Genomic DNA, 72089 nt, shown 5'->3' with positions numbered 1-72089 from the left:
TCTTATCACATTGTCCGCTAAAAGAAGTAGACATTTTAGTTTGGCTGGAAGATGGTCTTTCTTCTGCACCTACCCCACGGACACAACCTTTTTTCCCCTTCCCAACACACCTATTCCCCTTTCCACCAGCAGCAGGCCTTTTTCCACTCATTTTGGTGGTTAACTAATTAACAACTCTGGAGTTGTTTGCACAAAAAAACAATGGATGGTAACCGAGCAGAGCTGAGTGGCCAAACTGTGGTATTAGGCCAAAACTATTGGCTGGGTTAGATGCAGAAAAAAATTATTTTTAATTTGCAACCTGATGGAGGTCAGTATAGATGGACTAATAGATCAAGTCCCACACACCGCTAGAAGCCCAAATATTTTTTCAGAGCTAGATGCAGAAAAAAATTATATTCAATTTGCAACCTGCTGGAGGTCAGTATAGAAGGACTAATAGAACAAGTCCCACACACTGCTAGAAGCCCAAATATTTTTTCAGAGCTAAATGAAGAAAAAAATTATTTTTAATTTGCAACCTGATGGAGGTCAGTATAGATGGACTAATAGACCAAGTCCCACACACTGCTAGAAGCCCAAATATTTTTTCAGAGCTAAATGAAGAAAAAAATTATTTTTAATTTGCAACCTGATGGAGGTCAGTATAGATGGACTAATAGACCAAGTCCCACACACCGCTAGAAGCCCAAATATTTTTTCAGAGCTAGATGCAGAAATTTTTTTTATTCAATTTGCAACCTGATGGAGGTCAGTATAGATGGACTAATAGACCAAGTCCCACACACTGCTAGAAGCCCAAATATTTTTTCAGAGCTAGATGCAGAAAAAAATTATTTTTAATTTGCAACCTGATAGAGGTCAGTATAGATGGACTAATAGACCAAGTCCCACACACCGCTAGAAGCCCAAATATTTTTTCAGAGCTAGATGCAGAAAAAAATTATATTCAATTTGCAACCTGCTGGAGGTCAGTATAGAAGGACTAATAGAACAAGTCCCACACACTGCTAGAAGCCCAAATATTTTTTCAGAGCTAAATGAAGAAAAAAGTTATTTTTAATTTGCAACCTGATGGAGGTCAGTATAGATGGACTAATAGACCAAGTCCCACACACTGCTAGAAGCCCAAATATTTTTTCAGAGCTAGATGCAGAAAAAAATTATTTTTAATTTGCAACCTGATGGAGGTCAGTATAGATGGACTAATAGACCAAGTCCCACACACCGCTAGAAGCCCAAATATTTTTTCAGAGCTAGATGCAGAAAAAAATTATATTCAATTTGCAACCTGCTGGAGGTCAGTATAGAAGGACTAATAGAACAAGTCCCACACACTGCTAGAAGCCCAAATATTTTTTCAGAGCTAAATGAAGAAAAAAATTATTTTTAATTTGCAACCTGATGGAGGTCAGTATAGATGGACTAATAGAATGATGCTATGCCCAAAAGATTTTACTTCACTAGGTGCAGTAAAAAAATTGGTATTCTATACACAGGTGGTATATCTTGCAACACAGATAGGCTACTCCACTGACTAACACACTCTGCAATAGGCCAAAAAGGATTAGCTTTGCTAGATTCAGCCAAATGCTGTGAAAAAAACTTGCACAGCACTGGCACAGACCTGCCTGGCAAAAACTGATAGGAACTGATGTAACCTAGTCCTGAAAAGGACTCCAATTACAATTAGTCTTTACTCCCACAATCTATCTATTTAAGAGCACAGACCTGCTTGATAAAAGTCGTAGGAAATGCTGTAACCTAGTCCTTAAAAGGACTGCAATCACAACTATTCCCTACTCCCAAGCTATCTGTATATTTGTGCGAAAATTGGCTTGAAATTAACAAGGTATAGCGCACACAGCAACAGCGGTGCCGTCTAACACGCAGCTGCAGCAGTGAGAAAATGGTGGCGACGGGGAAAATGGCTTGGTCTTATAGGGCAAGGACATGTGACATACACTGCCAATCACACATGCCCTTGCTTGTGTGAAAAAAAGCACTTCGCTCCGTGTGTGCGCTGCTGATAGGCTGACAGATTGCACCTCCCCACTGCAAATGCGGGAAAGAGAAAAAAAAATGGAGATCTTCATTGTTCCTGCAGAAATCCATCCCCTGCCCCTCCCCCCGCCCCGCTGTACACTCAAACTGCGTATTAACATTAATTTTCATCATTACTGAGAAAAAATCCAGTTATGATTTTGGTGCACGAACAGTTATCGAACATAACCTCGAACAGCCGAATTTTTCTCAAATTGTTCGTGTTCGCCGACCGGCTCGAACACCGCCCAAAACAGCTCGAATTTGAGATTGGCGAACAGTTCGAGTAGAACAACGCTCATCTCTAGTGATCACGCTTCAAAAGTTTGGAAATTTCAAGACTGCTGCATCCCTCTGCAAGACATCAAACAATTTTGGACTTTTCAGAGCCCGTCAAATCTCTCTTCTGACCCATTTTGCCAAAGGAAAGGAAGTTGCCTAATAATTATGCACTCCTTATATAGGGTGTTGATGTCAATAGTCAACACACCTCCTCATTACAGAGATGCACATCACCAGATTTACTTAATTGGTAGTTGGCTCTCAAGCCTATGCAGCTTGGAGTAGGACAACATGTGTAAAAAGTATCATGTGATCAAAATACTCATTTGCCTAATAATTCTGCACGCGGTGTAGATTATAGGAGGCTGAGAGTGCGGTAAATGTTATATATGAGGTTAGAGTGCGGGAGGGCCTACATGATGTATATAACGCACTCGGCCTCCTATATAAAGTATAGACTATAGGAGGCTGAGAGTGCGGTATACGTCATATATGAGGCCTAGAGTGCGGGCGACGGGTCTACATGATGTATACAATGCACTCAGCCTCCTATATAAAGTACAGAATATAGGAGGCTGAGAGTGCGGTATACGTCATATATGAGGCCTAGAGTGCGGGCGGCGGGTCTACATGATGTATACAACACCCTCAGCCTCCTATATAAAGTATAGACTATAGGAGGCTGAGAGTGCGGTATACGTCATATATGAGGCTTAGAGTGCGGACGGGCCTACATGATGTATACAACGCACTCGGCCTCCTATATAAAGTATATACTATAGGAGGCTGAGAGTGAGGTAAATGTTATATATGAGGCTTAGAGTGAGGACGGGCCTACATGATGTATATAACTCACTCGGCCTCCTATATAAAGTATAGACTATAGGAGGCTGAGAGTGCAGTATACGTCATATATGAGACCTAGAGTGTGGGCGGCGGGTCTATATGATGTATACAACACACTCAGCCTCCCATATAAAGTATATACTATAGGAGGCTGAGAGTGCGGTATTCGTCATATATGAGGCCTAGAGTGCGGGCGGCGGGTCTATATGATCTATACAAACACTCAGCCTCCTATATAAAGTATAGACTATAGGAGGCTGAGAGTGTGGTATACGTCATATATGAGGCCTAGAGTGCGGGCGGCGGGTCTATATGATGTATACAACACACTCAGCCTCCTATATAAAGTATAGACTATAGGAGGCTGAGAGTGCAGTATACATCATATATGAGGACTAGAGTGCGGGCAGCGGGTCTATATGATGTATACAACACACTCAGCCTCCTATATAATGTATAGACTATAGGAGGCTGAGAGTGCAGTATACGTTATATATGAGGCCTAGAGTGCGGGCGGCGGGTCTACATGATGTATACAACACACTCAGCCTTCTATATAAAGTATAGACTATAGGAAGCTGAGAGTGCAGTATATGGTCATATATGAGGCTTAGAGTGCGGACGGGTCTACATGATGTATACAATGCACTCGGCCTCCTATATAAAGTATATACTATAGGAGGCTGAGAGTGAGGTAAATGTTATATATGAGGCTTAGAGTGAGGACGGGCCTACATGATGTATATAACTCACTCGGCCTCCTATATAAAGTATAGACTATAGGAGGCTGAGAGTGCGGTAAATGTTATATATGAGGCTTAGAGTGCGGACGGGCCTACAAGTTGTATATAACACGCTTGACGCGCCCCCAGGGCCGTGGGGTGCTCGGCAGCCGGGCCTATGGATGCCAGTTTGGGGAACATCACGGTGGCTGGCCCGGTCCGTGACCCAGTGCAGTCAGTGAAAAGGGGTGTTTTAATTTATAGGGGATTTGTAAAGTTCGTGACGCCACCTGTGGATTGCGGCTAAAGGGAGCCGCCGCTGTGGAGCAGTCCTCTGGAGCTGGTGTTCGTCAGCAGGGATGGTGTGGCTCTCCACAGGTAGAGCTAGCTCCAGGGCAGTGTAGAAAGTGTAAGTTGCGCTGGGCGTTGTAGTGCCGGGACGGAGAGCTGGCGCAGATGAAAGAATTGACGGAGGCAGTACAGTGCAGTCATCCGAGTTTTTACTCACAGTTCTTATGACAGTTCCACTGGTGCACTGTACGGGTGCTAGCCTCCCACGTCGCGCTGTGTTCACCAGGAAGGGGTTCAGTTCTTCCTCAGCAGGTTAGGAGTACCTGACAGAACTCCACTTTCTCGTGTTTCTAGCTAGACCGTCTTCACGCTGGGTCTTTCTCCCTTCTGCCCTGCGCTTCCCCACTCCCAGACCTGCTTGACCCTCATGGGGATTAGAATGAGGCTTCGGCAACTGACTATACAAGCCAAAAGCCTCCGGTTTTCCTAGCCGAGACTTAGAGTAACACAGCTGGACCAGGGGCCGGTCCCCTTCTAGCGGCCTACGATCCCTCTGTCTTCTGACAGATTCGGGGCGTACGGGTGCCGTCCTGCACTCGCGATACCCCCTAGGATCCCTTCAACAGATTGGAGCCTACTCCCTGCTCCCCTCCTGGGCCTCTAGGACTAGGCCATACTTGTGGAGCAGAGCTCCTAAAGAGACTCTGCTCCCAGACTGTTCTTCTGAACTGTCCTCTCACTAACTGACCTGCCACCCTAAGATGGCTTCCCATTATATACCTACTTCTCCAAGTGCTCCCCCTAACTACTGTACTTACTCCACCCACACCCACTACTGGTTCCCCCTAACTTTGGGTTCCCCCCACTCCAGCCAGGGACAGAGCTCAGCAGAAAACACATTGCATCTTGCCCTTCCAGCCAGCCTGGAGCAGTGTAGTGTTGAATGTGGGTGCTGGGGTTCCGGGCAGCACTCCCTCCTTACCTGAGAGAAGGGAGACACCACACCTCTAGTTGAGGTGCAAGTACCTCTGTGGCGACTGAACCCTCAGGGGCGCCACACACTCATCCTCCTATATGAAGTATAGACTATAGGAGGCTGAGAGTGCGGTAAATGTTATATATGAGGCTTAGAGTGCGGACGGGCCTACATGATGTGTGTCACCCCAGGCCTGGATGCCACAAATATTAAAGGCTGTGTCTGAGAGCAGGAGGGAGGTTAACTGGTCAGGGAACATTAGCATGCAGCACCTCCTGTCCCAGGCCAGTAGGGGGAGCAGGCTGCCCCTATAAAAGCTGGAACTGAGGGCAGGGTTAGGGAGACCAGGACCCACTTCTGAAGCATCCAGAAGGGTTCCCAGAGAAAAGGGACAGGTCAGCAGCAGCTGAGGAGTCCGGGAGGCAGAGGAGGAACAGCAAGCCAGGGACAGAGGCGACGAGAGCCGGTCCTGGCTGAGAGAGAACTACACAACCGGACACTGGGGTCCGAGGCTGTCAGGGTTGCAAGCCCGACAGCAGATAACCGACCTGAGAGGGATTTTAGGTCCCTTGGCCTGAGAAGCCTGGAGGCTCCGCCACACAGAGTTACCGGTACAGCACGGAGAAGCTACAGGTACCTAAGGCCCGAGTCGCAAGCCATACAGGTGAAGTACAAGGCCAGCTCAGGTACGTGGGCTATCACACCACGAAAAGGGGGATAGTCAGCAAGGGCAGACAGAGAACGGTAGGCCTACCCACTCACCATGATCAGTGGAGCTCCCCGAATGCTCTCAGACACCCAGGCCCATTCCTACCCTGTACTCCTGTTGGGTCATTAGTACTAACTACAATAAAGACCCTGGACTGAAGCGGACTCTGAACCCTTATTATTGCGGCCTGCACCATCACCCCCAGCATCCTATTACACTACCCTGAGGCTACACTCTTCCCGTGGGGAGTTATCCTATCCCTGTGCTGCATACCAACATCAGCCTCAGCAGTCTGCCATGCAGCGGCGGTCATCCCTGACCGCAATCCACGGGTGGCGTAGTCGGACATTCAAAACCCTACAAATAGACTGCCACAGCATTTGGTCTGACCACCCTGAGCCACAGGATCGGGTTGCCACTACTACCCCCAACATTGCACTGAAGCCTGGTTCCGGGTGCCCCACGGGCAGCTTTGGCGTAGTCGGCAGGATTGTGACCAACCCGCCACAAACGTGTATTGCGCGCCTGAAAAAGATTGTACACGTACCTCAAAAGGAAGTTTCCCGCCATTCGGAGCCGTTTCCCGCCATCTTCAGCCGTTTTCCCGCCATCGGACGCCATCTTCGGGACGCCGCGCGGGAAGGAGAGGGGCGTGGACGTCCAAACCGCGTGAGACCTGAAGCCCCGCCCTACTCACCGACGCTGCGCAAGGTCCTGGAAGGAGAGAGAGTGACGCTGACGTCACCAGGACGCGACGCAAGATCCTCGCCCGGAGCAGCACCAGCGGAGCCACGGCCTATGTAAGAGGATCAACGGAAGGTAGGCCACGGTTAACTAGGGGGGAGGAAGATGTCGGAAGCAGAGGCCCCCTCTACCACCAGCGTGGCTGCAGCCGTTCTCCATGCCCTACATCCCCGGAGCAGCCTGGCTGCCCCAATACTCAGGGGAATCCCATACATTAACTGACTTTAAGGAAAGACTGCACAGTTTATTTAAAGTTTATCCCCTGACAGAAGAACAGAAAGTGAGCATTCTGACGGGGCAGTTAACCGGTACAGCCCAGCGGGAAGTGAAATCATGGTCAGATGAAGAGAAAAGGACAGTAAAGGGCATTCTGACCCGGCTGTGGAGTACCTTTGATACCCGTACCTCAGCAGAAATCAAAATGCGGTTCTATGGTTGTAAGCAGCGAGCCCAAGATAGTATCAGAGACTATGACTTGAACCTGCAAGAAGCTCTGGGAGCAACTAAACAAGCTGACCCTGGCAGCGTGCAGGACACCGATAAACTGTTGACTGACCAGTTCATAGAAGGTCTGCTGTCCAGCGCCCACAGAACCCAGCTGCGCCTCATGGCTCTACCGAACCCCGATTTGACTTTTGCGCAGTTCAAAGATAGGGCCATCCGGGTGCTCCGAGAACCCGCACCAGGTGGCGCTGTAGTTTCTTGGCGCCCTGCCATCACTTACCACCAGGAGGCGGCGCCCTACCCCGCAGACCTTGTGGGGGCTGATGCGCAGGCCCTAAATCCATCCCAGCCAGCCAACCTGTACCATCAGGTCCAAGAATTAACCAAGAGTGTGGCTGCACATTGACCATGACCGTACAGTCGTTGCAGGTGGAATCATCAAGACCAATCAAGCTGGCTTCCAGTCCGGAGGATGTCCCGTGGCGTCGACAGAGGAGGATCCCGTCGTTCAGAGGGAGGCCCGCCGACCGTTACACTGAGGATGGACAGCCGTTTTGCCGCCGTTGCAGCCATCCAGGACACATAGCCAGGTACTGTACTTTAAATGGGTCCGACGTGGGGCAGAGGGCCAACCCCCAGGGATAAGGTCATCAGGCCCGTCAAATTGGCGCGATAAGTACGTGGGGGGACGCCCGGTCTTACCCGTAGTGCTGGACGGTATCCCCATGAGCGCCCTGCTGGACACCGGGTCTCAAGTGACTGCCATCCCCTACGTACTTTTCAAGCGGTACTGGAGTGACGCTGACATAACCCGCTATCCAGACAATGTCTTAAGCATCATCGCTAGCAATGGCCAACCCATGCCGCAGGTGGGGTTCAGAGAGATGACTATCAAGATTGGTAAGGTTGAACTGCCGGCACAGGGAGTGATCATTGTGGACATTGACCGTCGTGAAAGTCACCCTAAAATAACCTTGGGTACTAATGTGATTGAAAACTGTCTTTCAGAAGTAATTGTAATTTTGCAGCAGGTGGCGATGAATGCGAGCTCCAGCCAACAGAGGGTCCCCCAGAAAGAGATAAGAGCCCTGATGAGACGGCAACAGGTAGAACTGTCTGGTGGTGAGATTGGTAGCGTGAGGATGAGCGACCCGTTCCCCATTGCCATGCCTCCCAAAAGCGAAATGATGATCTGGTGTCGGACTGCAATCGGGTTAAGAGGGAGAGACTACCAAGGTAGAACCCCTGAATTCAGACAGCAGGCCCACCATTTTGACAGCCCGGGGGGTGGTTGATGTCCGCCATGGAAGGGTGCTCGTACGGATCTTAAACATCGGGGAAAGGGAAGTACACTTGCCCCGGTACGCTACACTAGCCAAATTGTTTGCCGTCGAGCACAATGCTATCAGGGTCGTGGAACCCTTGCCTCCATCCCCACCGGTGGAGAATAATGGCTCCCAGAAACACAAGGAGGACTGGTGCCAGAAACTCCACATGGGTGCTGACTCGACTCCCTCGCACCAAAAACAAGGAGTCTACCGGGTGGTTCAGGAGTACGAGAGAATCTTTGGTAAGCACCCGCTAGACTTCGGCAGAGTGAAAGGGGTAGAACACCACATCCACACGGGGAGCCACCCACCAGTAAAAGAGAGACACAGACCTGTACCCCCTTAACATTATCAGAACGCAAAGGGCATGCTGAGAGAAATGAAGGAAGCTGGGGTCATTAGAGATAGCTGTAGCCCCCGGGGCAGCTCCCTAAGTTTTGGTAAAAAAGAAAGACGGTACAATGAGAATGTGCGTGGACTATAGACAAATCAATCGTATCACCCATAAAGACCCATTACCTAGGATAGAGGAGTCTTTAGCCGCACTAAAATCAGCTAATTTCTTCTCTACTTTGGACCTTACTAGCGGGTACTGGCAGGTTCCTGTGGCAGAGGCTGACAAGGAGAAGACCACCTTCACCACCCCGATGGGATTGAGCGAATTCAACTGTATGCCATTCGGGCTCTGAAATGCACCCGGGACCTTCCAGAGGCTGATGGAATGCTGTCTAGGGCACCGAAACTTCGAGACTGTCCTACTTTACCTGGACGACGTGATCTATTCGAAGACCTCCGAGGACCATCTAAAACACCTGGCAGAGGTGTTCGAAGCCCTGGCAGGCTATGGCATGAAAGTGAAACCCTCCAAGTGCCATCTGTTAAAGCTGAAGGTACAGTACCTGGGGCACGTGGTGAGTGCAGAAGGAGTAGCCCCCGACCTCGACAAGGTCACAGTAATCAAGATCTGGCCAAGCCCCTCAAACATTAAAGAAGTGAGGCAGTTCCTCGGGTTGGTAGGCTACTACTGAAGGTTCATCCCCGGGTTCACAAAGATGGCAGCTCCAATGCAGGACCTCCTGATAGGTCAGTCTAAGACCAGAAGCCAAAAGCCACCCTTCAAGTGGGAAAAGCCGGAAGAGGAGTCCTTCTGCCAGTTGAAGTTGGCCCTCACGGGGGATGAGATCCTGGCCTACCCTGATTATGGCCAGCCTTTCATCCTCCACACAGACGCCAGCAATGTGGGGCTGGGAGCCGTACTGTCACAGAACCAACAGGGCCGAGAAAGGGTGATCACGTAAGCCAGCCGGAAGCTGAGGCCCACTGAAAGAAACCCAGAGAATTACAACTCCTTCAATTCTTGGCAGTGGTGTGGGCCGTCACAGAACGGTTTAAGCATTACCTGGCCTCCGCAAAGTTCACTGTGTACACGGACAACAACCCGCTGACACACCTGGACAATGCAAGGCTAGGTGCCCTAGAACAGTGGTGGATGGCCCGGCTATCCAATTATGACTTCACAATCAAATACCGGGCACGCAGGACCAACGCCAACGCAGACGCCCTGTCAAGGGTGCCTCACCTACCCGAGGGAGAAGAAGACTCGGAGGAGCTGGAGGAAGTAGAGCTCCCTGAGTTCCACCGGTATGAGGCCACTCAGTATTCTCACCGGGTAAGAGACAAAGACCTAACCACCGTCATGTTGAACCCCTTACTCCTCCACGGCTGGGCTGAAACGCAAGATAGTGACCCTGCAGTTCGCCTGGTGAAAGACCTGTTAACCAAGGCAGACGCTAGCCCTGGCCCGGATGCTCCAGAGGAAGCCAAGCAGTTATGGAAGGAGAAAAGCAGGCTATTCCTCTACGAGGGCAAGCTGTGCAGAAGGCTTGTCAACCACCGGACGCACGAGCTGACCTGGCAGGTAGTGGTCCCAAGACGAGATGCAGCAATGGTCCTGGAGGCCTACCATGACAGAGCGGGACACTTTGGGTGGATGAAACTGGAGTTCCTACTGAGAGAGCGGTTCTACTGGGTCAGTATGAGAGGGGCCATAGAGAAGTGGAGCAGGGACTGCGGCCCATGTCACCTCAGAAGGAAGGACCGTAGCCAGAAGACACCCTTGAGGCCCATCGTCACCAGGCAGCCTCTTGAGCTGGTAGCTCTGGACCATGTGTAGTTGGCTCCAAGCCGGTCCGGCTACATCTATGCCCTCACGATTGTGGATCATTACTCCCGGTTCCTGGTGGTGGTTCCTGTTAAAGACCTGACAGCCCAAACAGCGGCCAGAGCCTTCCAGCAACACTTCTGCCATCCACACGGGTATCCGGAACAGGTCTTGACAGATCAAGGTCCAGCGTTTGAGGCTGAAGTCTTCCAGGAGTTCTGCAACCTCTACGGCTGTAGGAAGATTCGAACAACGCCTTACCACCCGCAAACCAACGGGCTGTGTGAGAAAATGAACAATATCGTCATTGATCTCCTCAAGACGTTGCCCCTGGAAGAACGCAGCCTGTGGCCGGAGAAAATGCCAGACCTGATTGACTTGTACAACCATATCCCGGTGAATGCTACAAATTGCACCCCGGCTTACCTGATGCGCGCAAGACCAGGTAAGCTGCCGATAGACCTGGAGATGGGAGTCCTGACACCCGAGGACACCACACCAGACGCGGACTGGGATACGGAACGGCGGCTACAATACAAGAAGGTACAGGAGAGTGTGGAGAGGAGTCAGGCTCAAGCGAGAGAAAAGCAAGAGAGGCTCTTCAACCAACACACCCCTGCTGGTCCCCTGGAACCTGGTGAGCAGGTCCTGAAGCGGAAGAGAAGGCTTCACAAGCTGGACGACCAGTGGGAGAGAGACCCGTACACAGTACTGCAGTCCAACCACAACAACCCGAAGGTATGTGTGATTACCAAGGATGGAGGAGAAACCACTAGCACCGTCTCCAGAGACCAACTAAAACGGTGCCCCGAGCAACTGCAGAGTCCAAGTGAAGATCAAGATGGCCTTGAACCCGCAGAGGACAAGGAAGAAATGGTCAGCACCGTTCTCGGAGAGTTCCCCCGGACCTGGACTCGGATAAATGATGCCATAGTGGTACCCGCCCTACACTTCCTTCAACCTACCCAGCAGGAGCCTGCAGAAGAACAAGAAGAACAAGCAGCCCCAGAGGCAGAGGAACCCATGCCAGCAGCCCAGGAGAGTCAACCCTCTGCTGACAGTGAGGCTGCCATGCCTGCGTTAAGCCAAATAATCCGCAGACAGCTGCCTGCCCTGCCTGTAAACCCAGCTAGCTTGTCAACCCGGAGCACTAGGGGTCAAATGCCAGCTTGCTGGAAGATCTAAATGTATAATGTATATATTTAATGTGTTATGTTTGTACCCTGGTTATTAATAATGTTTCTCCAGTTTTCTTAGATGCAATGGACTGACAAGTTATGGACAGTGAATAACCGGAACTACCATGTAGATAGTTGCACCTGGTGCCCTCTTTCCAAGTTGGCCACAGAAGAAAAACCTGTCCGGCGTGTCCTCCTTGTGGTCCAAAGTAGTTAGCTCAGCCTTGCCGCCACGCCCAAGGCCAGGAACTTGGGGTTTATAGGGACAGGTCCCCACATCGCTCAAAAACTTCGCCTTGTTGGGTGAAATGGACACCCGGACACGGATCATACTGTGACTCTCTTCTTTTGTTGGTGATATGGACACCCAGGCACAGACCACACTGTGACCTAAAGAACTCAATATGTGGTGTTGTTTGTTATTTCTTTCCCTGTTGTGTTTATGGTCATGCATTTATACCCTGTATTTGTGTTTATTGTTTAGTCCCGGAGTACTAAAATTTACTAGGGGGGAATGTGTCACCCCAGGCCTGGATGCCACAAATATTAAAGGCTGTGTCCATTAGCATGCAGCACCTCCTGTCCCAGGCCAGTAGGGGGAGCAGGCTGCCCCTATAAAAGCTGGAACTGAGGACAGGGTTAGGGACACCAGGACCCACTTCTGAAGCATCCAGAAGGGTTCCCAGAGGAAAGGGACAGGTCAGCAGCAGCTGAGGAGTCCGGGAGGCAGAGGAGGACCAGCAAGCCAGGGACAGAGGCGAAGAGAGCTGGTCCAGGCTGAGAGAGATCTACACAACAGGACACTGGGGTCCGAGGCTGTCAGGGTTGCAAGCCCGGCAGCAGATAACCGTCCTGCGAGGGATTTTAGGTCCCTTGGCCAGAGAAGCATGGAGGCTCCGCCACACAGATGGACCGGTACAGCACGGAGAAGCTACAGGTACCTAAAGCCCCAGTCGCAAGCCATACAGGCGAAGTACACGGCCAGCTCAGGGACGTGGGCTATCACACCACGAAAAGGGGGATAGTCAGCAAGGGAAGCGAGAGAACGGTAGGCCTACCCACTCACCCTGACCAGTGGGGCTCACCCGAATGCTCTCAGACACCCAGGCCCATTCCTACCCTGTTCTCCTGTTGGGTCATTAGCACTAACTACAATAAAGACCCTGGACTGTTTGAAGCGGACTCTGAACCCTTATTATTGCGGCCTGCACCATCACCCCCAGCATCCTATTACACTGCCCTGAGGCTACACTCTTCCCGTAGGGAGTTATCCTATCCCTGTGCTGCATACCAACATCAGCCTCAGCGGTCTGCCCTGCAACGGCGGTCATCCCTGACCGCAATCCACGGGTGGCGTAGTCGGACATTCAAAACCCTACAAATAGACTGCCACAGCATTTGGTCTGACCACCCTGAGCCACAGGATCGGGTTGCCACTACTACCCCCAATATTGCACTGAAGCCCGGTTCCGGGTGCCCCACGGCCCAGGGGGCGAGTCAGATGTATATAACGCACTCGGCCTCCTATATAAAGTATAGACTATAGGAGGCTGAGAGTGCGGTATACGTCATATATGAGGCCTAGAGTGCGGGCGGCGGGTCTACATGATGTATACAACGCACTCGGCCTCCTATATAAAGAATAGACTATAGGAGGCTGAGAGTGCGGTATACGTCATATATGAATGGCCTAGAGTGCGGGCAGCGAGTCTACATGATGTATACAATACACTCAGCCTCCTATACAAAGTATAGACTATAGGAGGCTGCGAGTGCGGTATACGTCATATATGAGACCTAGAGTGCGGGCGGCGTGCCTATATGATATATACAACACACTGAGCCTCCTATATAAAGTATAGACTATAGGAGGCTGAGAGTGCGGTATATGTCATATATGAGGCCTAGAGTGCGGGCGGCGGGTCTACATGATGTATACAACACACTCAGCCTCCTATATAAAGTATAGACTATAGGAGGCTGAGAGTGCGGTATTCGTCATATATGAGGCATAGAGTGCGGGCAGCAGGTCTACCTGATGTATACAATATACTCAGCCTCCTATATAAAGTATAGACTATAGGAGGCTGAGAGTGCGGTATATGTCATATATGAGGCCTAGAGTGCGGGCGGCGGGTCTACATGATGTATACAACACACTCAGCCTCGTATATAAAGTATAGACAATAGGAGGCTGAGAGTGCAGTATACATCATATATGAGGCCTAGAGTGCGGGCGGCGGGTCTACATGATGTATACAACACACTCAGCCTTCTATATAAAGTATAGACTATAGGAAGCTGAGAGTGCAGTATACGTCATATATGAGGCTTAGAGTGCGGACGGGTCTACATGATGTATACAATGCACTATATACTATAGGAGGCTGAGAGTGCGGTAAATGTTATATATGAGGCTTAGAGTGTGGACGGGCCTACATGATGTACAGTATATAACGCACTTGGCCTCCTATATAAAGTATAGACTATAGGAGGCTGAGAGTGCGGTAAATGTTATATATGAGGCTTAGAGTGTGGACGGGCCTACATGTTGTATATAACACGCTTGACGCGCCCCCAGGGCCGTAGGGTGCTCGGCAGCCGGGCCTATGGATGCCGGTTTGGGGAATATCACGGTGGCTGGCCCGGTCCGTGACCCAGGGCAGTCAGTGAAAAGGGGGGTTTTAATTTATAGAGGATTTGTAAAGTTCGTGACGCCACCTGTGGATTGCGGCTAAAGGGAGCCGCCGCTGTCTAGCAGTCCTCTGGAGCTGGTGTTCGGCAGCAGGGATGGTGTGGCTCTCCACAAGTAGAGCTAGCTCCAGGGCAGTGTAGAAAGTGTAAGTTGCGCTGGGCGTTGTAGTCCCGGGAGGGAGAGCTGGCGCAGATGAAAGAATGGACGGAGGCAGTACAGTGCAGTCATCCGAGTTTTTACTCACAGTTCTTATGACAGTTCCACTGGTGCACTGTACGGGTGCTAGCCTCCCACATCGTGCTGCGTTCTCCAGGAAGGGGTTCAGTTCTTCCTCAGGCAGGTTAGGAGTACCTGACAGAACCCCACTTTCTTGTTTTCCTAGCTAGACCGTCTTCACGTTGGGTCTTTCTCCCTTCTGCCCTGCGCTTCCCCACTCCCGGACCTGCTTGACCCTCACAGGGATTAGAATGAGGCTTCAGCAACTGACTATACAAGCCAAAAGCCTCCGGTTTTCCCAGCCGAGACTTAGAGTAACACAGCTGGACCAGGGGCCGGTCCCCTTCTTGTGGCCTACGATCCCTCTGACTTCTGACAGATTCGGGGCGTACGGGTGCCGTCCTGCACTCGCCGTATCCCCTAGGATCCCTTCAACAGATTGGAGCCTACTCCCTGCTCCCCTCCTGGGCCTCTAGGACTAGGCCATACTGGTGGAGCAGAGCTCCTAAAGAGACTCTGCTCCCAGACTGTTCTTCTGAACTGTGCTCTCACTAACTGACCTGCCACCCTAAGATGGCTTCCCTTTATATACCTACTTCTCCCAGTGCTCCCCCTAACTACTGTACTTCCTCCACCCACACCCACTACTGGTTCCCCCTACCTTTGGGTTCGCCCCACTCCAGCCAGGGACAGAGCTCAGCAGAAAACACATTGCATCTTGCCCTTCCAGCCAGCCTGGAGCAGTGTAGTGTTGAATGTGGGTGCTGGGGTTCCAGGCAGCAATCCCTCCTTACCTGAGAGAAGGGAGACACCACACCTCTAGTTGAGATGCAAGTACCTCTGTGGCGACTGAACCCTCAGGGGCGCCACACACTCGTCCTCCTATATGAAGTATAGACTATAGGAGGCTGAGAGTGCGGTATAAGTCATATATGAGGCTTAGATTGCGGACGGGCCTACATGATGTATACAACGCACTCGGCCTTCTATATAAAGTATAGACTATAGGAGGCTGAGAGTGCGGTAAATGTTATATATGAGGCTTAGAGTGCGGACGGGCCTACATGATGTGTGTCGCCCCAGGACTGGATGCCACAAATATTAAAGGCTGTGTCTGAGAGCAGGAGGGAGGTTCCCTGGTCAGGGACCATTAGCATGCAGCACCTCCTGTCCCAGGCCAGTAAGGGGAGCAGGCTTCCCCTATAAAAGCTGGAACTGAGGGCAGGGTTAGGGAGACCAGGACCCACTTCTGAAGCATCCAGAAGGGTTCCCAGAGGAAAGGGGCAGGTCAGCAGCAGCTGAGGAGTCCGGGAGTCAGAGGAGGAACAGCAAGCCAGGGACAGAGGCGACGAGAGCCGGTCCTGGCTGATAGAGAACTACACAACCGGACACTGGGGTCTGAGGCTGTCAGGGTTGCAAGCCCGGCAGCAGATAACCGACCTGCGAGGGATTTTAGGTCCCTTGGCCTGAGAAGCCTGGAGGCTCCGCCACACAGAGGGACCGGTACGGCACGGAGAAGCTACAGGTACCTAAGGCCCGAGTCGCAAGCCATACAGGCGAAGTACACGGCCAGCTCAGGGACGTGGGCTATCACACCACGAAAAGGGGGATAGTCAGTAAGGGCAGACAGAGAGCGGTAGGCCTACCCACTCACCCTGACCAGTGGGGCTCACCCGAATGCTCTCAGACACCCAGGCCCATTCCTACCCTGTACTCCTGTTGGGTCATTAGTACTAACTACAATAAAGACCCTGGACTGTTTGAAGCGGACTCTGAACCCTTATTATTGTGGCCTGCACCATCACCCCCAGCATCCTAATACACTGCCCTGAGGCTACACTCTTCCCATGGGGAGTTATCCTATCCCTGTGCTGCATACCAACATCAGCCTCAGCGGTCTGCCCTGCAGCGGCGGTCATCCCTGACCGCAATCCACGGGTGGCGTAGTCGGACATTCAAAACCCTACAAATAGACTGCCACAGCATTTGGTCTGACCACCCTGAGCCACGGGATCGGGTTGCCACTACTACCCCCAACATTGCACTGAAGCCCGGTTCCGGGTGCCCCACGGCCGAGTCAGATGGCGAGTCAGATGTATATAACGTACTCGGCCTCCTATATAAAGTATAGACTATAGGAGGCTGAGAGTGCGGTATACGTCATATATGAGGCCTAGAGTGCGGGCGGCGGGTCTACATGATGTATACAACGCACTCGGCCTCCTATATAAAGTATAGACTATAGGAGGCTGAGAGTGCGGTATATGTCATATATGAGGCCTAGAGTGCGGGCGGCGGGTCTATATGATCTATACTTTATATAGGAGGCTGAGTGTGTTGTATAGATCATATAGACCCGCCGCCCGCACTCTAGGCCTCATATATGAAATATACCGCACTCTCAGCCTCCTATAGTCTATACTTTATATAGGAGGCTGAGTGTGTTGTATACATCATATAGACCTGCCGCCCGCACTCTAGGCCTCATATATGAAATATACCGCACTCTCAGCCTCCTATAGTCTATACTTTATATAGGAGGCTGAGTGTGTTGTATACATCATATAGGCCCGCCGCCCGCACTCTAGGCCTCATATATGACGTATACTGCACTCTCAGCCTCCTATAGTCTATACTTTATATAGGAGGCTGAGTGTGTTGTATAGACTATAGGAGGCTGAGAGTGCAGTATACGTCATATATGAGGCCTAGAGTGCGGGCGGCGGGCCTATATGATGTATACAACACACTCAGCCTGCTATATAAAGTATAGACTATAGGAGGCTGAGAGTGCGGTATATTTCATATATGAGGCCTAGAGTGCGGGCGGCGGGTCTATATGATGTATACAACACACTCAGCCTCTTATATAAAGTATAGACTATAGGAGGCTGAGAGTGTGGTATACGTCATATATGAGGCCTAGAGTGCGGGCGGTGGGTCTATATGATGTATACAACACACTCAGCCTCTTATATAAAGTATAGACTATAGGAGGCTGAGAGTGTGGTATACGTCATATATGAGGCCTAGAGTGCGGGCGGTGGGTCTATATGATGTATACAACACACTCAGCCTCTTATATAAAGTATAGACTATAGGAGGCTGAGAGTGCGGTATACGTCATATATGAGGCCTAGAGTGCGGGCAGCGGGTCTATATGATGTATACAACACACTCAGCCTCCTATATAAAGTATAGACTATAGGAGGCTGAGAGTGCAGTATACGTAATATATGAGGCCTAGAGTACGGGCGGTGGGTCTATATGATGTATACAACGCACTCAGCCTCTTATATAAAGTATAAACTATAGAAGGCTGAGAGTGCAGTATACATCATATATGAGCCCTAGAGTGCGGGCAGCGGGTCTATATGATGTATGCAACACAATCAGCCTCCTATATAAAGTACAGAATATAGGAGGCTGAGAGTGCGGTATATGTCATATATGAGGCTTAGAGTAGGGACGGGCCTACATGATGTATACAACGCACTCAGCCTCCTATATAAAGTATACACTATAGGAGGCTGAGAGTGCGGTATACGTCATATATGGGGCCGCCGCCTATATGATATATAGATCGCACTCTCTACCTCCTATATGAAATATAGATCACACTCTTGGCCTCTTATACCACATATACAATCTATAAGGCCTCTTTCACACATCAGTGTTTCCAGTATGTGTTGTGACAGTTTCCACACGTATCAGAGACACTGACACACGTAGACATATTCAGATGAATGGGTCTGTGCACATGTCAGTGCGTTTCCACAGACCGTGTGTCCGTGGGAAAAACACGCTGATATGTTTGTTTTTTTACACCATGCACGGGTCGAAAAACGCCTGCACACGTACGCACTGATGACACACTGATGACACACAGATGATTTCCGTGTGACACGTAGCGGCGCCTGGGAATCAGCAGTACAGTTCGTGCTGTTCCCAGGCGCCGGTACAAAGATGCCACACAGACACGGATATCTCCGGTACTGTTTTTTCCAGTATGGGAAATATCCGGACATGTGAAAGAGCCCCATGTCATATAGGAGGCCGAGAGTCTGTATGTCATATAGGAGACCGAGAGTGCGGTATATGTAATATATGGGGCCTACTGTGTATAATGTATAGATCGCACTCTACCTCCTTTATGAAATATAGATCACACTCTTGGCCTCTTATATGACATATACAGAGTATATGTCATATAGGATGCTGAGAGTGCGGGTCTATATTACATATACAACACACTCAGCCTCCTATGTAAAGTATATATTATAGGAGAAGGAAAGTGCGGTCTATATCTCATATAGGAGGCCGAGAGAGTGGTGTATGTCATGTGTGGGGCCTATATGATGTATAGATCGCAGTTTCTGCCTCATATATGACAAACAGACCGCACTCGCGGCCTCCTATATAAAGCATATATTATGGGAGACCGAGCATGCGGTCTGTATGTCATAGAGGAGGCAGAGAGTGCTGTACACGACCTATAAACTCGCACTCTCTGCCTCCTGTATGATGTATAGACCGCAGTCTCGTTGTTCCTTATGTAGTGTATACAGCATAATAAAGTGTATAGTATGGTGCTGTGTTTGTATAATATTATGTAGCGTTGTGTATATAATATATTTTTAGCGCCAACATATTCCGCAGCACTTTACATTACAGAGGGGACATGTACAGAAAATAAAGACAGTACAGGATAACACACAACTCAGATACCAAGAGGAGTGAGGGACCTGCTGCTCGCAAGCTACAATCTATGGAGAAATAGGGAGACACGAAAGGTAAATGATAAAATGTGCTGATATTGTGCGATACAACCATTATAAACTAAATAGGGTCTGCACCAGCCAGCATGTGTACAGTACCAATACAGGGGACTATTAAGTGCATGGAGGGTGTGTACACAGATGCTACAAGGGTTTATATATGAATATAACAGGAGAAACAGAGTTTATATAGGCATAAAACCAGTATAGCTTTATTAGATACAAGATAGTAAAAAAGCCACAACAGTGGCGACACAAAGTAAATAACAGATTACAAAATACAGTACATGGTAACATATGTAGAGAGTATATGTGGCAAACCACCCCCCCCCCAAAAAAAGGGCTATAGAAGGGCAAGGGGTACTCCCCGCAATCAATTGTTATATTCAACAGCTTCCGCTGGGAAGAAAGACATGGGAAGGATCCGCTACATCTCCACCTTTAATCATGAGTGGGGGGAGATGCGGCGGATCCTCTCCAAGCATTGGGGTGTTCTTGGTGCGGAGCCCTCCCTACGAGAATATGTGGGGGACTATCCACTCATGACACCCAGGAAAGCCAATAACCTGGGTGACATGTTGACACGGAGTCATTATGTTCCCCCACTTACCAACCCTTTTGGGTCCTGAGGACCAAGGATTGGCTTTTTTCCTTGCGGCCACTGTCTGGCATGCGCCAATGCCGTGCGCTCTGTCTCCTTTTCCTCATCCGACGGCTCTTGTGAATACCAAATTTGTAATTATATATCCTGTGGTTTAACCCATGTGATTTATTACGCAACTTGTGCCTGTGATTTAATTTACATCGGTTTGACCACGAGAGAGCTAAGAGTGAGGATACGGGAACACGTGCGCGACATTGGCGCGGCCAGAACGGTGGCCGACCAACGGGAGCCAAAAACTATCCCACGTCACTTTCAATGCAAACATAACTGCGATCCAAAATCTTTGAAGGTGCGTGGAATTGATATTTCACACCTTGGCTCCCGTGGAGGTGACTGGACAAAGGCTCTTGGTCAAAAGGAAGTAAAATGGATCGTATGTCTGAATACCATGTCTCCTCGGGGCCTTAATGAGGCACTTAGCTTTGCCCCCTTCCTGTGACATGGGCCTCGCCTGTTATATCATTCTCCGCCTTAGATGTTATATAACCAATTTTGGCCCTTTTGGCTATTTTTGTTTTTAATATTTATCTGGTATTTTCAATATTTGCTTTTTACCTTTTAATCCCTATTTTTCTTTATTTTTCCTCTTGGCTCCTTTTTTCTTTGGTCCATATATAGCATGAGAACGGAACCACATCCTATTTTATGCGCTGATCAACATCACTGGATTTAATGAGACCGGCCCTGCATACTGTATACATGGACATCTCTACACATTTGATGTTATACTGTCGTGACTTGTATTATCGGCCATTATATATATAATGCATTGCAGGACTAATGATTGCTTGACCCTTTGTTATTTTTTTGGATGCCAGCCTCTGCTATTGGCCATTATGTTGCTAGGTGACACACGATGCGGTGCGCATGCGCTCTGGGCACGCTGCTCTCGGCCCGGGCATGGCCGTCTTTCTCCTGGCCGCGCACTTCCGGTGCACATACCATGTGTTTCCGGCGTGCGCGTTACCAGGTGACGGATTCTGCCCGCACCGACAGTTTCCGGCGCCTAGCGCATGCGCCGACGAGCATCGGTCACTTATTCACTTCCGGTCACGTGACTAGTATCGCGGTCACGTGACCGTGTGAAAAGACTTTAAAAAGGTCCCTGTCCTTTACAAGCTTATGCCTCTTGAGAAAGCCCATAGCATCGGGGCGAAACACGCGTCGAGCCTCCCTTTTGGTCTCTTGGTGCCTTGAGTTTATCCTGTTCCTGGTCTACTTGTCACCTTTCTTCTGCTGGCCCTCCCTTATTAGTGACTGGTAAGCGGTATTTGAATTCTCCTCGACATTTGATGCATACCTGCACACTTGTGCGGATACTCTTTACTTATGGTATATTCTATATGTTCTCTGCTTATCACTCCCTCTTTTTTTGGGGGGGGTTTTGCCACATATACTCTCTACATATGTTACCATGTACTGTATTTTGTAATCTGTTATTTACATTGTGTCGCCACTGTTGTGGCTTTTTTACTATCTTGTATCTAATAAAGCTATACTGGTTTTATGCCTATATAAACTCTGTTTCTCCTGTTATATTCATATTTAATATTGAGTAGGCTTGTGGCCATTAGAAGCTATGTATTTTCTAGTTGTCTTCCCGCCACGACTCTAAAAGATGAAGGCCGTTCTGTGTATAAGGGTCTATATATGCTACTACAGTATACACAGTATATGGTGTACAGATGGTTAGATACTAAGGTGCTGCGTATATAGTGTGGAATCCACACTATATACACTGCCATAGCTATACATTATATAGTATATACACTGCTCCACTCTATATTCTTGAACACAGTGTATACAGTGCTGGCCAAAAGTATTGGCACGTCTGCAATTCTGTCAGATAATACTCAGTTTCTTCCTGAAAATGATTGCAATCACAAATTCTTTGGTATTATTCTCTTCATTTAATTTGTCTTCAATGAAAAAAACACAAAAAGAATTGTCCTAAAGCCAAATTGGATATAATTCCACATCAAACCTAAAAAAGGGGGTGGACAAAAGTATTGGCACCCTTTGAAAAATCATGTGATGCTTCTCTAATTCGTGTAATTAACAGCACCTGTAACTTACCTGTGGCACCTAACAGGTGTTGGCAATAACTAAATCACACCTGCAGCCAGTTAACATGGATTAAAGCTGACTCAACCTCTGTCCTGTGTCCTTGTGTGCACCACACTGAGCATGGAGAAAAGAAAGAAGACCAAAGAACTGTCTGAGGACTTGAGAAACCAAATTGTGAGGAAGCATGAGCAATCTCAAGGCTACAAGTCCATCTCCAAAGACCTGAATGTTCCTGTGTCTTCCGTGCGCAGTGTCATCAAGAAGTTTAAAGCCCATGGCACTGTGGCTAACCTCCCTAGATGTGGACGGAAAAGAAAAATTGACGAGAGATTTCAACGCAAGATTGTGCGGATGGTAGGATACCCAGGAAGACCCCACTTCTTACCCTGAGACATAAAAAAGCCAGGCTGGAGTTTGCCAAAAAACTTACCTGAGAAAGCCTAAAACGTTTTGGAAGAATTTTCTCTGGTCAGATGAGACAAAAGTAGAGCTTTTTGGGAAAAAGCATCAACATAGAGTGTACAGGAAAAAAAAGAGGCATTCAAAGAAAAGAACACGGTCCCTACAGTCAAACATGGCGGAGGTTCCCTGAAGTTTTGGGGTTGCTTTGCTGCCTCTGGCACTGGACTGCTTGACCGTGTGCGTGGCATTATGAAGTCTGAAGACTACCAACAAATTTTGCAGCATAATGTAGGGCCCAGTGTGAGAAAGCTGGGTCTCCCTCAGAGGTCATGGGTCTTCCAGCAGGACAATGACCCAAAACACACTTCCAAAAGCACTATAAAATGGTTTTAGAGAAAGCACTGGAGACTTCTAAGGTGGCCAGCAATGAGTCCAGACCTGAATCCCATAGAACACCTGTGGAGAGATCTCAAAATGGCAGTTTGGAGAAGGCATCCTTCAAATATCAAGGACCTGGAGCAGTTTGCCAAAGAAGAATGGTCTACAATTCCAGCAGAGCATTGTAAGAAACTCATTGATGGTTACCGGAAGCGTTTTTTTGCAGTTATTTTGGCTAAAGGTTGTGCAACCAAGTATTAGGCTGAGGGTGCCAATACTTTTGTCTGGCCCTTTTTTGGAGTTTTGTGTGAAATGATCAATGATTTGATTTTTTCTTCATTCTCTTTTGTGTTTTTTCCTTGCAAGCAAATTAAATGAAGATAATAATACCAAAGAATTTGTGATTGCAATCATTTTCAGGAAGAAACTGAGTATTATCTGACAGAATTGCAGGGGTGCCAATACTTTTGGCCAGCACTGTATGTATTGTGGTGCAGCTGTAGCACCCTGAGGATTCGGCTGCTACAGGAGTATTGCACCTCAACCCAGAGGTGTGATATTCCACTCCCGGGTAAGGAAGGAGCGTGGAACTGAGCTCAGATAGACTGCATGCACTACATACATCCCATTTCCGGGGAACAGGCCGACGGCACTCCCACTTAGAAATGTGCAGGTGCGACCGAGCCTGTTCCTGGCTGGAGTGGGAGGGGGGAGGAACATCCCATGTAGTGTAGGGGCAGATAGGGGGAGCAGTCTGGGTAGTGATAGGAGCTCATTGGGTGCTGGTCACCTGAGCTCACACATAGAGGGTGTATATAAGGTGGGCACCATCAAAGATCAGGGTCAGACGCAGAGAGGAAGTCAGATGCAGAGGAAGTCAGCCTGCAGCAAGGGAGCAGAACAGACCTGAGCCTGAAGAGTGAGAGAGTGGAGTACAGAAAGACCCAGAGGGGGACAAAGAAGGGACCCAAGAACCCAAATCAGATCACCGGGTGAGGAGTCAGCACAAGGGTACCGGAACCCAAACTGGTGGGGGTAGAAAACACATCCCTAGCCAGAGACCGGAGGCTGTGGGCAGCATCTGCCACGGCCACCCACTACATCCACCCTGAAGGCTTACCACATGAAGGGTCAGGGAACCTGAGGCCAAAGGTTGCCCCACAGAAGGCCCGAGGGAGCTGGACCTAGGCGGATCACTGGTGGGGAAGGCAGAAGAAAGGACAGAGGGAGAGCTCAGGGCCACGCTCCGGACTTGTTTGGGGGTTGGCCGGATCCAGGACCTGGTGGACGCAGCACGGCTCGGGAGGTCACTTGGAGCTAGAGTGACCAGGAACATCTGCAGTAAGTAAAGACCCTTAACTGCACAACCCGAGTCTGTCATCATTACCGGCTGCACCGCACCACCACAACCCCCATCCTCTGCGCCTGTCCCCTCTGAGGCTATACCCCACCCGTTGGGGGTTATCCCACCAGGCTGCGCACCCACCATCAGCCTCAGCGGACCCTGCAGCAGCGGCGGCCACAGTAACCGCATCACAACGGGTGGCGTAGTCGACACAACGAACTTTAATAACATCAGTAAGGACTGCCACATAACACTGAGCTTGACGCCCTGGGCACGGGACCGGGTCACAGCCGCTCGGAGACTACAACCCCCCATCTGATCCGGTGCCGGGTATTCCCCTCAAAAAGGAATATGTCCCAGGGGGCGCGTCAACTTTGGCGTAGTCGGCAGGATGACGTGCCCGCAACACCCGGGTACTGCGTGCCTGAAGAAAAGTGCAAGTATACCTCAGAAAGAAGTCTCCCGCCGGTTCCGGAGGGTCCACGCCATCGGACTCCATCACTAGTCGTTTCCCGCCGGTTGTCCGCCATTTCCAGCTTGTTCCCGCCATCTGCCGAGTTTCCCGCCACTGGGAAGCGATTCCCGCCAAAACCGCAGATTTCCCGCCTTGGAAGAGCAGCGGACGCCATTATGGGCGTGCCAAAGGAGAGCAAGAGGCAACCTCCCATCGTGGGCCGGGACAGAAAATGGCGCCAAAAGTGGAAACCGCCCCCACCAACAGAGACTGTGATGCTGGAGGTGTCTGTCAGCGTGAAAGAACTCCCCCTGGAGCTGACAGTCACCGAGTTGCCCCGGGACCGCCCTCGAAGTGGGAGGAGACGAAAGAAAGGAGAGAAGATGGGTGTCGCCTGGAGCAGTCTGGAGCGAGCGCACCCGGAGACAAGGTGTCTAGAGCGAGAGCACCCGGAGTCGAGGAGAGAAAGAGTAGACCCGGGAATGGAGCGGCAGCAGAGCAGCACCGGCCCGCTGGCCAGGAGCCTGCTGGAGGAAGAAGGAGGAGAGCAGAGCAGCACCGGCCCGCTGGCCAGGAGCCTGCCGGAAGAAGAGCAGAGCAGCACCGACCCGATGGTCAGGAGCCTGCTAGAGTCAACAACCCCGCTAGGCTTAGCGGAGATCCTGGCGCAGCTTCCCCGAGATCGGGAGTGCGCGCGGAGTGCCCTGGAGGGCCTCGCGGGAAGGATGGCCCGAGTGCAGAGGGAGATCCTGGCGGAGTGGGGCCGGGAGATGGCCCAGCAAGCTGGAACCCGTCCACGGAGCCCGCTCCCTTGGAAGAAGACATCGACTGCCTCTGCGGATGACGCGGGAGGACCCAAGGCCGGAGACGGCGCAGAAGAGGGAGCGAGACGCATGGCAGCAGGTAAGGGGGATGCCTATACCCCATACCGGAAGACCGCTTACCTGCCCCAGCTCCCCGTCGCAGAGCCCGAAGGTCCCCCGGCCGTACCCGAGACCGCCATGACACCGCCACCGACTAGGCCCCGACCGGAAGCCGCCGTCGCGACCCCGATGACGTCACGCATCGTGACCCGGAGCGTGGCGCCGGAAGAGGAGCCTCCGGCCTGGTCACAGGGCCTAGCATTTCCGGGCGCCGCATCCAAAGCAGAGCCATCTACCTCCGCGGAGCCTCCGGCCTGGTCGCAAGGCCAGGTAACCCAGGGCGCCGCCGTCCTAACGGTGCCCTTCACCTTCCAGGTGCCCCAGGCCTGGCCGCAAGGCCTGGGCAACCCGGGCGCCATCACCACCGCGCCTGCGCCCGTAATACCTAGGGTGCCACACCTGGGGGAGGACCTCTTCGGCCAGCTCACATGGCCGGACGGGCGGCCCTTCATCTGGCCCGAAGGGTACCCTGAGCTAGGGCGGCAGCAAAGACTAGGGCCCTTGTGTGAGCCCCTAATCCCGGCTCCGAAGCCCGTGACTCGGGTCTCGCCTCCACTCGAGGAAGCCCAGTTCGTGTGGGACCCCACGGGAGAAGATTTGATGGGGTTCACCGGAGAGACTCGGGCAGCTGCAGCAGCGCGCACAGAGTGTTGCCGTCAACAGCTGGCAGAGTTCAAGAGAGAGCGGGAGGAGAGGCAGGCCAAAGAGCAATGGGCCCAGACCCGCAGCGCGGAGCAAAAGAGTCGGACCAGAAGGGACCCCCGTGCAGCAGATCGTCCCCGTACCATCGGGACGGTAATAAAGTTTAATGCGCAGCATGGGTGGGGCTTCATAAGGGACCGGAACACCATGGGTGACGTCTTCGTTACACGACGGGACGTCGAGTCCCACCTGCCAGAGGGTCACAAAGGCCGTGACCTCTACGTCGGAGATGAGGTAACGTTCACCCGGCACAAGTGTGCCAAGGGACCTTAAGCCCTCCACGTGCATCGCTTGACGGAGGAGGAGTTGCGGTGCGAGGAGGAGGAGCAAGAGGACCCGGACGGGTCTGAAGAAACCACCAGCCGTAAGATAAGAGCAGGAGGCAGACGCCGTTGAGTGCGGCAGAGCAGGAGACTGTATATAGTTGCCCGTCGGGGCACAGTGAATCGGAACTGAAACTGAAACTGGAACTGTTGTTGCTGCTAAAATAGTCCCCGTTGGGACCAGCGAACTGTTACCTGTAACCCTTTCCATACCAGGCTGAGGACTGTGAGCAGCCATCCCTTTCCCTTTACCTGGCCGGGGACTGAGAACGGCCAAAATTTCCCTGTACATAGTTGCGCTTGCTAAAGCGCCCCCTACCGGTTTTATTTGGGAAACTGTTTTACAAAAGACTGTCGCACTCTACCTGGTCACGAGTTGCACGGTGACCAGAGGAACAGAAGAGAGAAAGAGACGACGAGAATGTTGTTTACCTGAAAAAGTTTATATATATATTTATATAGTATTTCGTATAATATTTAATATGTTTTACATGTTTATAAAAATGTTGTATGTTTTGGTGTTTTTTTGTCTTTGCAGCCCGAGGACGTGCTGTGATTTACCAGGGGGGAATGTAGCACCCTGAGGATTCGGCTGCTACAGGAGTATTGCACCTCAACCCAGAGGTGTGATATTCCACTCCCGGGTAAGGAAGGAGCGTGGAACTGAGCTCAGATAGACTGCATGCACTACATACATCCCATTTCCGGGGAACAGGCCGACGGCACTCCCACTTAGAAATGTGCAGGTGCGACCGAGCCTGTTCCTGGCTGGAGTGGGAGGGGGGAGGAACATCCCATGTAGTGTAGGGGCAGATAGGGGGAGCAGTCTGGGTAGTGATAGGAGCTCATTGGGTGCTGGTCACCTGAGCTCACACATAGAGGGTGTATATAAGGTGGGCACCATCAAAGATCAGGGTCAGACGCAGAGAGGAAGTCAGATGCAGAGGAAGTCAGCCTGCAGCAAGGGAGCAGAACAGACCTGAGCCTGAAGAGTGAGAGAGTGGAGTACAGAAAGACCCAGAGGGGGACAAAGAAGGGACCCAAGAACCCAAATCAGATCACCGGGTGAGGAGTCAGCACAAGGGTACCGGAACCCAAACTGGTGGGGGTAGAAAACACATCCCTAGCCAGAGACCGGAGGCTGTGGGCAGCATCTGCCACGGCCACCCACTACATCCACCCTGAAGGCTTACCACATGAAGGGTCAGGGAACCTGAGGCCAAAGGTTGCCCCACAGAAGGCCCGAGGGAGCTGGACCTAGGCGGATCACTGGTGGGGAAGGCAGAAGAAAGGACAGAGGGAGAGCTCAGGGCCACGCTCCGGACTTGTTTGGGGGTTGGCCGGATCCAGGACCTGGTGGACGCAGCACGGCTCGGGAGGTCACTTGGAGCTAGAGTGACCAGGAACATCTGCAGTAAGTAAAGACCCTTAACTGCACAACCCGAGTCTGTCATCATTACCGGCTGCACCGCACCACCACAACCCCCATCCTCTGCGCCTGTCCCCTCTGAGGCTATACCCCACCCGTTGGGGGTTATCCCACCAGGCTGCGCACCCACCATCAGCCTCAGCGGACCCTGCAGCAGCGGCGGCCACAGTAACCGCATCACAACGGGTGGCGTAGTCGACACAACGAACTTTAATAACATCAGTAAGGACTGCCACATAACACTGAGCTTGACGCCCTGGGCACGGGACCGGGTCACAGCCGCTCGGAGACTACAACCCCCCATCTGATCCGGTGCCGGGTATTCCCCTCAAAAAGGAATATGTCCCAGGGGGCGCGTCACAGCGGCATTGCTATAATGATCTAGTATGTCTGTTTAGGCTATTTCCTCCCCCTCAGCTGACTGGTCACATGACTGTGACATCACACAGGTCCTTTTGCTCACAGAAGGTATGGACACGTGACTGTGAGATAAGCACAGGTCCTGTGGCTGTGTCTACAGGATATATAAAAACCTGGTGAGTTGAGCAGTGTGCAGTGTACCTGTGAGAGAGGCATGAGGCCTGTTCCCCGGGTGGGTGGGACACTGTTTGTCTGAAGCCTAGTGAGGCCGGGTGAAGCCTGGATCCCGTGTGGATGTCAGTAAGCCTTGGAGGGCCAGAGGCTAGAGACCCCATCTGGGAAACAAATGGACCAAAGCAGCTAAAGCCCGACGTAGGTAATACTATTTGTGTTATGGACATTTTCATGGACATTGTTTTATTATTACCTTGCGGGAGGCTGTAACTAGAGCCAAGTGGGCCGGTCTGCCACTTGGGCTCGTGGACTTTATATCTGTGTCGGTGGGCCACGGAGTTGGACCCGGAAATCAGCAGCTTATGGAGTTAATAAACTGCTGACTTGAGAAATACTGGAAAATATGGCAGGTGTGTTTTAAATTGACGCAGCGAAGCGAGTATCCCCCAGGATAATGACAAGCGCTGCCTTACATGTGGTTTGAGAGCGCGGGCAGCTGCAGTCTGGTTGCTGGGAGCATCTGCAGTCTGGTTGCTGGGAGCAACTGTGAAGGTCGTCGTCGCACTCAAACCTGGTTTGCTGTGGCTCGGCGGGGCTCACGAAGGTCAAAGCATCTGGCTACAACTCGGCGGGGTTGTGAAGGTCGTTGTCACACTCAAACCTGGTTTGCTGTGGCTCGGCGGGGCTCACGAAGTCAAAGCATCTTGCTGCAACTCGGTGGGGTTGCGAAGATTGACATCGCTCTCAAATCCTGTTTTGCGGTGGCTCGGCGGGGCCACGAAGATTTTTTCGGGGGGAGCGGTGAAGTTCAAGTGTGAACAGTGTACCGTGATGGCTGTGTGCAAAGCAACAGAGGTGTCTGGAGCTAATGAGCGTTTGAAGGGACGGTTGGGTCCGGAGCAGGTATTTGAGAAACTGTTACTGGACATGGTGCGGGAACCGCAGGAGCTGTGGGCACCGTATAGAATGGTGGCCGTGGACCATTCTATGGACCCTCCGGGGGTGCCCGTGTTGTCCCAGAGTGCCCGGGGAGGTGGTAAGAGGTCTTGTGAACTGAGTCCTAAGACTGTCGCTGATGTTTTTTGTAAAAATTCCCTTACAGGTGTGGTTGTACAAAAGGGGGCGGAGTCTAAAAAGGGGCGGATTTTCACAAGAGCGTAGAGTGTGGAAAACTGGAAATTGTTGATGGTGGGTTGGTACCTCCTAGAAATGATAATTTGACCGTTGAGAATGGTGTGACTCCAGTGGAGGGGGTTGAAGTCAAAGTGGGAGGTGACCTGGTAGTCCACAACATCATGGGGAGTGACACAGACCTGATAGCTGACGGTGACACTACGGAAGTAGGAGAGGTCGGTCAGGAGGGACTAGACGAGGGGAGAGAGTCCACATCTCGACGTAGACGGCGCAAGGGCCACAGAAAGGTTGCTCCTGTAGTCTTGACTAAAAGTGAAAATAAAGAAAATGTAATGGTGTGTGCCGTTGTTACAAGGGTGGATCCTACTTCAGAGGCAGAAGAGGAGGTGACGGACCTGGAGAACGTGTCCTCAGACCAGCAGAGCCTGGAGTCTGAACGGCAGAGGGTATTCCAGGTTGTGAAGGACTTACGGCGAAGTCTAAAGGAAAGCAACGAGGAAGTTGTCCAGTGGAAGGAGATGTTCCACACAATTAAGGAGGACCGCCGCAAAATTAAGGAGGAGGTTTCGCAGTTGAAACTTGAGAAGGAGACGCGGCAGGATGGAGTTTCTGGACGTCATCCGGAACTAGAACGACTGCGCGAACAGTTCAACCAGGAGCTGTGTGAATCTAAAAAGGAGTATGATGAACTCATGAGGGAGCTGCAGCAGTTCCAGGACCAAGTAAAGCCTCTAATGCAGGAGAAGGAGCGACTGGAGGACTCTGTACCAGCGAGACCAGGAGCTATCCGCCCTGAAAGAAGCAATAAAAGTTGAAGTGTCTGCTCACGACCATGAGGCAGAAAAGAGGCATGAAAGGTTCAGTGAGGAACTGCAACAGATTAGGAGAGATTATGAGGACCTCCTCAAGCTTAAAGGAAAACTAGAGGAGGGTAAGGCGGATGCAGAGCAAGAGCGCCAAGTGGTTGAGACCACTCTGCAAGATATCCGTGAGGAGAATGATGATCTCCGGGGAAAGACCCTAGATCTGGAAGCTCAGGTGAAGGAGCTACAGATGTCCTGTGATACCCTCCAGAAGGCGGAGACGTACCTTAAGGAAACAGTCAGCAAGATGGAAGCTGAGCGAGAGAAGATGGAGGAGTCCATCGGAAAAGCCACAGACCAGAGCCAGGAGTTGACCGCTGGTGATGGGAGGTATGAAGCAGATACCTCCTCGAGTGATGTGAGCTCTGATGATTCGGTGGATGTCGGAGCCGAGATCAAGCAGCTCAAGGAGGTGCTACAAGCCCAGTGGACGCAAGAGAAGCGTGAGAGACTGGCTATTGAGAGCCGAGTGGGCACATTGGAGACGGAGAGGTCTGAGAGAGCTCTCCTGCTGGAAGAGCAGTTGAAGCAGGAAGAGCTTCAGAGATGGACTGCTGAGAGGCGAGTAACTGAGCTAAAAGGAGAAGTTTTAGAGCTCTAAGGCCGCCTAGCAAAGTGTCACGCGGTGAACGAGGTCTCCTTGGAGAAGGGAAAAGGCAAACAAGTTGCACTTACTCCCTTAGACCATGAGAAGGTGGACCTGAGGAGAGCTAAGAGTATGGTGTTGAAAGATAATGGTGAAGTGGAGGTGGTCAAGACGAAAAGTTGAGAAGTTGTAGCTGTGAGTCCGCTCAGGGGAAGCATCCAGGGTGAAGAAGCTGGAAGTCAGTTGTCCCTGAAACCTGAGCTGGTTGATCGTCTGGAAACCACTGGTGAGACCGAAACGTCTCGGTACAAGTGCCTCGTAGATGTACCCGAGGACCTGAGGGAAGAATGCACCCGTGAGTTCGTGCATGAGGAGTTTAAGAAGGCCGTGGGAGCCTGGAAGGTGTACTTGACCTCAGAGGCCAAACAGCTGGTGGTCCTGTCCACGACCTGAAGTCACAGTGAAGAGGGTGGCAATCCTGAGTGACATACATTGGCGATGTATTCGCACGAAGCGGTTTCTCCGGTTGAAGACTGAGCAAGCCGCTAGACAACTGGAGCTGATGAGAGAGGCTCACAGTCTGCTAAAAGAGGTCATCCGGGTGCCTCATGTTCTGGTGAGAGAGCTCATTGGGAGAAATGGCCGAGCCATGCAGATGATGGTGAAGAAGTCTGGTGTGGTGAGCAGTCCACATGATCGTCAGGACTGGATACCGGATGAAGACGGCATGGTGTCATTCTACGCTATAGGAACGGAGAAAGTCTGGCATATATGAGCATGCTGGTGGAGTACCGAGTGACCTACCTGCGAGAGGTGGAACAATTGAGTCTCGCTAGACTGCGAGTAGATGGACAGCATCATCTGAGCAGTAGAGGATGGCAGCCGTCTGGAAATGGTGGGACCCGACAGAGAAGGGGGCCCCTAAATAACAGAACACCTGAAGTTAGGGACCCTTCAAGGTGTCCTGAGAGTAGTGGGCGTGGGTTTAGAGGTAGTGAGACCTCCAGTAACTCAGGTGTGGGTGGCCCATACAAACGACCCAATAGAGGACTGGACAATACGGAGTCGAACCAGACCTTAGGTACAAGGACATGTGAGTTGCACTGCCGTATTGACCGCTGGGAGCGGGGGAGACCTGACAGGGTTTCGACTGACCGCTGGGAGCGGGGGAGGCCTGACAAGGTTACGACCCGGAAAGGTGACCTGACGAAGTCAGTGACATTGACAGATGGGAGGTCCCTAAGGAATGGGCTAATGTCAATGAATAATGTTCCAGGGGCTGGACAACGTAAGGGTCAAGTGCATGGTCTCTGTGTGAACTGTGGGTTTTAAACTGTTGTGTATATTATGTGTTCAACCCCACAGGTTTGAACAGAGGGGGGGGAATATGTGGTGCAGCGGCATTGCTATAATGATCTAGTATGTCTGTTTAGGCTATTTCCTCCCCCTCAGCTGACTGGTCACATGACTGTGACATCACACAGGTCCTTTTGCTCACAGAAGGTATGGACACGTGACTGTGAGATAAGCACAGGTCCTGTGGCTGTGTCTACAGGATATATAAAAACCTGGTGAGTTGAGCAGTGTGCAGTGCACCTGTGAGAGAGGCATGAGGCCTGTTCCCCGGGTGGGTGGGACACTGTTTGTCTGAAGCCTAGTGAGGCCGGGTGAAGCCTGGATCCCGTGTGGATGTCAGTAAGCCTTGGAGGGCCAGAGGCTAGAGACCCCATCTGGGAAACAAATGGACCAAAGCAGCTAAAGCCCGACGTAGGTAATACTATTTGTGTTATGGACATTTTCATGGACATTATTTTATTATTACCTTGCGGGAGGCTGTAACTAGAGCCAAGTGGGCCGGTCTGCCACTTGGGCTCGTGGACTTTATATCTGTGTCGGTGGGCCACGGAGGTGGACCCGGAAATCAGCAGTTTATGGAGTTAATAAACTGCTGACTTGAGAAATACCGGAAAATATGGCAGGTGTGTTTTAAATTGACGCAGCGAAGCGAGTATCCCCCAGGATAATGACAAGCGCTGCCTTACAGTATATATAATGTGTGTGTATAAATATATATATATTTATATATATTGCAGAGTACCACTTCTGTCCTGTATACTGGGCATAATTCTCTATGTATTATCCTTTATATACACTGGATAGTACCAATTCTCCTGCACTGTATACTGGGTGTAATTCTCAGTATCTGTATATACACACTGCACTGCTAAAATAAAATGTATAATAATAATAATGTGAGTGGTTTCCCCTCTGAAACTTACCATTCCCAGCATGCCCTGTCAGATTTAATCCTTCAGGGTTTACTGGGAGTTGTAGGTTTGTTACTGCACTGATGATGCGGGGACGGGTATTGCATCCGAGCCCACAGCACCAAGTCATTCACACTGTAAGGCTATTTTCACACTTGCGTTGTGAAATCCGTCCAACTCTTCTGCCTGGAAAGAGTCGGATAGATTTCACAAAATTCCAGCACTTTCCTGATACAGCCTGATGCTCCCTTTGACTATAAAGGGAGGCTGGTCGTGAGCCAGCAAAATAGGCAAGCGCGCTGCTACATTGACTGTGCTCTATACATGCCAGGTGCAGGCAGTATAATACAGCAGGCACCGAACTGCAAAGATCAGGGCTGGCGATGCCACCATACCCAGTTATTTAAACCCTCAGATGCCACGTTCAATAGCAATTGTAGAATCTGTGACGTAAAGCAGAGGGAGGCGACTCATATTGGAGCAGTGAAATCGCCTCTGCCTGGCACATTCCCATGGTAAGCTGTAACAGGTACCTGTGTATAATTTAAGGAAAAAATGCTGGGATGATCTTCATGATTTTTTACCATATTTTTGCATCCTGCTTTTATAAACAGATGTTTCATACTTACTTGCTCCCTACCGCTGAGGTCCTCCATGCCTCTTGCATGTCAATGCTCTGGGTCTCGCTGTGCTTATATCTGCCACAGCAATGGCCACATGCTCCACTGCAGTCAATGACTGGCTTCACATGTCACCACTGAAACCAGTTATTGGCTCCTGTGCCGGCTGTGATAGATGGAAACACTATGTGGACTGTTCCATGGACATGGAGAAGGTGATGTAGAAGACCGTAGCGGTGCATAGCGGGTAAGGACCTATTCACATTTCAATTTTTCACTGACATGTGTTGTCCACATTTCTCATTTGCAGCACGCATACACATTGATTTTAATGTGTGTTCACACATCAGTGTTGTTTTACGGACCATGGGTCAATGAAAAAAATTCATGAACACATGCACTATTTTTGGTCCGTGATGCGGACCAAACACACACACACTAAATTCTATGGGTCTGTGAAAATCACGGGAATGACATCCATGTTTGGTCCGTTTTTAACAGATAGATGCATTGGAAATTATTTTCTGAGCTGAGCAGTGTCCATGGAATACGGATGACCCATTGAGGGCACACAGACGTGAAACGGACCCTTCATGGATGAAACGTACACATTTTAGACACGGTGTGAACAGTGCCTAGGTACGAATCTTCTGTTTAGAGAGGCATGCTGAGGGCACTTGCTAGAAAATAATTTTTCCAGAACATCCCCTTTACAGGTCAAAGTACGCTGCAAACAGTACAATTGCAAAATAAGACAATATACAACCGTTTCCTCTTTACAATGAAAGAACTAATAGTATTACATGTTCTTTTATGTAGGACCAATGTGAATGCTGTGCATTGTGAACAAGCAAGAGCTGAGAATACTGCGTAGACCACCGGATCAGTTGGTAGCCAGTTATAAAGTGATACAGGGTAGGTGATACATGAAATCTAGTATTGATAGCTAGCTTTTTGTTTTACTGGTAGAACATTGACTCAGAAATACAATGAATACTAAATGGAATTTAGGCTAGTTTCACACAAGTGAATCTACTGTGTGAAACACGCTGCTGGTATATCCGCTCTGGAGGAAGATCGTGCCGGCATTACACTTACATATACTCATATACAATGCCCAGCGCTTCCTCCTGTTCTGTAATGTAGTGACAAGCTGCAAATTGCATCTCGTTAGATTACAGAGTTGTAGTGTGGGCGCCTAGAGTCAATTACCCTGGTGGGCCCTAGGCACCCCAGTCCGACCCTGGCAATATTATTATCCTTTTGTCATAATATCACATAATTGTGTTATCTTCATTGTGCTTTATACAGATAACACCATGCTGTTTTGCACCATCTTGTGGCCTTTTTTGAGTATTACGCTCCCACTATGCACAGTGTTGATTTCTCTCTATGAACTATGAATGCTACACTACTTTTGCAGATTGCCCCGGTGGCACGCATTCTCATCTGGTGCCCTGCCAGTTCTCTTCCTGTATCTTTTGTTCCCTTCGGCGTCACAATCCAGTTTGTGTCACGGTCGGTCATGTGATGTGGGTCGAGGCAAGCTCCCGGACTTCACCAGTTCACGCATGCGTCACTACACTCTGCGTCCCTCTCCTATTGGCTAGCGCAGCATTTTTATTCTCTCTCTTCCTGTGATGTGTCGGGGTGGGCACATTGTAAGGCAGCTCCTGCTGTGAACAAAGTATGCAGTAAACTCATTTTTTCCCATCCATCCTGAGTGTACGCTATTTGACCGTGCCATGTATGGGAATATATATATACCTTTTACCCCAATCTTGTATACTTGACCATTATTTAGTCCCCATACCCCCGTATATTCTCATAGCATCATCAATAGTATACATGTATTTTTACACATATTTGCTTATATATATTTCAGATGATGGTTATATACAGTATACTGTATTTGTGATTTTATACTAAGCAGTGAGTCTCCTTTACATTTTACTATTTATATGTGTGATCTGCACCATCTTCCTGTTTTTGTATGTCCACTGCACCTTTTTACTTCATCAATAAAGTTAATCTTTTATGACATTTATTTATGAATCGCTATATTGACTTAATTATTATTTTTTTGTCCCTTCTATCAGTTTTGCTAACGATTAGTCTGTTGGCGCTAATGTCTGAGATATATGTACACACACTTATTATCCTCTAACATCAGAAGCACAGCGCACTTTATCCAGGACCAACAGGAATATACCTCGAGTGTCCTTATTGTTATATATATGACTCGCCCCCAGGGCCATGGGGTACTCGACAGCCGAGCCTTATGGCTGCTTTTGGGGGAGATCACGGTGGCTGGCCCGGTCCGTAACCCAGGGCGGGTCAGTGTAAAAAGGGGGATATTTTGTAGGGGAATTTGCCGTGACGCCACCTGCGGTGTCTGGTGAGGATCACCAGCGCTGCAACAGTCCTCTGAGGCAAATGTTAGGACAGCTTGTGATGGATCGGCTCCCCACAGGTGGAGCAGGCCTCAGGGCAGTGTAGATAAATGGAGGAGGTGTGCTGGGCGTTATAGTGCAGGGAGGGAAATGGCACCGGCGAAATAAAGGAGCGGAGGCAGCTCAGTGCAGTCATCCAAGATTTACTCACAGTTCTTAGACAGTCCACAGGTGCACTGTACCGGCGCAAGCCTCCCGCATCGCACTGCGTTCACCGGGCAAGGTTTCAGTCCTTCCTCAGGCAGCTCGGGTGTACCTGGCAGAACCCCACTTTCATATCTCACTCTCCTCCTCTGACTGAACACACTCTCTCTAAGATGGCTTCCTTATTTATACTCCTATCAAAGTGCTTTCTCTAACTACTTCCTCCACCCACACCCACTACTGGTTCCCCCCATCCAGCCAGGGACAAGGCTCAGCAGCTGCGCTCTGCATGTTGCCCCCCCAGCCGGCCTGGAGTAGGGTAGTGTTGGATGCAGGTGTTTGGGGTTCCGTGCAGCACTCCCACCTTACCTGAGAGAAGGGAGACACCACACCTCGGGGTGAGGTGCAGTACTTCTGTGGCGACTGAACCCTCAGGGGCGCCATATATATACCGCATATAATTAAAAATAAAAAAACAGAATATCCTCCCGCCATTTTTACTTTTTCAGTTCTTTTATTGTACTCTAATGAATTTACATTTTTTAACTACCTGATTCTTGTCATTCCCTTTCTCCTTTTACCCCAGCCCTGTTACAAGCGCAAGTCTGTATATATCAGATATATACCATTTTATCTACTTTACCCATTAGACGACTGTGGTAATCGTCCTTTCTTGCAGCAGGTTTCAAGGGCTCAACTGCAAGCACCACCATCCTTTTTATTACTTAATTTCTGAGTACAGATCACCATAAAAAACACGAATCTGTCAATGAGTTTATGGGAAAAAGCAAACAAGTTATGGACTGTGGAAGAGATATATGTGACCAAAATGAACACTCATTTCCAGCAGATGATACCTATGACCTATCCCTACACTAAATACAGCTAACAGCGGTATTAATAGGGAATAGAATAGATGTTACCTTGATATTTTTTTTAGGTTGCAGCAGCAAGGACTATAAGGCAATAATTCTTGACTAGATGCCTGTAATAGCTATCCCTACTGCGACAGCTCAAACTACATGAACTACAGATAAGAACGGTATTATTAGAGAATATAATCTATTTGAATTAGCCCTGAAAAAAGATATTAGTTTAACGTAGCAGCACCAAGGACTGTTATTTCATCAACCCTGCTGGGGAATATAGTGGAGCATTTCGTATCTACTCAGCCTAATATGGAGGAGACCAGGATCTTCTATACTTACTGTACAAAGTCTCCTGTCCTGGCTGTGACATCCTGTATGCAGTGTGAGAACTCCCAATGTGACGACCACCTGACAGCCCACAACAAGGCACTGGATCATATACTAATAGAATCCGGCTCTTTTGGTTTCCAAAAATGCTCCCTCAACAAGAAGATGGAGCCTCAGAAAAGCATTTTTTACTATTAATAAGGAGTGGGTGTCCTAGACTGGTAATGCATGCGCTTTAAGGACTGCCAAAAATTAGAAGGAGGCACTCCAATACCTCTTTGAAGAGACGTAGTGGAGGGACTCAGAAAACCTTTTTTTCCCATTATTAATGAGTGGGTATCCTAGACTGATAATGCGCATGCACTAAGTGCATGGGCTGGAAAACATTTAGGCTATGTGCCCACGTTTCGGACCTGAAGCATATTTTTTACGCTTCTCCCTGGCGGGAAAATCGCATGCGGATATTACATGCGGTTTTCCCGCCAGGTAGAAGCGTTTGTGAGGCGTCTTTGCATGCATTTCCGCATGCGGGTTATCAAGCACTTCTCCAAGCATCACTTGGAAAAGTGCTTGACAACTTGTTCAGAATGGTAAAAAATAAACTTTATACTCACCTTCTGATGCATTCTCTGCCCCGTCCGGAGGCTTGAGCGGCTCACGCTGTTGTGTGCAGGACCTGCGGTGACGTCATTGTGTCATGTGGTGGGTCACATGACTCAGTGACGTGGCAGGTCCTTCAGACAACAGCGCGACGGAGGGAAAACATCAGAAGATAAGTATAAACTTTATTTTATTCTTTTTTTTTTACAGGTTCTTTGGTACCCAGGTCTGGATGAGAGTCTCCTCTCATCCAGACTTGGGTACCATCCGCACATTGATTCCGCTGCGCTTCCGCAAAATTAATGAACATGCTGCGGATTTTTGACCGCAGCATATACGCTGCGGAAAAATCCGCAGCATGGGCATTGACATTGCGGAATGCCATTGGGGACCATGGGGTGCGGATATACATGCGTTTTTCAAGCGTTTACGCTGCGGAAATTCCGCAGCATATACGCTTGAAAAACGCTACGTGGGCACACAGCCTTACCCCCGGAGGGGGTATACATTTATATCAGAAAATGTTAGCGATAGGCCTCTCAAAATTCTCAATGCGGGTATTATAAACACCCTTAAAAGATTTATAGTAAGGGTAGCATGATCACCCTGTTGATATGGTGGTGGAGGAGAAGGAGGAGGAGGACATAAAAAGGTCAACCTGTCAGCATTTTCAGTTGAGAGGCGGATGTGCCTATCAGTTATAATTTTCCCGGCGGCACTAAAAACCCGCTCTGACAAAACGCTAGCAGCAGGGCAGGTCAGGACATCCAAGGTGTAGAGAGACAGTACATGCCATGTGTCCAGCTTGGATACCCAATAGTTGTAAGGCACAGAGGAATCATGAAGGACGCTGGTACGGTCAGCAAGGTACTCAGCATCTTCCAAAACTTTTCCCTCCTTGTCAGAGTACACCAGACATCAGGGCCTGGGCGCTGGGAGGGTTTGAGAAAACTGTCCCAGACCTTTTTTAGTGTTCCCCTGCCTCTGCTCCATCTGGTGTGTGTCTCAATCGTCAGTACTCCTTTGTTGTCTAAGGAACTGTGACCTCTGCTGCCTGCGTTGTCAGATGGAATTTTTTTTTTAATAATTCCTCAACTAGGGCCTTCGAGTACTGCAACATTTTATTAGACCTCTCCGCCACGGGAAGGAGAGATGGAAAGTTCTCATTGTAGCGTAGGTCTAGAAGGGTGACCAACCAGTAATTAGTGTTGGCCAAAATGCATATAACGTGAGGGTCGCAGGAAATGCAGTGGAACATAAACTCAGCCATGTGTGTTAGACTGCCAACAGCCAAGACTTCTGTCCCCACCAAGAGGACACCTGTCCATCTTCTCCACCTCGTCCTTCCTCTACTCCTCCTCTTCAGGCCATCCTCACTGTACTGATTGGATGAAGGTGGTGTGGGTAGTACCGTCTGTAGCTCAGGCAACCAGTGTTATGATCAGCTACAGGGACTAAGGAAATACAGGATATCTGTCCCTACAATAAAACTAAACTAGATCCCTACGATGTAACGGGGAACCTGATCCTGCGATCAGACCCGCTAAAGTCCTCGGCTAGTCTGTACGAAGACCTATAGATGTGAGGGAGGGATCCCTACAAGAACTAGGGACTGGGATAAGTTGGACACCTCCTAGCAGAAATAGTAGCAGTCAAAGACAAACACACAACAAAAAGCATAGAGGTCAGAAGACCTAGCAAAACTAACAGAGAACGGCAACAAAGCACCAAGCTAGCTCAAGAGTAGTAAATACAATGAAGTCCAGCAAGGCCAGGAGGGCGGAGCCGGATAAAATAGGCAAAAATGGTCATGTGACCAGCAAACTAAAAAAAACCTAACAGGAGAGCTCTAACAACCAGCTCCTTAACTCCTCCTCCTCCTCATTATGTATATAGTTAGGTCCATATATATTTGGACAGAGACAACATTTTTCTAATTTTGGTTCTAGACATTACCACAATGAATTTTAAACAAAACAATTTAGATGCATTTGAAGTTCAGACTTTCAGCTTTCATTTGAGGGTATCCACATTAAAATTGGATGAAGGGTTTAGGAGTTTCAGCTCCTTAACATGTGCCACCCTGTTTTTAAAGGGACCAAAAGTAATTGGACAATTGACTCCAAGGTTATTTCATGGACAGGTGTGGGCAATCCTTTCGTTATGTCATTCTCAATTAAGCAGATAAAAGGCCTGGAGTTGATTTGAGGTGTGGTGCTTGCATTTGGAAGGTTTTTCTGTGAAGTAAACATGCGATCAAAGGAGCTCTCCATGCAGGTGAAACAAGCCATCCTTAAGCTGCAAAAAACAGAAAAACCCATCCGAGAAATTGCTACAATATTAGGAGTGGCAAAATCTACAGTTTGGTACATCCTGAGAAAGAAAGAAAGCTCTGGTGAACTCATCAATGCAAAAAGACCTGGGCGCCCACGGAAGACAACAGTGGTGGATGATCGCAGAATAATCTCCATGGTGAAGAGAAACCCCTTCACAACAGCCAACCAAGTGAACAACACTCTCCAGGAGGTAGGCGTATCAATATCCAAATCTACCATAAAGAGAAGACTGCATGAAAGTAAATACAGAGGTTCACTGCACGGTACAAGCCACTCATAAGCATCAAGAATAAAAAGGCTAGACTGGACTTTGCTAAAAAAACATCTAAAAAAGCCAGCACCGTTCTGGAAGAACATTCTTTGGACAGATGAAACCAAGATCAACCTCTACCAGAATGATGGAAAGAGAAAAGTATGGCGAAGGCGTGGTACAGCTCATGATCCAAAGCATACCACATCATCTGTAAAACACGGCGGAGACAGTGTGATGGCTTGGGCATGCATGGCTGCTAGTGGCACTGGGTCACTAGTGTTTATTTATGATGCGACACAGGACAGAAGCAGCTGAATGAATTCTGATGTATTCAGAGCCATACTGTGTGCTCAGATCCAGCCAAATGCAGCCAAACTGATTGGTCGTCGTTTCATACTACAGATGGACAATGACCCAAAGCAACCCAGGAGTTTATTAAAGCAAGGAAGTGGAATATTCTTGAATGGCCAAGTCAATCACCTGATCTCAACCCAATTGAGCATGCATTTCACTTGTTAAAGACTAAACTTCAGACAGAAAGGCCCACAAACAAACAGCAACTGAAAACCACCGCAGTGAAGGCCTGGCAGAGCATCAAAAAGGAGGAAACACAGCATCTGGTGATGTCCATGAGTTCAAGACTTCAGGCAGTCATTGCCAACAAAGGGTTTTCAACCAAGTACTAGAAATGAACATTTTATTTACAATTATTTCATCTGTCCAATTACTTTTGGTCCCTTTAAAAACAGGGTGGCACATGTTAAGGAGCTGAAATTCCTAAACCCTTCATCCAATTTTAATGTGGATACCCTCAAATGAAAGCTGACAGTCTGAACTTCAACTGCATCTGAATTGTTTTGTTTAAAATTCATTGTGGTAATGTCTAGAACCAAAATTAGAAAAATGTTGTCTCTGTCCAAATATATAACTGTATGTCCCTCAATTTTGTTATGTCACCCATCCTGGTAAACAGTTGAAACCAGAAGTTTACATACACTAAGATTACTATGCCTTTAAACAATTCTGGACTGCCCATATGATGATGTCATGTGTTTGTAAGCTTCTATTTTTTTGGCAACATCTGAGTTAATTAGAGACACACCTGTGGATGTACTTTAATGCACACCTGAAACGCACTGCTTCTTTGTATAGCATCATGGAAATGTCTAAAGAAATTAGCCAAGATATCAGGAAGAGAATTGTGGACTTGCACAAGTCTGGCTCATCCTTGAGTACAATTTCAAGATACCTGAAGGTGCCTCATTCATCTGTGCAAACAATTATATGCAAGTACAAACAAAATGGGAATGTCCAGCCATCATACCACTCAGGAAGGAAACGGTTCTGTGTCCCAGAGATGAACATGCTTTAGTCCAACATGTGCATATCAACCCAAGGACAAAAACAAAAGACCTTATGAAGATGATGGTGGAAGCTGGTAAGATTGTGTCAATATCCACAGTGAAACGAGTACTGTATCAATATGGGCTGAAAGGCCACTCTGCCAGGAAGAAGCCATTACTCCAAAAGAAACATAAAAAGCCAGATTAATGTTTGCAACGCACAGGAGCAAAGACCTTAATTTTTGGATACATGTCCTGTGGTCATAATGACCATCATTACGTTTGAAGGAAAAAGGGAGAAGCTTGGAAGCCTAAAAATACCATCCCAAATGTGAAACACGTGGGTGGCAGCATCATGTTGTGGTTTTGTTTTGCTGCAGGAGGGACTGGTGCACTTCACAAAATAGATGGCATCATGAGAAAAGAAGATTATGTGGCAATACTGAAGCAACATCTTAAGACATCAGCCAGGAAGTTAAAGCTTTGGCATAAATTGGTCTTCCAATTGGACAATGACCCGAAGCATACTGACAAAATGGTAACAAAGTGGCTTAAGGATATCAAAGTCAATGTTTTGGAGTGACCATTACAAAGCCCTGATCTCAATCCTATAGAAAATTTATGAGCAAAGCTGAAAACGAAGGTGCGAGCAAGGCGACCTACAAACCTGGATCAGTTACACAAGTTTTGTCAGGAGGAATGGGCCCAAATTCCGACCAACTATTGTGAGAAGCTTGTGAGAAACGATTGACCCAAGTCATTCAGTTTAAGGGCAATGGTACCAAATACTAATGAAATGTACAGTATGTAAACTTTTGACTTTGCAGTAAGTAATAAAAATGCTTTAAAACATTCTCTCTCTCATTATTCTGGCATTTGGCAAATATTAAAAATGATGGTAATCCTAATTGATCTAAAACGTGAAAGGTTTATCCTGATGTCATGTTAGATATTGAGAAAAACATGTATATGTGTCTTTTTATATAGTGTATGTAAACTTCTGGTTTCAACTGTATATGCCCTCCCATCCTGGTATATATATCCCCCCCATCCTGTTATATATGTGTCCCCCATCTTGGTATATATGTTCCCCCTATACTTGTATATATGGCCCTCCCATCCTAGTATATATGGTCATCCAATCCTGGTATATATAGCCCTCTCATCCTGGTATATATGGCTCTTTCATCCTGGTATTTATGGCCCTTCCATCCTGGTATATATGATCTAAAATACTGGTATATGTGGCCCTCCTTCCTGGTATATATGATCTAAAATCCTGGTATGTGTGGCGCTCCATCCTGGTATATATGCCCCCCCCCCCCATCCTGGTATATATGTCCTCCCCAACCTGGTATTTGGCCCTCCCATCCTGGTGTATATGGCACTCCCATTCTGGTATATATGATCTCCATCCTTGTATATGTGGCCCTCTATCTTGGTATATATGTCGCCATTTCTAGTATATATGATCCCCATCATGCCGCATACTTAAAAAAAATAAACCATTCTGCTCACCTTCCCTTTGCTCCTACACGGTGCGGCACCATCTTCTGAGGCTGGCAACTAACTTCAGTGTATAAACGGCGCAGCGGCCCTCACATGCCGACATCAGCTGCCAGAATATTCACTGCTCCCCACGCCTGGGATTATGGGGGGGGTCTCGCATAAATTGAAACTAGAATACATGGTGGAAGGTGTAAAAAGCAAACAGGACACAGTAAAGTAACATTGTGTAGATACACAGTAATACTCATCATACATGATTGTGTCAACAAAATGGAATTCTCTCACCCATTCTTTGTTTCTCCGGGATGAAAGTTGCTGTCTGGGGAGTTCCTTCTGGACCAAGTAGTTGTATAAGCTGGCCCTGTTAGTCCCTTTAGGCTCAAACTTAAACTATCCCCACAAAGCTCCCGCTCTGACAAGGGCAGACCACAGCCAGCCCTGTATGGAGGCCCTGCACTTTCCCTTTGACATTTTGTTGACACAATCATGTATGAATTATTATAAATATGTAGGATCTGCACTCAGACCTCATACTTGTGTTTTGAGAAATCTCTGTTTTTCATTTAAATGTCTGGATTCCTGGAGATAGAAATAAATGCTTAATCCATGGAATAAAGGGAAGAACAGAGATTTTCCCCTAGTTTAATTGATGTATATCTGGATCTGTTAAAAATTGGTGTTTCAGGGGAGGGCGACTTACTGTGTCCCCCGTATACACCCTCTTCCCTCTACAGATTCTATCCAGAGCCTGGTCTTCACACCTGAAGATAGAGTACAAGCTCTTTATGTATTTTTACACATATTTAATATAGAGATGGTCCCCTGACTGTGTTAATGGTAATAATCATTCCAGCATTGAGATCCATCTCTCTTTTTATGGGTGGCATTATCTGTTTATTGTTCTTAACTATTAAATATTAAAAGTTATGTTTTAGATTCTCACTTTAATTGCTGTCTAGTATCTAATCTATAGTGAGAACATATCTCAATATTGGTTGGTGTTACTCTCACTGTTTTGCTTGTTGCTGAAAAGGTGAAAAACCAATTAAAAACAATTTCTGCTTTTGCCCCAAATTAATGGAACGTGTGTATCCATATCATGGATGCCGATACAGTTGAAAACAACAATAGGAAAGGGAGCCATCAGCTGTTGCTCCCTCTCCCATCATTCCCCCTCTCCATCTGAACTCTGTGATGTCTCAGTGTAGAAGGCGCGATGACATCACTACAGCACGCCCTCTGTGCTGAGCAGTGCAGGGGCTGGAGCTGCGAGGGATAAGGGAGAGGTGAGTATTTGTTTATTTATTTTATATGTATAGAGGACTACATGGGGCCCATAATACTGTATGGAGCACTATATGGTGCCCTTAATACTGTATGGAGCACTAAATGGTGCCCATTATACTGTATGAACCACTATATGGGGCCCATTATACTGTTCCAAGGATTATGTGGTGCCAATAATACTGTATGGAGGACTATATGGGGTCCATAATACTGTATGGAGGACTATGTGGTACCCATAATACTGAATTCCCCCCCCCCCCCCCCCAAATACTCAGGAGCTCATGAATACACAGTGTTTAGAAAATAAATGTCAGACTAAGGGACCAGAAACCACCACATTCCGATATGAGAACTGCCAGTCTTGATGAATCAGGGCTAAATCTTTACTTGAAAGTTTCAAATGTAATAGAAATGTTCTGGCTGCAGTGAGGAGGTCATGTGATTGGCAGTTACTGGTCATTCCTGGCACCTGCAATGAGAGAGCGAGCACAGCGACTTGTCTACAAGGAGCATCCGGAGAGTTTTTAGCCATAAAGGCACAATGTTTTGTCATTTTTTCCTTTTCCTCCCATTTGTACCCTCCCCCATTTCCCCTTTTTTCATTTTTGCAGGATTTACAGGATTCCATCATCCTTTTACTGGTCATCGTGTGGCAAGTATCATTCTCTGTAGCCCATATACAGTTCACAGAGCACAATACATTCACATTACACAATGTATACACAGAGGGAGGAATGGAGCTGTCCACATTATTTGATCGGGAAGGAGCTGTGTAACAGATTTATAGTTTTAGAGTCATAAAAGAAACATTAAAAGTGTGCATCATCCGTCAGAGGTATCGGTTTATCTTATATGTCCCAGCGTATACATTAAATGGATGCCTAAATGTGATATAAAAATAGTCTATCACTGGTCATAGAGAGAAAGGGGACAAGAGAGCAGGAGAACTATATATGTATATGACTCACCCCCTGGGCTGTGGGGCACCCGGAACCGGGCTTCTGTACGATGTTGGGGGTAGTAGTGGCAACCTGATCCCGTGGCTCAGGGTGGTCAGACCAAATGTTGTGGCAGTCTATTTATAGATTTGTGAATGTCCGACTACGCCACCCGTGGATTGTGGTCAGGGTAACCGCCGCTGCAAGGCAGACAGCTGAGGCTGGTGTTGATGTGCAGCACATGGGTAGGATAACTCCCCACGGGAAGAGTGTAGCCTCAGGGCAGTGTAGGTGAATGCTGGGGGTGATAGTGCAGGCCGCAATAGTAAGAGTTCAGAGTCCGCTTCAAACAGTCCAGGGTCTTTATTGTAGGTGTTATTAACGACCCAACAGTAGTACAGGTTAGGAATGGGCCTGGGTGTCTGAGAGCATTCGGGCGAGCCCCACTGGTCAGGGCGAGTGTGTAGGCCTACCGTTCTCTCTATGCTCTTTCTGACTATCCCCCTCTTCGTGGTGTAATAGCCCACGTCCCTGAGCTGGCCGTGTACTTCTCGCCTGTATGGCTTGCGACTCGGGCCTTGGGTACCTTTTGCTTTCTCCTCGCTGTACTGGTCCCTCTGTGTGGCGGAGCCTCCAGGCTTCTTAGGCCAAGGGACCTGCAATCCCTTGCGAGTTGGTTCTCTGCTGCTGGGCTTACAACCCTGACAGCCTCGGACCCCAATGTCCGGTTGTGTGATTCTCTCAGCCAGGACCGACTCTCGTCGCCTCTGTCCCTGGCTTGCAGTTTCTCCTCTGCCTCACGGACTCCTCAGCTACAGCTGAACTGTCCCTCCTTCTCTGGGACTAGTCTCAGTCCTGAGCTAGGTCGTCCAGTTCTCTCTAACCCTGCCCCCAGTTCCAGCTTTTATAGGGGCAGCCAGCTCACCCTACTGGCCTGGGACAGGAGGTGCTGTATGCTAATTGTCCCTAACCAGGGAACCTCCCTCCTGCTCTCAGACACAGCCTTTAATATTTGTGGCATCCAGACCTGGGGTGACACATTCCCCCCTAGTAAAATTTAGTACTCCGGACTAAACAGGAAACACAAATACAGGGTATAAATGACAACATAACATATTTACAAGTACATTTTGTCCTTAAGGCCACGGCGCTTCCGTGACCGGGTGTCCATATCACCCAACAAGGTGAAGTTTTCCACAGTGTGGGGACCTGTCTCCATAAACCCCAAGTTCCTGGCCTTGGGCATGGCGGCAAGGTAAAAGCTAACTACTTTGGACCACAAGGAGGCCACGCCGGACAGGTTTTTCTTCTGTGGCAATCTTCACAAGAGGGCACCAGGTGCAACTATCTACGTGGTAGTTCCGGTTATTCACCATCCATAACCTGTCAGTCCATTGTATCTAGGAAAACTGGGAAAACAGTATTAGTAACCAGGTAACAAGTATAACACATTAACTACATACTTTACATTTAGATCTTCCAGCGAGCTGGTATTTGACCCCTAGTAATCCGGGTTGACCTGCGTAACCCACTGTCTGGTGGTGGTCTAACCTGGCTTTCCCCACTAGCATTTAGGGTACAGCTACTAGCTGGGTTTACAGGCAGGGCAGGCAGCTGTCTGCAGGTCCTTTGGCTTACCGCAGGCATGGCAGGATCACTGTCAGCAGAGGGTTGACTCTCCTGGGCTGCTGGCATGGGTTCTTCTGCCTCCGGGGCTGCTTGTTCCTCTTGTTCTTCCTGCTCTGCTGTAGGCTCCTGCTGGGTTGGCTGAAGGAAGTGTAGGACGGGTACCACTATTGCATCGTTTATCCGAGTCCAGGATACTCTCCAAGAACTGTGTTGATCATTTCTTCTTTGTCCTCTGCAAGTTCAAGGTCATCTTGATCTTCTCCTGCACTCTGTAGTTGCTCGGGGCTCCGTTTTAGGTGGTCTCTGGAGACAGTGCTAGTGGTTTCTCCTCCATCCTTGGTAATTACACATACCTTCGAGTTGTCGTGGTTGGACGGCAGTACTGTTTACGGGTCTCTCTCCCACTGGTCATCCAGCTTGTGAAGCTTTCTCTTCCGCTTCAGGACCTGCTCGCCAGGTTTCAGGGGACCAGCAAGGGCTCTCTTGCTTTTCTCTCGCTTGAGCCAGATTCCTCTCCACACTCTCCTGTACCTTCTTGTACTGCAGCCGCCATTCCGTATCCCAGTCCGCGTCTGGGGGAGGTGTCCTCGGGTGTCAGGACTCCCATCTCCAGGTCTATCGGCAGCTTACCTGGTCTTGTTCGCATCAGGTAAGCCGGGGTGCAATTGGTAGCATTCATCGGGATATGGTTGTAGAAGTCTATCAGGTCCGGCAGTTTTTCCGGCCACAGGCTGCGTTCCTCTAGGGGCAACGTTTTGAGGAGATCAATGACAATATTATTAATTTTCTCACACAGCCCGTTTGCGGGTTACATAGTTAGTAAAGCCGAATAAAGACTTGCGCCCATCAAGTTCGACCTGTAAGTTCTGTAATTGCTAAAGTTGATCCAGAGGAGGGCAAAAACCCCAAATGATTTAGCCAATCTTCACGTGAGGAAAAATTCCCTCCTGACTCTGAAACCAGGCGTTGTCCGAATCTTCTTACAGCCGTAGAGGTTGCAGAACTCCTGGAAGATTTCCGCCTCGAACGCTGGACCTTGATCTGTCAAGACCTGTTCCGGATACCCGTGTGGACGGCAGAAGTGTTGTTGGAAGGCTCTGGCCGCTGTTTGGGCTGTCAAGTCTTTAACGGGAACCACCACCAGGAACCGGGAATAGTGGTCCACTATTGTCAGGGCATAGACGTAGCCCGACCGGCTTGGAGCCAATTTCACATGGTCCAGAGCTACCAGCTCAAGAGGCTGCCTGGTGACAATGGGCCTCAAGGGTGTCTTCTGGCTGGTAAGTCCTTCCTTCTGAGGTTACATGGGCCGCAGTCCCTGCACCACTTCTCTATGGCCCCTCTCATACCGACCCAGTAGAACCGCTCTCTCAGTAGGAACTCCAGTTTCTTCCAACCCGAAGTGTCCTGCTCTGTTATGGTAGGCCTCCAGGACCATTGCTGCATCTAGTCTCGGGACCACTACCTGCCAGGTCAGCTCGTGCGTCCGGTGGTTGACAAGCCTTCTGCACAGTTTACCTTTGTAGAGGAATAGCCTGCTTTTTTTCTTCCATAACTGCTTGGCTTCCTCTAGAGCGTCCGGGCCAGGGCTAGCGCCTGCCTGGGTCAACAGGTCTTTCACCAGGCGAATTGCAGGGTCACTATCTTGCGTTTCAGCCCAGCCGTGGTGGGGTAAGGAGTTGAACATGACGGTGGTTAGGTCTTTGTCTCTTACCCGGTGAGAATACTGAGTGGCCCCATACCGGTGGAACGCAGGGAGCTCTACTTCCTCCAGCTCCTCCGAGTCTTCTTCCCCTTCGGGTAGGTGGGGCATTCTCGATAGGGCATCTGCGTTGGCGTTGGTCCTGCCTGCCCGGTATTTGATTGTGAAGTCATAGTTCGATAGCCGGGCCATCCACTGCTGTTCCAGGGCACCAAGTCTTGCATTGTCCAGGTGTGTCAACGGGTTGTTGTCCGTGTACACGGTGAACTTTGCGGAGGCCAGGTAATGTTTAAACCGTTCTGTGACGGCCCACACCACTGCCAAGAATTCTAGCTTGAAGGAGCTGTAATTCTCCGGGTTTCTTTCAGTGGGCCTCAGCTTCCGACTGGCGTACGCGATCACCCTTTCTCTGCCCTGTTGGTTCTGTGACAGTACGGCTCCCAGCCCCACATTACTGGCGTCTGTGTGGAGGATAAAAGGCTGGTCATAATCTGGGTAGGCCAGGATCTCATCCCCCGTGAGGGCCATCTTCAACTGGCGGAAGGACTCCTCTTCCGGCTTGTCCCACTTGAAGGGTGGCTTTTGGCTTCTGGTCTTAGACTGACCTATCAGGAGGTCCTGCATTGGAGCTGCCATCTTTGTGAACCCGGGGATGAACCTTCGGTAGTAGCCTACCAACCCGAGGAATTGCCTCACTTCTTTGATGTTAGAGGGGCTTGGCCAGCTCTGGATTACTGTAACCTTGTCAGGGTCGGCGGCTACTCCCTCTGCACTCACCACGTGTCCTAGGTACTGTACCTTCGGCTTTAACAGATGGCACTTGGAGGGTTTCACTTTCATGCCAAAGCCTGCCATGGCCTCGAACACCTCAGCCAGGTGCTTTAGATGGTCCTCGTAAGTCTTCGAATAGACAATCACGTCATCCAGGTAGAGTAGGACCGTCTCAAAGTTTTGGTGCCCTAGACAGCATTCCATCAGCCTCTGGAAGGTCCCGGGTGCATTGCAGAGCCTGAATGGCATACAGTTGAATTCACTTAATCCCATCGGGGTGGTGAAGGCGGCATTCTCCTTGTCAGCCTCTGCCACAGGAACCTGCCAGTACCCGCTAGTAAGGTCTTACGTAGAGAAGAAATTAGCTGATTATAGTGCGGTCAAAGACTCCTCTATTCTAGGCCTCGGGTATGCGTCTTTATGGGTGATACGATTGACTTGTCTATAGTCCACGCACATTCTCATGGTACCGTCTTTCTCTTTTTTACCAGAACCAAGGGGGCTGCCCAGGGGTTACAGCTGTCTCTAATGACCCCGGATTCTTTAATTTCTCTCAGCATGCCCTTTGCGTTCTGATAGTGTGCGGGGGGTACAGGTCTGTATCTCTCTTTTATTGGTGGGTGGCTCCCCGTGGGGATGTGGTGTTCTACCCCTTTCACTCTGCCGAAGTCTAGCGGGTGCTTACTAAAGATTCTCTTGTACTCCTGAACCACCCGGTAGACTCCTTGTTTTTGGTGCAAGGGCTGTGGAGTCAGCACCCACGTGGAGTTTCTGGCACCAGTCCTCCTTGTGTTTCTGGGAGCCATTACCTTCCGCCTGGGGAGATGGAGGCAAGGGTTCCACGGCCCTGACAGCATTGTGTTCAACAGTATACAATTTGGCAAGTGTAGCGTACCGGGGCAAGTGTACTTCCCTTTCCCCGATGTTTAAGATCCGGACGGGCACCCTTCCATGGCGGACATCAACCACCCCCCAGGCTGTCAAAATGGTGGGCCTGCTGTCTGAGTACACTGGTTCTACCATGGCTTGGTAGTCTTTCCCTCTTAACCCGATTGCAGTCCGACACCAGATCATCATTTCACTTTTGGGAGGCATGGCAATGGGGAACGGGTCGCTCATCCTCACACTACCGATCTCACCACCAGACAGTTCTACCTGTTGCTGTCTCATCAGGGCTCTTATCTCCTTCTGGAGGACCCTCTGTTGGCTGGAGCTCACATTCATCGCCACCTGCTGCAAAATTACAATTACTTCTGAAAGACAATTTTCAATCACGTTAGTACCCAAGGTTATTTTAGGGTGACTTTCTCGACGATCAATGTCCACAATGATCACTCCCTGTGCCGGCAGTTCAACTTTACCAATCTTAACGGTCATCTCTCTGAACCCCACCTGCGGCACGGGCTGGCCATTGCTGGGGATGATGCTCAAGTCATTGTCTGGGTAGTGGGTTATGTCAGTGTCACTCCAATACTGCTTAAAAAGTACATAGGGGATGGTAGTTACTTGTGACCCGGTATCCAGCGGTACACTCATGGGGATACCGTCCAGCACTATGGGTAAAACTGTGCGTCCCCCCATGTATTCATCACGCCAATTAGACGGGCCTAATGACCTTATGCCTGGGGGTTGGCCCTCTGCCCCAGGTCAGACCCATTTAAAGTACAGTACCTGGCTACGTGTCCCGGCTGGCTGCAACGGCGGCAAATCGGCTGTCCATCCTCAGTGTAACAGTCGGTGGGCCTCCCTCTGAACGACAGAATCCTCCTCTGTCGACGCCACTGGACATCCTCCGGACTTGAAGCCAGCTTGATTGGTCCTGACGAGTCCATCTGTAATGACTGTACGGTCCTGGTCAATGCAGCAACACTCTTTTAGTTCTTGGACCTGGTGGTGCAGGTTTGCTGGCGGGGATGGGTTTAGAGCCTGCACATCAGCCCCCACAAGGTCTGCGGGGTAGGGCGCCGCCCCCTGGTGGTAAGTGATGGCAGGGCGCCGGGAAACTACAGCGCCACCTGGTGCGGGTTCTCGGAGCACCCGGATGGCCCTATCTTTGAACTGTGCAAAAGTCAAATCGGGGTTCTGTAGGGCCATGAGGCGCAGCTGGGTTCTGTGGGCGCTGGACAGCAGACCTTCTATGAACTGCTCAGTCAATAATTTATCTGTATCCTGCACGCTGCCAGGGTCAGCTTGCTTGATTGCTCCCAAGGCTTCCTGTAAATTTAGGCCATAATCTCTGATGCTATCTTGAGCTCGCTGCTTACATCCATAGAACCACATTTTGATTTCTGCTGAGGTACGGGTATCAAAGGTGTCCCGTAGATGGGTCAGAACCCCCCCTTACAGTCCTTTTCTCCTCAGCTGTGCAAGACTTTACCTCCCGCTGGGCCGCACCAGTTAACTGCCCTATCAGTATGCTTACTTTCTGTTCTTCTGTCAGGGGATAAACTTTGAACAGGCTATACAGCCTTTCTTTAAAGTCGCCCAAGGTATGCGACTCGCCGGCATACTGTGGCAGCCAGGCCGCTCCGGGGATATAGGGCATGGAAAACGGCATCACAAGCTGCAGCGGCTACGCTGGTGGTAGAGGGTCCCTCCGCGTCCGACATCTTCCTCCCCCCTAGTTAACCGTGGCCTACCTTCCGGCGATCCTCTTCTGTAGGCCGTGGCTCCGCTCGCGATGCTCTGGGCGAGGACCTTGCGTCGCACGGTGATGACGCCGGCGTCCGCTGGATCTCTTTCCAGGACATTGCGCAGCGTCTCAGCGTAGGGCGGGGCTATAGGTCTTGCGCATTTTTGACGTCCATGCCCCTCTTCTTCCCGCGCGGCGTCCCGAAGATGGCGCCCGATGGCGGGAAACTGCAACGGATGGCGGGAAATGGCCCGAATGGCGGGAAACTTCACCCAGGTATGTATAAAGTCTTTTTCAGGCACACAATACCCGTTTGTGGCGGGTTGGTCACAATCCTGCCGACTACGCCAAAAAGCTGACTCACCCCCTGGGCTGTGGGATACCCGGAACCGGGCTTCTGTACGACGCTGGGGGTAGTAGTGGCAACCCGATTCCGTGGCTCAGGATGGTCAGACCAAATGTTGTGGCAGTCTATTTATAGATTTGTGAATGTCCGACTACACCACCCGTGGATTGCGGTCAGGGATAACCGCCGCTGCAAGGCAGACCGCTGAGGCTGGTGTTGGTGTGCAGCACAGGGGTAGGATAACTCCCCACGGGAAGAGTGTAGCCTCAGGGCAGTGTAGGTGAATGCTGGGGGTGATAGTGCAGGCCACAATAGTAAGAGTTCAGAGTCCGCTTCAAACAGTCCAGGGTCTTTATTGTAGGTGTTATTAATGACCCAACAGTAGTACAGGTTAGGAATGGGCCTGGGTGTCTGAGAGCATTCGGGCGAGCCCCACTGGTCAGGGTGAGTGTGTAGGCCTACCGTTCTCTCTATGCTCTTTCTGACTATCCCCCTCTTTGTGGTGTAATAGCCCACGTCCCTGAGCTGGCCGTGTACTTCTCGCCTGTATGGCTTGCGACTCGGGCCTTGGGTACCTTTTTGCTTTCTCCTCGCTGTACTGGTCCCTCTGTGTGGTGGAGCCTCCAGGCTTCTTAGGCCAAGGGACCTGCAATCCCTTGCGAGTTGGTTCTCTGCTGCTGGGCTTACAACCCTGACAGCTTCGGACTCCAATGTCCGGTTGTGTGATTCTCTCAGCCAGGAGCGGCTCTCATCGCCTCTGTCCCTGGCTTGCAGTTTCTCCTCTGCCTCACGGACTCCTCAGCTACAGCTGAACTGTCCCTTCTTCTCTGGGACTAGTCTCAGTCCTGAGCTAGGTCGTCCAGTTCTCTCTAACCCTACCCCCAGTTCCAGCTTTTATAGGGGCAGCCAGCTCCCCCTACTGGCCTAGGACAGGAGGTGCTGTATGCTAATTGTCCCTAACCAGGGAACCTCCCTCCTGCTCTCAGACACAGCCTTTAATATTTGTGGCATCCAGACCTGGAGTGACACATATACACACAACAAGCTTTATAGGAAAGTAATGTATATAACTGAAATTACGTGTATAAGTGGGATTCCACTGATTCTGATCAGAAGGATGAGTGCTTTAATGCGGAAAGAGAGGTTAATTCCCCCACTGACTCAGTAAAAGCACATCCCATACATCGCAGGCGGATCATAGATACCCCTGTAGGTGCACAACAGAGAGATGTGTTGGAGGATTATAGTCAGCAAGAACTTAATAATCTTCATGATTGTTTTTCTCAAAAAGCCAATGAATCATTGATTACTTGGGAGGTAAGACTGTGGGAGATAGGGGCCCATGGAGTACAAGTGGATACAGTAGATGGTCCCAAGTTTGTGCAACTAAGTCATGATCCTGTAGTGAAGGAAGCGTTCTGTACACTGCGGATTCGGTTGCAACATTCGACTTGCAGTATACTGGATCTTGTGGCTATGGCATTACAGCCTAAAAATCCATCTGAAGCAGATTGGCCCCCTAATAAGAAGCCATGGTTTACATTAAAAGATTGTTCCCATAGGTTGAAGGAAGAGGTCATGAAAAAATGCTATTTCTGTAAGGACCTATGATGACTACATGGCAGTGCTAGTTAGTGTGTCTGTCAGAAATCGCATAATCAGGGCTGCTCCCCAGCTTATAAACATATAATGATGACCCTAATGGTAAACCAGACTGGGAAGACCATCTCCAACACCCTAGAGGCAATTCGGCAATTGGGTAATTTGGGAGATTGGGGCCCCAGGACTAGTGGTAATTTTGTTTCCGGAGAGCAGCGTAGAGAATCTAAAAACAATAACAATGGCTCCCGCATATCACGCAAGGATATGTTTATTGCCTTGTTGAAAGATGAGGTTCCCAAAGAGGAAATTGATGGGATTGGTACTGACTAGTGATGAGCGAGCGTGCATGCTCGCTACTGCTCGGTGCTCCCCCGAGCATTTCACTGCTCGAGATGTGTGGCGCCCCTGAGGGTTCAGTCGCCACAGGGGTACTGCACCTCAGCTCGAAGTGTGGTATCTCCTCTTCCAGGTAAGGATGGAGCATTTCTCAGGACCCCACTTTACCACTCAACACTAAACCACTCCTGTCCAGTAGGGGGTCTAAATGCACCAGGGTGCTGCCCCAGCCCGGGATAGAGGAGATGGGGGGGAACCAAAGATGGGGGGAACCATGTAGTGGGTGAGGGTGGAGAACATACTTTTAGGAAACACTTATTCTTTCATATTTAATCTCCGGCCATCTTAAGTTCAAGGTCTTTGATTGTGATATTCGTCTGTGATTGTGGTATTCGTCTGTGATTGTGGTCTTCTGCCAGAGTCCAGCAAAAGTCTGCAGCTGACTGAAGATACACGGTCCTCGTTCTCTGGCCTTGAGACGAGGAGCGGGTCTGAGTTAACCACTGTCTCTACCCGGTCAAGGTCCTGACCTAAGAAGGCCTGGAGGGGAGCAGGCAAAAGGATCCCAGGGGGGATACGGACGGAGCGGAGTGGCCACCTGTACTCTTTATTCTGGCCTAGTCAGAGGGATTCCTGCTGCAAGAGGGGTGACTGGCCCCCGATATCTGACTTTGTTACTTCACGTCTCAGTCAGAAAAGCCCGGAGGCTTAGTGGATCCCAGGGGGGATACGGACGGAGTGGCTTACGCCACCTGTATCTCTTACACTGCGTTTATCCAGTGGGACCCGGCCTTACACCTCGTTCTAACCACACACAGTCAGGAGAAGATTTAGTGGGAGAACTTACCAAGGAGAGGAACACACACCAGAGGGGTCTCGACAGGTGCTCCTGATCTACCTGGAAAGTGCTGGACCCACCATCCCGGTGGTCGCAGTACGCCGTGAGTAGCAGAGGGAAGCTTTTGCGGCTGAAGTTCATCTGAAAGTGAGTAAAAGCCCTGGATGACTTCACACACCGCCTCAGCCTGTTATTTCCTGCGCGGCACTGCACCCACCATTTCTTCTCACACTGCCCTGAGGCCTGCTCCGCCTGTGGGGAGCTGTCCCATCTTAGCAGCCCGTAACACCAGCCTCAGTGGACTGTAGCAGCGCTGGTGTCCATCACCAGAAACCGCAGGTGGCGTAGTCGAAATATCACTCTTACTTGAAAGGCCAATATTTTTATGTGACGGCCCTGGGCACGGAACGGTCCAGGCCACGACTGCCTCCCCCGCTACCCCTACACTGACCCGGCTCCGAGTAAACCCATATCCCAGGGAGGGCTGGAGCGTCGCAGATGCTCGGCGCTCGCCGAGTATTTCCGGGGGTTGCTTGGCGGGAACTCGGGTCTCCTCCCTGCATGTTTGGTGCTCTTTAGAGCGCCAAGCAACATGCAGGGATGGTCTGCCACACACTGTAATGCCGCAGCCATGTTGGTTGTGGCATTACAGTGATTGGCTGGCCGCACAGCGTCATCAGGTCTATATCAGACCTGGCGCCGCCATGCTCGTCACAGTCACTCCGGAATCAGACAGTGTAGGGAGAGCTGCTGCTAAGCTAGGGAGAGATTTGCTTGTTTCTAGTTAGTGTAGGTATGCCAGACTATATTAGAGACACATATTCATCTCAACTAACAGTCCTTCTGAGGACTAATCCAGCTGCAGAGATATCAGTGCTAGGCAGGCAGGCAGAGTATATAGCAGACTGCAGTGCACATAGCAAGAGGGTCCATTCCAGTTCTGTCTGCTGCTTTTCCAGATATTTCCAGAAAATAGCCCTAGGTATCGGGTCAGGAATATATATATTTTTATTTTAATCCTGATTATATACTTAAAAAGCAATCCAGAGAACACAATTTTTTATCGTCATTTGCTTGTTGGCACTGCAGAGTACAGCCAGGTCCTTTTCATATTACAGCGCTAAAAATGCAGCTATTTAAAACTGCTTTGTCCATCACACGGATCACATATAATTGCGCTCCAATTTGAGCCATTTGTAGTGAGCGTGGAAGATATTGTCGTCCATTTTAAATGCACAAGGCACGTGGCAAGAGACTGGGAACTGGACGTGATGGTGATGGTGCATGCAGAGGCCGAGGCCGTGGGCAAGCTGAAATTGTGCCACAACAAACACCCACTGCTTCTCGCTCGACCTTCCTGTCCCAATTAATAGGGGACCATAGAACACCACTATTGAACACAGAGCAGTGTGAAAAGGTTAGTGGTTGGATAGCAGATAATGCTTCCAGTCACTTAGCCACCACCACCACCACCACCCTGTCTTCCACACAGGTCAAGTCTCAGTAGCCGTGAGTCTGGACTGCATATTCCTCACCCTGATCCTCCCCTTCCTCCCACCATGCCGAGTGCCCAGAGACAACTGATCCCACACTTGGACACTCCGAAGAGCTGTTCACTTTTCCATTTATAGATTCGGGCCTCTTGCCTGGTCCACTTGAAGCGGGGCAAGAGAAGATCGCATTTAGCAATGCCCAAATATTTGAGCAGCCACGGTGATACGAAGGCGATGGTGGGAAAGTGTCACGAGAGGTGGACTATGAGACACAATTGCCAGAAAGTCAGGAGGAGGACCATTGTGCGGAGGTGGAAGACGAGGTGGTGGATGATATAGTAACTAACCCAACCTGGCAGGAGGACATGCAGAATGAGGACAGCAGCACATAGGGGGAGGAAGGAAGAGCACCCCAACAGGCATGAAGATGCACTGTGGTGGTCGCAAACAGAAGGCGAGAAAGAGTTCCCAGTAACACCAACTCGACGGACGTTGCCAGTGCAACTGTTAGGTCTTCTCGAGTCTAATTGATTTTTAAAGACTCTGCCGATAACCCCAAAAAGGCCATTTACACCACCTGCCAGGCCAGCATTAGGCCAGAATGATTAGGCACATGGCAGCAAAGCACCCGACTTTGTGGGCCGAACCCCAGGGTCCAGGAACAGTGTCTGCAGGTGACACCACTGCTTCTTCCGCTGTTTTGTGTGCAAGCCAATCCCCTGTCCATAGTGCATGCGAAGATGCCTCCTGCCCTGCACCTGTCGTTGCACAATCTCAAATAGCATCATCAGCAAGCACGTCCTTTTCCCAGCGCAGCATTCAGTTGTCCATACCCCAGTCCTTGGAACTCAAGCGCAAATACGCAGACAACGCCCCATAGGCCACACTACTAAATTTCCACATTTTGCGACTGCTTGCGCTCGAAATGTTGCCTTCTAGGCTCGTGGAGACGGAAGCTTTCCGCGACCTGATGGCAGCGACCATCCCTCGGTACTCGGTCCCCAGCCGCCACTATTTCTCCTGATGTGCCGTCCCTGCATTACACAACCACGTGTCCCACAACATTAGCCATGCCCTCAACAATGCAGTTACAGGGAAAGTCCACCTAACCAGGGACACGTGTACAAGTGTTTGTGGTTAGGGACGGTACATCTCGCTGACGGCACACTGGGTTAACATAGTGGAAGCCCAGTCGGACCTTGGGACGGAACACATCCTCCCGATGCCGAGGATTGCAGGCCCTAGGTCAATCAGGGTTGCCCCCCACAGTCTACAGCTCCTGCACCTCATCCTTCTCCTCCTTTTCAGCCTCAATCTCCGAAATGACCATGTAGCACCCTGAGGATTCGGCTGCTACAGGGGTATTGCACCTCAACCCAGAGGTGTGATATTCCACTCCCGGGTAAGGATGGAGTGTGGAGCTGAGCTCGGTTAGCTGCATGCACTACACACATCCCATTTCCGGAGGGCAGACCAACGGTACTCCCACTTAGAAATGTGCAGGTACGATCGAGTCTGTCCTTGGCTGGAGTGGGAGGGGGGTGGAATATCCCAGTAGTGTAGGGGCAGATAGGGGGAGCAGTCTGGGTAGTGCTAGGAGCTCATTGGGTGCTGGTCACCTGAGCTCACACATAGAGGGAGTATATAAGGTGGGAACCATCTTAGAACAGGGTCTTTGTAGAGGGTCTGACAGGCAGACAGTCACCAGCCAGCCTGTTGTGGAGGAAAGAAGCAGAAGAGCAGAGCAGCCCCAGGCCCAGAGAGAGAGAGAGGAGAACGAAGGACCCAGAGGGGGAGAAAGAAAGAACTCTGAGAACCCAAATCAGACCAGAGGGTGAAGAGTTGGCAACAGGGTACCGGATCCCAAGCTGGTGGAGGCTACAGCACACCTCAGCCAGAGACCGGAGGTCGTGGGCAGCATCTGCCACGACCACCCACTAAATCCACCCGGAAGGCAGACCACGAGTAGGGTCAGGGAACCCAGTGACAAGGGTTCACCAACAAGAGGCCCGAGGGAGCCGGACATAGGTGGATCCCTGGTGGGGACGGCCAGAGACGAGGACAGGACAGAAAGGGAGCTCAGAACCACGCTCCAGAACTACTTGGGGGTTGGCCGAGTCCAGGACCTGGTGGACGCAGCACGGCTCGGGTGGTCACTCAAGGCCGGAGTGACCGGAACAACAGCAGTAAGTAAAAACCCTGAACTGCAGAACCCGACTCTGTCTCTCATTACCATCCTCTCTGCACCTCTACAACCACCATCCTCTGCACCTGACCCCCTGAGGCTATACCCCTCCCGTTGGGGGTTATACTACCTAAGCTGCGCACACACCATCAGCCTCAGTGGACCCTGCTGCAGCGGCGGCCGTAGTGACCGCAATACAACGGGTGGCGTAGTCGACATAAAGAACTTTAGTAACATCAGTAAGGACTGCCACACACTGAGCTTGACGCCCTGGGCACGGACCGGGTCACCGCCACTCGGAGACTACAACCCCCATCTGATCCGGCTCCGGGTATTCCCCTAAAGAATATGGCCCAGGGGGCGCGTCAACTTCATCAGTCACAAGCTGGAAGCACTGCCTCAGCCAAGCGGGCTGTGCTGAAGCTAATATGCTTAGGTGGCAAACCGCACAATGCTGAAAAGTTGTGGACAGCTCTGAAAAAGCAAGCAGATCTGTGTCTGACACTACTGAACCTACAGTCAGGCATGGTCATGTGTGACAATGGCCGGAACCTGGTGGCGGCTCTGAGGTGAGGCGAGCTCACACATGTACCATGCCTGGCCCATGTGTTTAACCTCGTGGTTCATCGGTTTCTCAAAACCTACCCAGCGCTGCTGGATCTGCTCATCAAAGTACGCCGCCTGTGTGCCCATTTTAGAAAGTAAGGTACAGCTTCCGCTGCCCTTGCCGTGCTTCAGCAGCGTTTGCAGCTTCCGGCTCATCGACTGGTGTGTGATGTCTCCACGCGTTGGAACTCTACACTGCAGATGTTGGAAAGAATTTGTTAGCAGAAGAGGGCAGTTGTTCACTACCAGCATCAACAAGGCTGTATTCAGTTCAGACTCCACACAAGACCTCAGGGGTGGACATGGATAGCAGACATCTGTACCATCCTCCAAAATTTTGAGGATTCCACCAAGATGGTGAGCGGTGATGACGCCATAATTAGTGTCACCATCCCGCTTCTCTGTCTGCTGAAACGCTCTCTGCTCAGAAGCAAAGAGGATGCATTGCAGGCGGAGCACAATGAGATGGAGCAAGGAACCATACAGGATGATTACACACAGTCCAGCCTCATCTCATCCCAACGGGGATTGGGTGACAATGAGCAAGAGAAGGAGGAGGAAGAACAGGAGCTAGTTTCTTGCGCTATAGACGGTACTACCTGCACAACTGTCATACCGTCAGTTCAGCGTGGATGTCCTGAGGACAGGGAAGAGGAGGAGGAGAGCATGATCAGTCATCCTCTTGGTGAGGACACGGAAGTCTTGCCTGTTAGCAGTCTGGCACGCATGGCTGAGTTTGTGTTACGCTGCCTTTCCCGTGACCCTTGCGTTCTCCAAATTTTGGGTGACAGTCATTACTGGTTGATGACACTTCTAAACCCACGCTACAAGGAAAACATTATATCTCTTATTCCTGAGGCGGACAGGTCTACAAAAATGGGGCAGTACCAGAAGGCCCTTGTTGTGGAACTATTAAAAAAATTCCCTTTTGAAAACGCTGGCAGCAGAGGTCACAGTTCATTGGACAACCAAGGAGTACAGCCGAGAGAGACACAACTCCAATCCAGCAGAGGCAGGGGAACACTGTCAAAGTTCTGGGAGAGTTTTCTCAGCCCCTCCCATTGCACAGGCCCTGAGGTGCGGGTTACTCTCACAAGGAGTGCAAAGTTTGGGAAGATGCTGAGGGAGTACCTTGCCGACTGTACCAATGTCCTCCATGATTCCTCTGTGCCTTATAATTATTGGATATCCAAGCTGGACACGTGGAATGAACTGACTCTCTACGCCTTGGAGGTCCTGGCCTGCCTGGCCGCTAGCATTTTATCAGAGAGGGTTTTTAGTGCCGCTGGTGAAATTACAACTGATAAGAGCATCCACCTGTCAACTGTAAAAGCTGACAGGCTGACTCTTATAAAAATGAACAAGGGCTGGATTGGGCCAGACTTCTTAACACCACCATGATAGCAGCGTAACATAAACTTAAATCCAGTGTCTTTTTTTGGGAGGTGTATTCCCATGCATCTTTTCACAGCCACACATGGGTATACGCTTCCTGATTTTGGATATTTGCTTCTGGTCTTCAATATGTTCATTTATACCCCCCAGGGGTAAATGTTTGTCAGCCCATACGCTTAGTGCATGGGCATTACAAGTATAGGAGACCCGCTCCTTTCTAATGGGAACATTTTTTTATGAGGCCCTCCTCCACATCTTTTCCAAGGTGCATTGGAGTGCCTCCAAATTTTTGGCGCCCTTGCATTCACTGCATAGGCCAACACAATGGGAGACCCACTTCCTATTAATAGGAACATTGTTTTCAGGAGGCCCTCTAACCTCCACGTCTCTTCCAAGGGACATTGGAGTGCCTCCCAATGTTTGGCAGCCCTTGCATTCACTGCATAGGCAAACAGCATGGGAGACCCACTTTCTAATAATGGGAACATTGTTTTCAGGAGGTCCTCCTCTAAGTCTCTTCAAAGGGGTACTGGGGTGCGTCCAAATTTTCAAAGGGGTATTGGGGTGCGTCCAAATTTTGTGCAGCCCTGCCACTCACTGCATACGCAATAATAGTATAGGAGACCCACTCTTTAGTAATGGGAACAACAAAGCACAGCCGGCTGATGGCTCTCTAAGAATGGTAAGGGCCGACTGCTGGCCCTTTAAGAATAGAAAAGGCCGCCTGATAACCCTATAAAAATAGGCTTTGTGACTTTCAGAGTGCCTCCTTCATAAATGAAACAGGATGTGTCTGATGATGTGTCACACACCACGTGGCCAGATAAGGTTGTAAAATATTAAAATTACATCTCCCGGTGAATGCATTTGTCACGGTTGAATGCAAAAAGGCATCAAAAACGCTGGTGTGGAGGAGTATTTTTGGTTTTGGTTATTTATTTTGCCTTATATACAAGTCATTACCCTGTAAAGGATGTTCCTTAACATATTTCCCAGGAAAATCCATTTTGGTTTCGTTTTTGTATGTTTTATTGTGAGTTCGTAAAAGTGGCGTAATACCTCTGACAACGTTGTTCACAGCAGTGACCTGGGAGTCAGAAATGCTTTCAGGGGTCTTCCCCATGCTGTTCCCATGTCATTTGAGCACTGTTCCCATCGATTTGGGCAATTTTTAGGCCTCTGCAGACCTCCGGGGGGAGCCGCCTGAAAAATGTTCGAATTTTTCATAGACTTACATTGGGCTCATTGCTCGGGTCGAGCATTCCAATTTGCTCGACTCGAGCATTTTAGTGCTCGCCCATCACTAGTACTGATGAAATGTGGAAATTATACCAAAAGCGAGGGCTTCATAAGAAATCAGGAAGTTCACAAAATAAAAAGGTGACAGTGGAAGATTCTGGATCCCCACAGCGTGGGCGTAGTTGGACACGGAGAGAGCGGGAGGGCCCACTCCCACTTCGTCCCCAGTGAAACCCACAGCGCCGGGGTTTGAGGATCTTTACGCTGAAGTAAAATTGCTGTTGCAGGAGGTCAAAACACAGCGACAGGAGTTGACTTTTTCTCCCAGAGAGGTTTCCCAGTCAGAGGGAGACACAAGTGATTGACTTCTTGGCCGAGCCCTCCACATAGATAGACGCCCTCATGTAAATTTGGTCATTAATTGGCAAAATAAGAATAGGGGCTCACAACAATAAATGTTATTAATCTTAACCAATCACAGTATATAAACTAAAGGGAAGACATTTTAAAATTATATATTTATTAAGGTATAAAGTTAAAAACATACCAAACAATTGTGCAAAAAAACAAAACAACCCTGACTCACAGGCTAACAGACTAAACATTGTATACTAATTACCAATCAAACAGAAAAAAACCCCAACCAATAACCTAGGTTATAATCATGGTTCAGCTTCCCATCTACTGTTAGTAGTTATATTGTCCGAGGTCAGCCTATACTCTCCTAGGTATACCTAAACAAGTAGTATATTGGTTAGATGATTTCCGTATGACATATCTATAACCATCCACTCAAAGGAAGATGCCTAGTACCCAATTTCAACTATAACCATCCTTTCAGATGAAAAATGCTTAATGCCCGAAAAATGCTTAATGCCCGACGCGTTTCACCACCAACTGTCGTAGCGGCTCTTCAGGGGCAACACAAGTTAACAAGCCAATATATGGTTATGTATAACACATTACAGATAACAGTTTCTGTTTACTCCACTGAGAAATCAACAAATAAATCTTCTTCTAGTGTCTCTCTTGCTGTAGCTTTTATTTAGAGATTCATCTAGTATTCCCCATGACCTATAGAGGTTGCTATTCCATCATCATTTATAAACACTCATCAGATCAGAGCCAAATACTCCTTTTGATGATATAGACCTAAGTCTGTCCCACTCCATATGCTGGAAAATATACAGCAAAGATGTGTGGGGGAAAGAACTGTGGCAAGATGTTTGGGCAATTGTGCAAAGAATTAAAGTGACTGTATTTCACGTTGACGTCCATTGTGCTTCAGATAACCTAGAAAGACTCTTCAATTCAATAGCGGATGAACATTCCAAAATATCAGTTGCTGATGCCAGTGAGGAGCCTGACTCAGCTGAAAAGCAACTTGGATTGGCTCAATGGGCACATCAGAAATGTGGGCATCTTGTAGAAAAAGCTACTTATGAATGGGCACAAACCAGAGGAGTGCCCCTCAGGTTACATGTAATTAAGGAAACAATTATGAAATGGCCAGTGTGTCAACATTCACAACAGAGACCTATTCCCCATGTGGTTAGGGGCCATATAGCCCGAGGCAAATTGGCTGGACAAATTTGGCAGGTGGATTATATTGGTCCCCTTCCACAAGATGGAGGATGTGTGTATGTATGCACGGCTGTGGATACATACTCAGGGTACATGATGGCTTGTCCGTGTAAAGCGGCCAATGCCAACAGTACGATGAAAACAATGGAAACCATAGTATTATACTACGGAATTCCGTAACAAATTCAGAGTGACAATGGTAGTCACTTCAGGAACAAGAAGGTTGCAGAATTTTGCTCAGAACATAACATTGAGTGAATCTTTCATATCCCATATTCTCCCCAAGCCGCAGGATTGGTAGAGCAGATGAATGGGTTATTCAAAGAACAATTAAAGAAATTGGGAGATGGAACTTACAAAGGGTGGAGAAAACATTTAAATGAAGCCCTTAACATTCTTAACAGGCCAATTGGAGAACAGGAAACACCATCAATGAGGATGATTACCCCCAATTTACAGATAATGCCCTTAAAAGCTTCTACCACAGAACAGACGGTTCTCTATTGGGAATTGGAGACGGGAGCACTAGGACCCTATAGGGCTACTCCACAAGCTGCAGGATTAGATCTACAATCCCATGAGGAAATCAGATTGGAACAGGAGTTATAAAGGCAATCAGAACTGCTATAGGATTACAAATGCCTCCTGAACATTTTGGTCTTATAGCTCCAAGGTCAGATTTAGCCTTAAAGGGAATTCAGGTGATGGGAGGAGTGATAGATCAGGACTATCAAAGTGAAATTAAGGTACTCCTGCTGAATAGTGGGGATAGTGACTGGTTGATTCAAAAAGGAGACAGGGTAGCTCAATTGTTGATTTTATCCATCCAGAAAATGAAGGTGATCAAGGGAACAGCCCCCACAGTAATAACTGTCAGAGGAGATAAAGATTTTGGTTCCAGTCATTCTTTAAATGATGGTGCAAAAACATGGGTAAAACAAGCTGGGGATAAAGGTCCCCCAGAGCCTGCAGAGGTGATTGCTAGAGGGGCAGGTAATGTGTTAATAGTGATGAAGCCAGGACAGGAAAAATGGGAACATATTCCAGCAGACAGGTGTTATCTCAGAGAATAATAAATCTGCTCTTTCTTTTTAGTGTCCAATTCAAATATGGAGATGGTGGCTGATCGGTGTTACAGGCATGGTCCTTTCGGTCTCTGTCTCTACCCAACCGTAGTATCAACAAAGAGAAGAAGTGCCAGTCAAAGAAAATGTGGCATTGTGTAAAATTAAACAGAACCTATGGAGTTACTTGGCACAATTGATGAACATGAGCCATTTTTGTATGACAAAAACTGCTACCGCTACCAATATACTAGAGAATTGTATGGTAGCTATACCAACTCCCTTACAACTGTGGACAAACTCAATAGGGGGGTTTGTCCAAGATGAGGAGATTGAAGGAGATGTGATCCAAAATGATACATATAACCTGTATTACGCTTGTATAAACTGTACTGGAGAGGACTTCCTTACTGAAGACATGATAACTATAAAGACTCAAAATAATGCATCTGCTGAGTTATGTTATCAAATGACTTGTAATCAAAATAAAATAGGTAAAAATAGAAGGTAACAAAAGGCACAATGAACATATCATGTGCGGTTCACGTTCAGATAAAAATTTCAAGAGAATGAGGTAGCGAAAAACATGAAGTGCAACAAAACAGTAATCTCTCTCTCACATATACAACATGTAAAATTGCCCAAGGGGTGGATGTTTTCTTGTGGGAATACAACTTTTAATTATATTTCAGCTAACATAATAGGTGGGCCATGTGTTATTTCTAGATTAGCCCTAATGATGTATCCTTTGTTTCCATCCCATAAAGCTAAACGTCCAAAGAGGGGATTTTCCTGTTTAGCTGAAGATTGTAAGTATAATGTAAAAATATTTAGATTTGAGAGTCCTCAATGGTTGATACCTTTTAATGGCTAACTGAAAAGATGGTAACAAATTGCAAGCTTTCGAGACTACTCAGGCCTCTTCATCAGGCATAGTATACCACAAAATCTGAAGAGTCACATATTTATACACAATAAGACATACAAAAAATGCAATAGGTAAGACAGGTGATGAAAAGCAGAGTTATTATGGAAGAGATAAACAGATCTGGCTATAAATATTTTAGCAGTTAATAGATAAAGAGTGTGAAGGTTTTATTGTCCTGTGATTAGGTCCAGTGTTATGATGGCCTCACAAGTCTGAGGAGCAAATTCCTTAGTTGATGTAGAATGAGATAAATCCATGCGACACATTCATTCCTGTTCTGAAAGTGTTAAAGGTCACCATCAGTTTATATTCATGAAGGAAGCAAACAGACAACTGATGGACACGCGCTACTACAAAAAACTGGAGTCTGACCCTACACAGGACTATTACAAGGAACTAAACAAGTTGGTATCTTGTCTGCCTCACGAATCCATAAGAGCCGATGACCTGATACCAGAGAGTCCAAGAATAGGGACATTCTATATGCTCCCCAAAATCCACAAATCTGGAAATCCAGGAAGACCAGTTATTTCATGTGTGTGCACCCTTACTGAGCAAGTTTCTGGATGGGTAGAGTGTGTTCTTAAACCACTGGTAAAGAGTACACCCAGATACATTCAGGACATGACAGACCTACTGAATAAACTAGCAGCAATAGGTCCTCTACCAGAAGGAACCATCCTGACCACCATGGATGTGGAATCTTTGTATTCTAATATCCCACACAAGGATGGATTAAATGCCTGCAAAATCTTCATAGAAAATACAGGAATTGTTGCTGATTCTGTGGTCAAACTTACAGAATTCATCCTCACACACAATTACATTGAATTTGATAACAACATATATCTACAGGAAATGAAAGGCTAAAGAACCAAATCAATAAACAGGGTTGAAGTACATAAAATCCATATGGACCCATGTTATTGCATGCTGGACTTTAAGTCAGAACGGACCATCATATAAATATACTAGGAGGTCTCTGCTGAGCAGAGAAAAAAAGATGGCCACTAGAGTTCGTACAAATTCATAAAAATATCTTTATTGAAAATATAAATACCACATCAAAACAATTCGTATCTATGCACAAACAGACCACATCATGTGGACACAATGCTGGAGACCAAAACTATTGGATTACAAAGTTACACCATAAAAACCATGTGACACAGCGGCCACAATTGGTGAGCCTACGTATAGTAGATGATTAAGGGGAGGTAATGAAAAAAATATATACATTCTATCTCCAATATATAAATGTTGCATGTAAATTTGTCAATAAAATATAGAGTATTTCATCCTCCCAATTTGTTTAAATCTAATTATGACATCCAGAATACTTATAAATTATGGTTATTAAAGAACATACCCCATATTCAAATGAATGGCATTGCTCAAACATATACCTGGATAGTCACTTGGCCACCAAACGAACCGCTGTTGGCGTCACCCCGACGCACGTTTCGGTAAGAACCTTTTTCAAGGGGTATTCATGCATACTGATCACCCACCCTAATATACCCTGTGACAATTAGTGAAGTGTGCGCATGCTATACCGCCATACCGGAAGTATCCAGCGGCGCGCACAGGCCAATCACCTGACTTCCTACAGACGCATCCCAGTCACCATGGAGAGGCGTCACATGATCCACAGTCACGCGATCGGAAGTACCGCCCCCGTCGTCGGGGACGCCATCCCCGCTACATGCCTGGCCATGGAGTGACGCGGCCCCACCGCCGCAACCGTGGCGCACAGTAACCTTTCCTTGCAACCAGAAATTTTTTTAAACCTGTCCGTTTATAACGACCACAGACAAGATAAAGATTCCCAATTCACATCAGGACTATAAGATCCCAGGTACGTTCAGCTGCATCACATCTAATGTAGTGTACTTAATTATATGTACCAAATGTCCAGCTGGGGGTCTGAAGAATTTCAGAATATAAACTGATGGTGACCTTTAACACTTTCAGAGCAGGAATGAATGTGTCGCATGGATTTATGTCATTCTACATCAACTAAGGAATTTGCTCCTCAGACTTGTGAGGCCATCATAACACTGGACCTAATCGCAGGACAATAAAACCTTCACACTCTTTATCTATTAACTGCTAAAATATTTATAGCCAGATCTGTTTATCTCTTCCATAATAACTCTGCTTTTCATCACCTGTCTTACCTATTGCATTTTTTTGTATGTCTTATTGTGTATAAATATGTGACTCTTCAGATTTTATGGTATACTATGCCTGATGAAGAGACCTGAGTAGTCTCGAAAGCTTGCAATTTGTTACCATCTTTTCAGTTAGCCATTAAAAGGTATCAACCACTGAAGACTCTCAAATCTAAATATTTTTTTATCTACTGGCTAACAGGGTACAAGAATATATATTTTCCCTATAAGTATAATGTAAACCTTTTAACTAAATCAGAAATTCTAGGGTTATCCCTTACGATTGTAGGATCTCCTGCCATAGTCCCATATGCTGCTATGACTGTAGGGAGATTTTCTTGTCTTGTAGCTAGATCAATAAATGCTACCAGTAGAACCTTAGAAGATATATTATTAGATTTACAAATTTACCGGAAAAGCTGTCTTACAGAATAGAGCGACTATAGATTATTTGTTATTAATTCACCACCTTGGATGTGAAGAGTTTGAAGGTATGTGTTGTTTTAACTTGTCAGATCATAGTCAGGATTTGCAATTTCAGATTGATCAGTTACATGATGACATTGATCACATCACACAGAGTAATGGTAAATGGTGGGATTGGTTATTTTATTGGTTGCCTGATTTTGGTTATTTACGCTATATTTTAGGAATAATTTTTGCTATAATCTGTGCTTGTATCGCCTTATGCTGTTGTATACAATGTATTCCTTCTTTTATAGCAACGTGTCGTTCATCTGCTGAAGATATTCTCTTGAGATATGGTATTGTATGTAAATGATATATGGCTTCCAGATGATCAAGGGTGGTTTATAGTACTAAGGTTTTTAATGTCCATCAGGAATCCATATTGGTAGCCTGTCTTTAACCGCTTCCCGACCGCCCACTGTAGATAAACGTCCGCGCTGCCTGGGCTCTGTACAGCGCGGACGTTTAAAAACGGTGGGTGGTCTCGCAGTGCTCAGGACCCCCTGGGTCCTGCAAGCGCTGTGAGAGCGGTGCAGAGCGTTAGCTCTGACAGGGAACATCATCGGGACCTGATTAGATCAGGTCCCAGTGATGTTAACCCTTTGCTGTCTTCTATATGCTGCGATCTATGAAGTGAAGATCTCATATAATGTAATACATGTCTATTACATTACATGAGATCAGGGATCAGAAAAATAAAAATTAATGTCCCATACAGGGACTAAGTAAAAATGTTAAAAAAAATGTTTTGAAACTGTTAAAAAAAAAATACAAAATATATAAATAAAATATTAAACCGATAAATCCATATAGTTATGCAAAAATAAAAAAAGTACACATATTTGGTATTGCCGCGTCCGAAACAACCCGAGCTATAAAACTGTCACACTAATTAACTTCTTATGTGTACACCGTAATAAAAATAAATAAAAAACGGAGCAAAAAACTATGCTTTTTCCTCATATCGCCAAACAAAAAGTGGAAAAAAATGCGATGAAAAAGCAAAATGGAAATAGAAATGGTACCGCTGAAAACGTCATCTTGTTCCGCAAAAATCAAGCCGCTATACAGCTCCATCAGCCAAAAAATAAAAAAGTTATACCTCTCAGAATAAAGCAATTCAAAAAAAATATTTTTTCTATAAAATTGTTTTATTGTGTAAAAGCGCCAAAACATAAAAAAATATACAGTAAGTGTAGTATCGCTGTAAACGTACTGACCCGAAGAATAACGCTGCCTGATCACTTTTACCACACGCAGAACGGCATAAAAAAAAACCTCAAAACAATTCCTGAATTGTTGTTTTTTGTTAATTTTACATCCCAAAAACACGGAATAGAAAGCGATCAAAAAATGTCACGTACCCACAAATGGTACCAATAAAAAATGTCAACTCGTCCCGCAAAAAACAAGCCATCACATGACTCTGTCGGCCGAAATATGGAAAAATTATAGCTCTCAAAATATGGCGATGCAAAAACTAGATTTTGCAAAAAAAAAAAGCGTCTCTTAGTGTGTGACAGCTCTCAGTCATAAAAACCCGATATAAATCTGGTATCTCTGTAATCGCACCGACCCGAAGAATAAAGTAATCTAATCAGTTATATCACACTAGGAACGGCGTAAAAAATAAATAAAACCAATTCTTCACCTGCTGATTTGTTTATTATGTCTCCCAAAGATCGCAGTATGGCTCGGCACACATTTATCCTGCGCTCTGCGCTGAGCACTTACGCCAGAGTTTCCGTGTAAATCTCTGAAATATGTGATTCAGCCGGAACCCATGACGGAAGATTCCCTGTAATGAGGCAGATATAGGCCACTGTGGATGCCCTCTGGCCTGTGATCCCACGGTGTCATTTGTTTTAGGCGTGCATAAAAGTGCGGTTGGCCACAGTTTTGTGCACTTCTGAAAAAAAGGACACCGCTAAACAGAGGCCAGATGGAGTCCAGAGTAACTCTGCTGCCTCATTACAGTGAATGGATCCCGCAGGGGTTTCATCTGAATTACATCACTTGGAAATTTAGATGGAAACCCTGATGTAAGTGCTCAGCCTAGAGCGCCGGATAAATGTTACGTAAAATGTTCCCAATAAAAGCTTCAACTCAGTCCTCAAAAAAAGCTAGTCCCCACTCAGGTCCGTCATCTGTTAAAAATATAAGGGACTTCCAAGTTACTGGTAGCAGAAAGGCTCTGGAAAAGCGAAATGGCCCTTGCCCCCCAAAAGAAATTCAAAAAATTTTGTGCTCCCAAATCCAAATGCCTATTCTACAATATTTTGTTCTCCAATTGTCAAATTGCACTCCGTCCCCCCCAGATCTCGCCATATGGCTGAGCGGTACGATACAGCCACATATGGGGTATTGCCACTTTTAGAAGAAATTGTGTGACACATTTCGGCACCATTTTTACCCATTGCCCTGTGTGAAAATGTAAAATCTGAGGGTAAAACATTTTTTTGTGGTAAAAATATAATTATGCTTTTTTCACTGCCCAATGGTATAAATTTAAAAATTAAAAAATACTCACTACTTCCCTAGATGAATTCCTTGAGAGGTGTAGTTTACAAAATGGGGTCACTTGTGGGGGTTTCTGCTGTTTTGACATGTCAGCGACTCTTCAAATGTGACATGGTGTCTGCTGCCTATCCCAGCCAACATAGCGCTCCTTTCTCTTCCGAACCCTGCCGTACACCAAAGCAGTGGTTTTCCCCCACATATGGGGTATCGGCGTGTTCAGGAGAAATTGAACAACAAATTTCATGGTGCAATTTATCCTGTTACCCTTATGATAGTACAAAATTAGGGAAAGGAAAACATTTTTTGTGGGAAAAATGTGAAAATTTTATTTTTATGGCTCAATATTATAAACTTCTGTGAAGCAGCTGGGGGTGCAAGGTGCTCACCACACATCTAGATAAGTTCCCTAAGGGG

The 72089-nt window shown here is 48.3% G+C and overlaps 1 long non-coding RNA gene across 1 annotated transcript; it reads left to right on the top strand.

Moving 5' to 3' along the window:
• The first annotated feature begins 32703 nt into the window (after positions 1-32703).
• On the top strand, positions 32704-66383 carry LOC141206912 (uncharacterized). The gene is made up of 3 exons (XR_012277427.1): positions 32704-32788; positions 34924-35019; positions 65617-66383. It is a non-coding gene; the product is annotated as an uncharacterized lncRNA (long non-coding RNA).
• Positions 66384-72089: the final 5706 nt, after the last annotated feature.

This window comes from Phyllobates terribilis, unplaced genomic scaffold (assembly GCF_046119375.1).
Source record: "Phyllobates terribilis strain yellow unplaced genomic scaffold, ASM4611937v1 Scaffold_147__1_contigs__length_4592116, whole genome shotgun sequence".
NCBI classification, from domain to species: Eukaryota; Metazoa; Chordata; class Amphibia; order Anura; family Dendrobatidae; genus Phyllobates; species Phyllobates terribilis.
Note: the sequence above shows the minus strand (reverse complement) of the source record. Positions and strands in the feature narration are given on the sequence as shown.